Below are 72,089 nucleotides of genomic sequence, written 5' to 3'. Positions count from 1 at the left end.
GCTGAGAAGGAAAACCATTTAAAGGGAGAAACAAATCCTGCAATGGCTGTGGATTGGCCTCAGAGAGAGAAATTGTGCATCAGTAGAGATAACACTGTTTATGATAATTATTTTGTAGGTGCAAGTGAATGCCATGATGTATATAAGATCATGGGAGGATGGGGATTTAAAGGAGGAAATGATCCGGTATTCCCTGGAATATATTACATCTGTGGGAACAGGGCTTATTATAGGTTACCGGACCCTTGGTATGGTATATGCTACCTAGGCCTGGTCTTCCCAAAAATATTTAATGTGGGAAGGGGAGAGGACGGTTTGCACGAAATAGGTTGACAACTAACACGTAGAAGGAGGGAAAGTTGGGCAGAAATTGTAGGGGATATCTTTGGAGCACTGATACCAGACGTTGGAATATCTCTGAATGCACATAAAATTAGAAAATTGTCTACAGTTGTGGATCGCTTATCGACAAGCACAGCTGGAGGGTTCTTAATGGTAAATACCGAAATGGTTGACATGAGAGCCATGATTATGCAAAATCAACTTGCCCTTGATATTATTTTAGCAAAAGAGGGGGGGAGGTTGTGGAATGCTGAAGGTACAACATTGCTGTACTTATGTTCCTGATGAGAGCCAAAATTTAAAGAAATAATAAGAATATAACTGATTTGCATGAGGGAATTGTTCCATTGGAGGCTGAAAGTGTTTGGGAGAAGCTTGGTAAAGGCTTTTTTACTATAAAGGGTTTATTAACAACATTAGGTAGTTCATTTGTAGGTAAAATACTAATGCCAGTGACTTGTGTGGTAATACTAATATTGATTTTGAGATTAGGATGTGTATGTATAAAAAGAAGAAAATTACTAAATAGAATAAAAAAAGAAGTTGCTAAAAGAAAGGAGAAGGAAATAAGAGAAAGAGAATTAGGAGATATAGAGCTAGAAGAATGGAAAGAAAACATGTACAAGAAAACAAGAGAGGATGAGATGGGAGATACTATGATGTAACGTAACCAAGTGTAAGGGAACTGAGTAATCATTTCCGCAAAATTTATGACATTTAGTGGGATTTGTGGTGATGTTAAAAATCACCAAAGGGGGGATTGATGGAGCAGGTAAAGCAACATTTTGCATACCTTCTCTATTTTGCATGAAATTTAAATACGTAATCATTCTAAATATTAATTTGTACTAATTAGTTTGGAGTGGAAATACTAATCAACCATTTACACCTTAATAAACACGAAATACACATGGGACTAAAATGCTAATTGCATGGCTAACAATTAAATGATTAACTATGGTACGCAAACTAACCATAGGATGTGTTGAAATAGAGAATTGCATGATTTATTTTGCTTTTGTAATGGTTTGTGCTTCCAGTGTTGCAGAATGGTGAGTATTATTGCTTTAAATGTTGCTACGAGATAGGAAAATACTAATATATATTGGGATTAGTGTGTGTTTAACATTAGAATCTTCATTTCCATATATTAATTACTGTTATGTTTGTTTTTGCTTAAGTTGGCATTCGGGCCTACTAGGCCACAGTAGTTAAAATGGAGTTCGGAAGTGGCCACCGTCATGTGAACGCGATGCCTACTGCGCAGACTCGGATGGCTCTGAAGATCTCCAGGCGACCTCCGAAAAGAGACGAAATGTTCCTTGTCAAGGAAAGGAACGTGGAAGACTGCCAAGACCCAAACTAGTGTGAATGACTGAGAGGACAATAGCGACCTGTACAAGAAGGTTTACATGTTGTTACTTCGGAACTTTTGCCTGTGAAACTACGAAAAAGAATACAATTGGGGATATGTCCTGCCCTGTCTCATGGGAAACAGGCAAACCTGGGAATAGTGAAAAGTATTACAAAATTCAGAGGATTTACACTTCTACTCCTAAATTGTTGCACATTGTCCTAGAAGTAAGGGGAAAAAAAGGTATATAAGAGGGAATTTAAAGAGAAAAAAGTCTGTATCATTATCCCTTTGGTGGCTGTTGGTGTGGAGGATCAATTTGCTGGTTCGTTGGCGTGATCACCTGGTCCCTTGGCTAAATTGTGGGGACTGTGTCATGCTGAGGGAGATTTCCTGGACTTACCTGGGTTTCTCTTTGAATATAAAAGGAAGATTCCATCTGAAGGGATTTTGATTTATGCTGTGGGTTGACGGGTTCTTCTGGAAATGGTCGTCAATATTCCAATTTCGGTAAATATAAATGTTCTGTAAATTTGTGTTCAAGATCAAAGGTTGGAAATCACGTAATAGAAATCTGATTTGAACTGTAATCCTGAATATGCTAACAGAGTGAATTAATTAGATAAACTAAACATTGATTAATAAGAAATGAGTTTGTGATTCTTTAATAAGGTATTGAAAATTAACTGAAAGGTTCCGACGCTTTAAATATGTTTTAGCTGATTCTAAATCACCATCAACCAGTCCAACTAATTGATCCATCGACCAAGTGGTGGAGTGCCTTGATGTTAAAGTTAGGATTCTATAGGTACTGATGTATATAATGTATGTAATGTAAAGGAATTGCTCCCGATAGGTAACAAGGTACCCCCCCACATGTCCAGAGCTTCTTTTCCTCCTGTGCGCAGATTCGAGTGAGACGTATGAGGGTTGGTGTTATGGGCCCCACCAATGAATGAATGTATGAATAAGTAATGTGGAGACGAGTCTGTGACATAGAGAGGATATGTAAATATGCCCTTTTCCGCTGGAGCATCCTCATGACGAATTGCATCAAGTTTCTATAGATTTTAATTATATCTTTGGGTGGTATGAGTAAGTCTCCTGGTGGCATTGTGTCAATGTCAGGATGTGGTGTGTAGGCCGCTAATATCGGCCATGTTGCCCCTTCTTCTCCGAGCGGGACGAGTCTTACTCTTCTTCTTGTATGGGGTAGGATGCCTTTAAACCAGTATAAGTGTTCCTGGTACGTGAGCAGAACCTCAGAGTTCTCAAACGGGCAATATTCCACTGGTGCATCTCCTTCTGTATAGTAGTGAAATGTCTGTGTTCTTTCATTCGCTGCTGGGAATGGAACCCAAAAATAAAATACCTCTGTTTTGTTTGATTCGTGTGCCCCAATCATGACAGCTCCTATGCCTCCCCTATCTGATAATCCATTCTCTAGTAATTTCAGGATGACTGTATTTCTTATTTTTTCTGCAATTTGTATTGTGTCTGCATCTTCTTTTCCGGCTGAGATGTGTAGATCTACTCTTTTGTTATCTCTGGCCTCAGTCGTTTTGTAAAGAAGAAGTGTTTCTAAGGGAACTAAGATAAGGTGTTTGTGCCCAATTTAAGAACACCATGTCCTTCAAGCTTGATTAACCAACAGCCAATAAATAGGATTTTTAGCCTACTCAGCTGTGGCGGAGTTAGTGCCCACCCACACCAGATGTCTCTGGTGTTTTGTGAGGGAGTCTCTGAGAATAGCAGAACTGAACTACTCAGATTCTACTGTTAAATAGGTACCCAACCAACGTTGGCGGCACCATGTTGGATAACATAGACTCTGGGAGTGGTGGCATACTTATTCTGTGCACCCCCACCGGATACGTTTACCTGTCTGTATCAGCTAGTTCACAGGGCCACTAGAATCTCCTCTTATCGGGGCAACCTCAGAACATGACAACCCTGATACCCCCGGATCGTGGAAAAAATATACTAATTTTCGCTCAGTCACTTATGCTCACTTTGTTTGTGTCAGATACACAGAATAAACATACTGGGTGTTTGCCAATAAGGATTTATTGAGCAGTTGTTATTCTAGTGTAGAATAGATGAGCTGCAAAAACCATTAGACAATAGCAGAGATATATGATTAGCAATACTAAAAAAGTAAAGGGATGGTATAGTTCTACCATCTTGCAGTAATCATGAATATATACAAGTACATAGAATACATGATTAAAAGTTCTTACTCCTACATTGTCTCCCTAACTAGATGTACCTAAATGTACCTAGCATCTATGTAGGTGTTATGCCAAGAATCCCTCTAGGATCTAGTCAACCCCATTCCCTAAGAATTAGAGAATGTGGGACACTGTCCTGGTCTCGAGTTGGACACCCCGCGAGAAATGTTAGACCACTGCTAGCTGAAGCGTCTGCATGCAGGAACCTCAGCGTCTCTGATGAGTGTGTCAGCCGGGAAGTCACAGTCTCCTCTGTCTTTCTAAGCAAGACATGATGTATATCTACCCATAGGTCTCCCCAGCGGTGCTACCTTGCTGTGTTACTGTGTCGGCCGAAAGGATGACGTCAGGCCTGAACTTTATACAGAGATATTATATAGGAGATGTCAGTCTTGCTGTTAATCCTACTGTGCTTCCAAGGAGCCTCATGCATAATCTATGAGAATCGAACTAAGGAATACCCGCGTTCTGAATGCAGTGTCATATCTGGGTAAAAGGTCAGTTCCCAAGAACCTTTATGTATGTAATGTAGGGAAGGCTGTAGTGAAAGATTGTAATGTTGCCTATGCCTATATAGAGTAGCTATGTGGAATATAACAAGTGGGAAAGATACCTAAAACGTTTACTAATGTGAATACTGTCCATAATTAATTGAAGGCTGCTTCTAAATTGTTGGCTCAATTAGCATGATCAAATGGCTACTGTATGTCTTCTTAATACATTTCTATAGGCATCTTAGCTTGCCAATGCTGCTTCTATTTAGGCTCCACTTAATGTTTCGTTTATTCCCTTCAGAGATTTGAACCAGGTAATGGAACGGTCAGACAAATTAGCATACCTAAAAGTGTTGACGGGACATTGGACGAATCTGAGGGCATCTTGTACAATAGAAATAGTACTTGAGTGTGCAAGGAAATTAAAGTGGATTTGAATGTGGCGCTGACAAACACAACTTAATAAGTAAGACCAAATGGTGGCCTTCTATATGAGATCTAATCTCAGATGTATTGAGAAAATAAGATCAGGAAAGTGACCCTTGGTGGGTGGGTGTAGATGGGAGGAATGTGGATTTGACATTTATGATTATATGTGAGTGTGAGGCAGGCCAGGCTGACCATCATATACCACTATGCAGAATGATTATGAGGCTAGCCTTTGGGGTGTAAGACCAAATCTCTTGCTGGCTGCTCTGCCTTTGTAGCAGAGTGATAGGTGATCTAGCTCCACTAATGCCATTGCACCATGTGTCTGAAATACTTCTCTATCTGCTATACACAGTCCCTTCTTGCTCTGTCGGAGAGCCCAGAGCTGTACAACCCCATCTTTTGAAGAATGCAAGAATTAGCACAGCACCGTTCCAGCCTGTTAGAGTGACAGGCTCCACCCCAACAAGCTTTGCACCGAGGCAGTGTGCCCCAAGTTGTTGAACACATAGACAATGTTAGACTTGGCACCATTGGGGTCAGTCTCCCTTCCACTTTTTGCTGTTGCCTCATCTGTTTTTGTTGGTATAGATGCTTTGGGCACTTTGCCACTGCTGATCAGTGCCAAAGTGCAAGTGCTCCCTATTGTAAAGTGATGTAACTGATTAGTGATTCCATGATTGGTTATTTGATTTACTTGTCAGACCCTAGTACAGTGCACCATGTGTGCCCAGGGCCTGTAAATTAAATGCCTCTGGTGAGCATGCAGCACTGATTGTGCCACCCACAGAAGCAGCTTGTAAAATATGGCTCAGGCCTGCCATTGCAGAGCCTGTGTGTAGTCTGGGACTGCCATGTCGACTTGGCAAGTGCACCCACTTGCCAGTCCCTACACCTTCCCTTTTCTACATATTAGTCACCCCTAAGGTAGGCCCAAGGGCAGGGTGCATTGTATGTAAAAGGTAGGACATGCCCTGATGTGTGTGGCATGTCCTGATAGTGAATTACAGCCAATTTTGTTTTTCACTATTGCAAGGATACCTGTTCCCATAGGCCAGAATGGGCAGTTTGATTATAACGTCTTATAATCCTAACTGACCCAAGGAACCAGGTAGAAATTCGAGTTTAGTATGCCTGAACTCAGAATGTTAAAATACATCTTTTAGTGGGGGTGATTTATACTTTCTGTGTATGAAAATTTCACTTTTAGAAAGTAGGTATTTTCTTGCCTAACAATCCAGCATGCCTCTGCTAGGTTTGTGTATTCCATGTCTGGGTTGTGAGTGACAGGAGGCTGTAGCGGGCCTTGGCTCCAGCAGTCTGATGGTCAGGGCTGGGCTGAATAGGACCTACATTGAATAGAGAGTGGGGGCGGAGATTTCCTTTCACTGACCTGAGCCCTCATGTAATAGAGAGTAGGGGGAGGAGATTCCCTTTCAGTTACCTGGGCCAGGTCTGCTCACAAACAATGCTGTCTCCACCTCCTGCCAGGAAGCTGCACCCAGGAGGACAGAACTGGTTTGGACTAGGTACAGACACTCTCTGCCTTCAGAGACAAAGGATTTGTGTGTATAAATAGGGGGACCCAGACCCCAAAACTTTAGATCACTTCTGGGAAATCAAGAGGAACCTTTGCCAAGGAGAAGAAACCTGAGAAGCTGAAGGGCGGATTACTGCCCCTGTACTGTTTGCTGTCTGGGGTTGGCCTGCAGTGGTTACTTGTTGCCAAGGAAAGGAGAAAATGACTTTGCTGTTTGCTTTGCCTTCTTGAGGAAGATCTCCAAGGGCTTGAACTCCTGTCTGAAGTCTCAGGGACACAAAGACTTCACCACCAGCTCCCCCTGAATTTCCTTGCTGGGAATTCTAACCTACAGAGAGGTGCCTGCAGCTATTTAGGACCTCTAGAGACTGTTTGTTGCTGGGAGCTGGTAGCGCGTCGCAACGCGGTAGAAGTGTGTCGCCGCCACAGCAGTTGCCGTCGCATTGCCGAAGAAGCGTGTCGCCGCCGCAGCTGTTCACCATCGCATCACCGGAAAAGCGTGTTGCAAAGCATGTTGCAGCTCAAGAGTCTACCGAGTCGCCGCACGTCCGTCGGTCGTGCTCGCATCGCATCCACGTTGTTGCATCGCATCAAAGACGCCATTTTGTCACATCGCACTGGATTGTCGCATCGCATCGAGGCGCCATCTTGTCGCATCCTAACCGGAACGCAGTAAGAAACCAACGCATCACCTCCTCTCTGGTAAGGAACCGATGCATCACCTCCCCTGCGCTGCAGTAAAGAACCGATGCATCACCTCTCCCGAAGCAAGGAACCGACGCATCACCTTCCCTGCGACCCTTTTGCTTGTATCGTGTGACGCATCAAAGGTACTTTGAGAGTAAAGTGTCGCATTTACCATCTACAATGAACTAAGCTATTTCTACCATTTTAAAGTCTTATTTTTGATTACAGTATTGTGGATTTTTGTGGTTTGATCTTGTGGTAAGTCTAGTAAAGATTACTTATTTTTCTAAACTGGTGTGGTGTTCATTTGTAGTGTTTTCACTGTATTACTATATGTGTTCACAAATGCTTTACACACTGCCTCTGAGATAAGCCTGTCTGCTCGTGCCAAGCTACCAAGGGGGTGAGCAGGGGTTATTCAGGAGTGTATCCCCCTTTCCCTGACTAGAAGCAAGGGACCCTATTTGGACAAAGGTGCAAACCATTGCCAACTAGAGACCCCCATTTCTAACAGAAAATTCTTAGTATATGGACTAGGGAATCTAGCTCTACATAGCAGATCAAAATGATGTTTGATATTAAAAGTACCAATCATTAAAAAAAACACTTTTCATTTCTTTTTACAGCAATGTATCTGCCAGGAAGCTAGCTAGGAAAAAACAGCTATTCAACCACCCACACCGGAAACATGTCTCTCATACTTGTCATAAAATGAATGACATTTACTTCTAAAATACACTGTCTAAGATGATTCACTGAGCTTCAGAAAAGAATAGGTATTGCTTGGTGCATTCTGTGTTAGTGTGCAAGCTGGCCTCAGGCCCCACAGCAACAGATGCTGTCTGGCTGTGGTTTCATTGGCAGTGCACCCACCACTGAAGCTGCCAAACCCGAAGCAGTGACTGTAGGCGAGCACCAGGAGCAGCGGTGTCTGCTGACAATGACAACAGCGTGAGCGTATTCTGAAAGCTTGCTTATTGCTCAGTGTATTGTTGGGTTCATTCATTTGGCATAGTTCTCTGATGCTCCTTACACCACCACCCCTCTCTGCCCCCCAGCTATCTGGCCTTCAGGCATATCTTTGTTTTATTGGTACTTTTACTTCTTTAGGGCCGCTCTAAGACCTTTTCTCTAACTTATTTTGCTTTTCAAAACTGTGAACAACTTCTACTGGAACTACATTAGCAATACACAGAAGAATAAAAATATTATTTCCTATAAACAAACACTGAAGTCAAATTATTTTCAGTGAGTACACCCATAGTGTGAAATTTCATTCCACCACCTCTTAGGATAATCCTATCCGAGGAAACACTTAGGGCCTGATTACGATGTCGGGCGGATGTGACATCACTGGAGTCCCGACATCGACCAACCTCCGGTTGGCGGTCCCGACACTGCAATTACAATGCAACCGCCCATGGTGCGGTCACATACTCTCATTTCCCTATGAGTGCTTGTGCTGCAGCCGTAAACCGGCCGTAGCACAAGCTCCCATGGAAAAATATGAGCCTGTGTAAATCTCTGCACCACGTTGCAGCACCTCACAATGCTTGCGACATGGTGCAGGGATATACAGGGGGGCACCTATGCTGCCCCCCAGGCCGTCAACTGGAGCCTATGGAGACATGGGGGCCCCCAAAGTTGCTATCCGGCAGGCTTTTCATGTGAGAAAGCTCGACAAAAAAAGCCTTTCGGAAAGCGACATCTTAATAACCCACGCCGTAAACACCGAACATAGGGGATTATGAGTGGCCTCTGACTGGCCGAAGGGCTCCTTTAGCCCGTCGGTAGCCAGTCGGTCCGACCAGCCGGTTTCAAATCCAATAGCTTTTATCATAATAAGGCTGTCGATTTGAAACCTGGCTTTCTGACTCACATCATAATAGGCCCCTTAGAAGGGAACTGAAACACTGTTATTCCAGTGCCACTTTCACCTATATATGATAAGCACCTTGGGGTTGGATTATGTCTAGTTATCCTATTATTCTGGATTGATAACCTCTACAATTACCTTTGTAAATATTGCTCACATTTAGATTTGGGCATTCGCTCGTTTCTTATGTACTTGATTTTAATTGTTGATGAGTGTAACAGTACTTTATGATGTTTGCCCTTATTCATTGAATTATCTTAACCTCTAATCATGTGAGACTGCTGCTGTGGAAAGCGCTCTATCATCTTTGGGTTTGTCCATGCTATGTTAAAGATCAATTAACTAATGAATTAATACAATAATTACTAAATAGAAATATTGTTTCACGCTCCATACTGAGGTACCCGGAGAGCATGACCATGCTTTCGACATTTTAACTAGTTTCTCCCATCTACAGACTTTACATGTTACATAAGACAAGCCTTGTAACATTCACAATCTGTCCTCCCTCTTAATTTTATCTTCACACTCAGTCAAATCACAACACCCACTCGTGTATCATCATGTTTGTTGTATCTTCATCCGCTCTACCCCGAGCACCCAGAAATCATTTCTCTAACGGAATTGAAAATTACATTTTCAATGGCAGTCGAGTGGCATATCTTATATCCTGTAGTCATATGGCACAGGTTCGCCCAATGTGTTCTCATCACCAGGCTTTTATATACCAGGAGTACCAGAGCATCGTGCATTTCCCTGCCGTTATCTTTTGTCTTCTGGGGGATCACGCATAATAAGCACAGCTTGGCGGTGTAGAGCGTTCGGCTGCCTGTGTCCTCCACAAGATGTTGGGTAATCACCCATATGGTTTATAACTGGATTGAGCCAGACCTGAATATTTGCCTCTTTTACGATGGATGTTTCAGCGCACAGATGTCTCCTGCATTTAGCTGGAGGTATGTCTGTGTAAAAACAGCGAGGCAGATACCAGGCAGGGGTGTACCTTGCATTGGTGCAGCAGGTGCAGTGGCACCGGGTCCCAGAGGACTGAGGGCCCCATTGAGCTCTTATTTTTGCTGTATTTTGTCATTAAAACAGCAGGCTCCGGGGCAATTTCTTTCCTTGTACAGGCCCCGTGACACACTTGCTACGCCACTGATGCCAGTGAGGGTTTGCATCCATGCAGAGCAGAATTGGGCAGGGTGGTATTCCTCAGCTTCCACTTGCGGGCCACAGTGTTGAGAACCCACAAAACCAGTAACTGTGCATGCCATGCAACTGCTCTCAGCTTTGTCGGCTGATACAAAAGGGTCAGCATATGGTCTGGGAGGTTTACTGCCAGGCACGGTTACAGCAGAAACATGCAGAAATGATTATTATCTAATGGAGCATATCTAGACATTCACTTAAGAATAATGAGTTTAAGTTATAGGGTCTGATTTAGAGTTTGGCAGAGAGTGTACTCCATCTCAACAGTGAAGGAGTACCCTCTCGGCCAAACTGAAGGTCCACTCCATTCATTTACAGTTGGAAGGACCTTCAGTATGTTAAGAGTGGAGACTAATCCATCTCTGTCGCCGACATACACCTCCGACAGCCCAAAAGAGCAATGGCCATCTGATGTTTTGCTATATGTCCACCCGCCCAATTTAGGTAGGTTTTCACTGTCCATGACAGTGAGGTAAAAATAAGGTGGTAAGGGCCAGTAAAAACTGGAAAATGACCTCAGACCACGGGAGCAATCTCCCATGGCAAAGGGGTCATTGGTTTTCTATTTTCAAAAACAAAATTCCACTTTAGGAATTGTGTTTTTAAATGAAAAAGAATTGTTGACATAGCCGTCCGTAAAACTTTAAATGCATTTACAGGGAGCACTGTGACGGCTGCTCATGGATATGGAAGAGATGGAAGAGATGTCTGCTGGGCCTGCAGGCATCTCTACATTTTGTGGAAGTAAAGTACTCTGCCATGGCGATGGTACATAGTCTGGCAAACTCTAAATCAGGCCCATAGTTCTCAGCATGCACAGCAGAATATATTTGTGGAGAAGATTGACGTATTTTGGACATTCTTTCCATGATTTTGCTTTATACTCTTTAGTGCATACACTCCCATTATAGTCTCAATATTGACATTGTGTTAGCAACCTTGGCACAATGATGCCCATCACTCATGTATTGATTTAAATAACACAAAAGTTACATTCTATATATTTTGCAGGCATTCTGGTCATAATGGGGTCAAATCACGAAGTATTTCTTTTACTTGCAAAAATTTGGGTAATTTTTGGCATTTTATAACATTGCCACTGCAACTGTCCGAGAAGGATTAGAGTATATAACACACAAAATGGTGTGCTGAGCAAAAGAACAATGGGTTGGGATGCTACCCCGAACGATTGCCAGTGGTTAGACAAATTGCAAGCATTTCTCCTGTCACCTTGTGTGTGTTGATGTACTTACTGCCCTAACTGGCAAGGGTATGCCCAGATGTGGGTCCTGTGCTCACTGTGCCACTGGAGCCAAGCTATACGTAGCTGATAAGCTCTTATCAGTGCAAAACCAGTTCTAGGTTGCTTGTCTTATGGTTCAGTGAGGACCTAGCCTGGCAATTCGGGCTGGACTGTCCCCATGAGGAGCAGGGTCAAGGCGGATTTGCATACCGCTGAGTCCAAACTGATGTGGCATGGTGAGCAAAAGAATGATGGGTTGGCTAGACAAATAGTAAGCATTCCTCCCGTCACCTTCTGTGTATTTGATGGATTTGAGCAGCCTGACTCAATTAAACCATACACTCATTCACCCATTGCTCCATTAATACACTCGAAATGATCAATTATTCATCCTCCCACTCACCCTTCAACACATACATCTATTTGCACGATCCATCCATCCATCCAATGCCTACTTATTTTCATATGCACTGTTAGACCTGTCAGCCTTTGGGTGGTCCCTCCTCATCATTATTTATTTTGTCCCACTTTTGCCTCAAACCCTGTTAGTATTTTTTCCTTTTTGGGAACCACCAGACTTTTTAGTATTGATGCAGATTCAGGGAGCCATTTTATCTACCCCTGGAACTTCTGTCTGAGGGCCTGGAGCACAAAATGGAGGCCACCCATTGTCACCTGTGACATCACTGGAACCTACCAGCACCTTCCAGAACATTCCAGAACCCTGTGACAGTGAGAGGCAGGTTTAGAATGTTGGGAAGGCATCTCCAGGTTGGCAGTTGGAGTAGGCAGTTGGCACCTGACTGGTGAAGAGAGAGGAGCACAGAACTGAAGGAGGAAGGAGTGAGGCAGCAGGGGTGGAAACTTGTGCCTGGAGTGGGGTCCAGAAACCCACCCTTGATACTAGTCCCTGCTGACTGAGCCCAGCCTGGAGCCCTGTGTGGGAGAAAGCAAGAAAAACCATCTTCAGGACCTGGACAGCCGGAACAGGCCTTAAAAGTAAAGAACAGCAAGTTCCTGACCTGGTTACTGGTAACTTCCTGAAGTCCGACGTCGAGAAGCCTGGAGACCTGGAGCCCGAGATGGAGAAGCGGCGCTGACTGGAAAGCAGACGTCGTACCCGGAGCCGCCAGAGGTCGAGAGAGGGCGCCGACGGAGGTCGTGGAGACACCAGAGGTCGAGGAGGAAGTCACCTGAGGTCGAGTGTGCGGCGTCGACGGGGGAGGGAAGTCCGCCCTCCGGAGTCGCCGGAGACCGAGGTGAAGCGTGCCGGAGGTCGGGAGTGGAGATCTCACTCCGGAGTCGCCGGAACCTGAAGAGAATCGTGCCGGAGGTCGGGAGTGGAGGTCGCACTCCGGAGTCGCCGGAACCTGAGGAAAGGAGCACCGGAGGTCGGGAGTGGAGATCGCACTCCGGAGCCGCCGGAAGTCGACATCGAGCCAAGGCCGCCCGACGTCATCGAACCGGAGCCGCCCGAAGTCGACATCGAGCCAAGGCCGCCCGACGTCATCGAACCGGAGCCGCCCGAAGTCGACATCGAGCCAAGACCGCCCGACGTCATCGAACCGAGGCCGCTGACATCGAACCGGAACCGCCTCACGGCGTCGACAAGAACTGACATCGAGCCGAGGCCGGCCGCCGACATCGAACCGGAACCGCCTCTCGGCGTCGACACGACTCCGGCGGCGTCGGAACTTCATAAAAAGGGCAGTAAGTGGAATAGAGGGCGCCTAAGGCCCTGTGAAGCCCTAAGAGACCATCCTAGAGGCTAGAGAGGTGCTGGAACCAGCTTGATAGTGCCAGGGGTGAGCTGAGACTAATACAGAGGGGTTGTGTAGTGTGGGAGAGCCAGATCTCTAGATTCCCCCTTGATCTACCTCAGTTTAGGCCTCAGCCTTGTCCAAGCCAGGTAGTACACCCCTTAGGTCATCCAGAACTCTACAAGCTGGGATTGGGCCAAATCATCCCATAGTACCTCAGGAATGTGAACTGATTTTCAAGTGTCACTGTTGGCTTTTATTATTTATTGAGAGCACTGTATTTATTGTATTCATCCTATTTATGGCCTCACAGTATTTATTGCCTCACAGTATTTATTGTTTCACAGTATTTATTGTCGCACAGTATTTATTGTCTCGCAGTATTTATTGCCTCATAATATTTAATTGCCTTTTATGTAATGCACTTATATTTATGCCTTGATTATTTATGATCTACCTTATTTATTGAATCAGTGAAGTATTATTTATTTGACTTACCCTTCCACAGGAAGAGCCTTGTGTACTGTGATTGTATTATTATTTATTTAATCAGCAACTAAGAGAAAAGGAGATAAAGAGATATATTTTCAGTATAATTTTTAAGGTGTAGTGTCGTTTTTGGAACGGATGCACGCATGGTTATTGTGTGGGTATGACGTATGCTTAGCACGGTGCCTGATCCCTGACCACTCGAGCCAAGCTACCACAGTGTATGTCTGGGAGAACACCACCACCCTTCCGGTGTGGGAGTGTTTTTCTAACATAATTGGTGTTCAGCGGTGGGATAGAGCTGTGCTTGCGTCCACTCGACAATAACTGTGGGTAGTCCATAGGCCTACACCGGGAGTTTTCTCAAAGCGGACTTCCTAATTTTGAGTTTTGTTTTTTCCAAATTTACTCTGGTGGTGGGAGGAGGTATTATATAAGGTACCTCCCTGCATAGCTTCTGTAAACACCTGTCTTCTAACCTGAGTGGGCAAAATGGAGTTTGTACTGGAAGATGTGGAGACTTATACTGTGGCCCAACTCAGGGAGTTTTGTCAGAGAGAGGGGGTGTTTTGTCCCCAGGGTGCAAGGAAGGGTGAGCTCCAGACCAGCCGGAGGGCTTGGTGGGAGGCACGACGGGAAAGTAAGGCTGAGCAGGAGGACAGGGATGGAGAGCCTGTTAGCGAGGGGGCTGGGTTGTACCAACCTGAGGTGGGGAACCTAGTAGCGGGGCCCAGAACCATTTCCAGGAAGGGCAGCACTGTCTCTAGCGGTGGCTTATCTGAAGCAGAGTTAACTGACCGGAGGGAGAAAAGACAGCTCACATGGAAGTTAGCGGAGCTGGAGAAAGAAAAGGAGGAACGGAGGATGGCTCACGAGTTGAGGCTCAAGGAGATGGATCTCCAGATCTTACGAGTCGGGGCACAAACTGTTCCTAATGGTGGCAGCAAATACCAAGAAATCACCAGGGAACCCAAACCCTACCTGCCAAAAGACATAGTAGCTAGCTATAGTGCAGGGGATGATATTGTCAAGTGGCTAGCGGCCTATGAGGTCTCTTTAAGGGCCCATGGGGTTCCAGAGAAGTACTGGGGAGGGGGATTGTACAAATACATGCCTCCAGCTGGTAGGGATACATTACTGGCCCTAGAGCAGGATGAGCAGACCCACTACCCCACCATGAAAGTGGCGCTCATAAGAAAGTTTGGACTAACACCCGAGAAGTACCGACAGAAGTTCCGGGGTAGCCACAAACTGGGCACACAGAATTGAGTGGATTTCCTGGATTATGCGAAGAAGGCATTAGAGGGTTGGATTCAAGGCAGTGAGGTGAGGGACTACGAGGGGTTGTTTGATTTAATGTTGAAGGAACACCTGCTCGAAAAATGTTTCCCTGAACTGCGTCAACACCTGGTGGATAGCAAGCTGACCAGTCCCCGGAAGCTTGCTGAGGAGGCGGACATTTGGGCTAGTACCCGGGTGTCCACAAGGGAGACTGGAGGGGATACGCAAAAGGCCGGACAGGGCGCCCCCCAGAAGAAAGAGGGAGGGGAAAAGAAAAAGGAGTTCTCCAAAGGCCCCCAAAATAGTTTCCCAGGGAAGGGAACAGGATTCACCCCTAGGGCTAACCCACCCAGAAACCCTAATCCTGGCCAGAGTCAGCAGCCAAGGGTTGTCCATTGCTTCGAGTGCGGTGGCGTCGGACACTATAAGGGAGATGCGAAGTGCCCGAAAAGACCACCCCCTCCCATTGGAGGAAAGGCCCCAGGAGTAGCTAGTGCAGTGCTCGGGGAGGAGATGCCCTTAACTAAGGGAAGGGAGTGGGCGGGTGTCACTTTAGTGTCCCTGGGAGAACGGGAAATGGTTCCTAAGATCCAGGTGCCCGCAAATACCGTAAAGTATGGGCAGTGGGTCACCATCAACGGCCAAAGAGGGGAGGCTCTGAGAGACACAGGAGCCAGTATGACTATGGTACGTAGCCAACTGGTGTCTCCAGAGCAGGTAATTCCCAATGTACTCCACCCAGCCGCGATGGCTGACGGCAGAACAGGCCACTATCCGGTGGCCGAGGTTCCCTTTGAATGGGAGGGGGTTGCAGGTTCACTTCGAGTTGCCGTAAGCCCTGCCGTGCCAGTCGATTGTCTGCTGGGGAATGACATGGAGCACAATGTTTGGAAGGAGGTGGAATACCGGACTCATGCTGAGATGCTGGGTACACCTGACTGGGCCTGTGTCAGCACGAGGTCCGCGACTACCCGGAGGGGGAGTTCGTTTCGGCTGGAGCCTGGAACAAGGGCCCAGCCAGCTGCCGACCAAGGGAAGAACCGAGGACAGGAGGAGCCTGCCTCGGCATCCACGCCCCGTGTGACGGATAGGCCACCGGAGGTGGTGGACCAGGAGTCCGTGGTGGGGGATGTTACCAAACTGGAGGACCTACCCATCCCGGCCGAGTGGCACGTGGAGGGAGGGCCGACCAGGGAGGAATTCTGCAAGGGCCAGAGGGAGTGCCCTACCCTTGAGGGACTGAGGCGACAGGCCGAAGCCCAGGCAGCAGGGAACGTTGAGGGGAACTACAACGTTTACTGGGAGGATGGCCTCCTCTACAGTGAACCCAAGGCACCCCTACATGGATCGTCACGAGCCTTGGTAGTCCCTCAACGTTATCGAGCCTTCCTACTGGAGTTGGCTCACGAGATGCCCTTGGCAGGACACCTGGGGCAAGACAAGACCTTCGCCCGTCTTGTCCCACACTTTTATTGGCCTCAAATGAAAGTGTCGTCCGACACCTACTGCCGGACATGTGTGTCTTGCCAAGCCAGTGGGAAAACAGGGGTGAAGCTGAAAGCTCCCCTGGAACCACTTCCTGTCGTTAGCACCCCCTTTGAAAGGGTGGGCATCGACATTGTGGGTCCATTAGATCCGCCTACTACAGCTGGTCACAGGTTTATCCTGGTTTTGGTGGATCATGCCACACGGTACCCAGAGGCTATACCTTTAAGGACCATTACAGCACCTGTTGTGGCTAGGGCCCTGATGGGAATCTTTACCCGAGTGGGTTTTCCCAAGGAAGTTGTGTCCGACAGGGGGACCAACTTCATGTCAACATACATGCAGGCTATGTGGAAGGAGTGTGGAGTGACCTACCGGTTCACAACTCCTTACCACCCCCAGACCAATGGTCTGGTGCAGAGGTTCAACAAAACCTTGAAAGGCATGATCAGAAGTCTGCCTGAAAGCCTGCGGAGGAAATGGGACGTCCTCCTACCCTGTCTATTGTTTTCCTACAGGGAAGTGCCACAGAAGGGAGTGGGCTTCAGCCCCTTCGAGCTTTTGTATGGGCACCCTGTGCGTGGACCTCTCAGCCTGGTGAGAGACGGATGGGAAAGAACTCCCAGAAAGCTTCCCCAGGATGTGGTGAGCTACATGTAAATGTAAATGTAAATGTGGGTGTACTTGTAAAGCGCACTGTGACTCCATGGAGTATCCTGGCGCTGAAGACCGCTGGGGAACCCATCCTGGATTTCCCTGTAAGATGGTCCCTTTCTGGGTATCTCCAAGGTGAAACCAGGCATCCCTGGCGTCTGTGGGGGGCCGTTGTAGAGATGAGGCAAGCTTAATGCCCAGAGTTGCCGAGTGTGTTCCTGATTAGAGTAGGTACCGAGGCGAGAATTATCGAGTCCGTTTTGACCCTGGTCCACAACCCTGCCGCGTCGGGAATTGAACCCTGGTCCCTGGCCGATTCTCTGCTTACGGGTCTGCCGCCTCTAACCAGTGAGCCACACCTCTCTACATGCTGGCCTTCCGGAGCCAAATGGCTAAGTTGTGGAAGCAAGCTTCTGACAACTTGGAGGCCAGCCAAGCAGTAATGAAGGCGTGGTATGACCACAACGCTCACCCGGTGGAGTTGGAGCCTGGCCAGAAGGTGTGGGTGATCGAACCAGGAGAGCTTAGCGCCCTCCAGGATCGCTGGTCAGGACCCTTTGAGGTATTGGAGAAGAAGGGTAAGGCTACCTACTTGGTGGATCTTAAGACCCCTCGCCAGCCCCTACGGGTGCTGCATGCCAACCGCCTCAAACCCCACCACGAGAGGCCCGAAGTCATATTGATGATGGTGACTGACGGAGCAGAGGACGTGGAAAGCGAGCCTCTCCCCGATTTGTTTGCGTCTCAAGAGAAGGATGGGTCGGTGGAGGGAGTGATTCTCTCCCCATCTCTAAGTCCTGAACAGCAGGAGGACTGCCGCCAGGTCCTGGGACAGTACTCTTCGTTGTTCTCCCTTGTTCCGGGTAGGACTCACCTGTGCGTCCATGATGTGGACACAGGAGACAGCCCACCTGTGAAGTCCAAGATCTACCGGATGTCAGACAAGGTGAAGGCCAGCATTCACAGTGAAGTCACTAAGATGCTGGAGCTAGGAGTGATCGAACCTTCCAGCAGCCCCTGGTCCAGTCCGGTGGTGCTAGTACCAAAAGCTGCACCACCGGGTGCCCAACCGGAACTGAGGTTCTGTGTGGACTACCGGGGATTGAACTCAGTAACCAAGACTGATGCTCATCCGATCCCAAGGGCGGATGAATTGATTGACCGGCTGGGAGCTGCCCAATATCTAAGTACCTTTGACCTTACTTCTGGGTACTGGCAGATCTCTCTGACTGATGGAGCTAGGGAAAGGTCAGCCTTCTCCACGCCCAAAGGCCACTACCAGTTCTGTGTGATGCCCTTTGGGCTCAAGAACGCACCTGCCACGTTTCAGCGTCTGGTGAACCAGATCCTCACTGGAATGGAGAGTTTCTCTGCTGCTTATCTGGATGACATAGCCGTCTTCAGTAACAGCTGGGAGGATCACTTGCATCACCTGCAAGCTGTTCTTCAGGCTCTGAGACAAGCTGGATTAACGATCAAGGCCAGCAAGTGCCAGATCGGGCAGGGGTCGGTAGTGTACCTTGGACACTTGGTGGGTAGGGGAGCGGTGCAACCCCTCCAGGCGAAGATCGAGGCCATCATGGCCTGGGAACCCCCCAAGACTCAGACTGAGGTCCGAGCATTTTTGGGCCTCACCGGATATTACCGCCGCTTCGTGAAGGGATACGGTACCATTGTGGCCCCCCTCACGGAGCTTACGTCCAAGAAACAACCTCGACGGGTAGTCTGGACGGAGGCTTGTCAGCAGGCCTTTGTGAAGCTGAAGCAAGCCATGTGCGAGGCCCCAGTCCTACGGGCCCCAGACTTTTCCAAGAAGTTCATTGTCCAGACAGATGCATAGGAACATGGCATTGGGGCAGTGTTATCGCAACTCAATGAAGAGGGTCTGGATCAACCCGTGGTCTTCCTATCCCGGAGACTACTTCCCAGGGAACAGAAGTGGAGTGCAATAGAGCGAGAAGCCTTTGCAGTGGTATGGGCTCTGAAGAAGGAAGTTGCGGCCATACCTGTTTGGCCCGCACTTCCTAGTTCAGACCGACCACAGACCCCTTCGTTGGCTGATGCAGATGAAGGGGGAGAATCCCAAGTTGTTGAGGTGGTCTATCTCCCTACAGGGAATGGACTTTCAGGTGGAACATCGGCCTGGAGTGGACCACGCCAATGCAGACGGTCTCTCAAGGTATTTCCGCCTTAGTGATGAGAACTCCCAAGGGGTTGGGTAGCTCTCCCCACTTTCAGCTGGGGGGGACGCGTGTTAGACCTGTCAGCCTTTGGGTGGTCCCTACTCATCATTATTTATTTTGTCCCACTTTTGCCTCAAACCCTGTTAGTATTTTTTCCTTTTTGGGAACCACCAGACTTTTTAGTATTGATGCAGATTCAGGGAGCCATTTTATCTACCCCTGGAACTTCTGTCTGAGGGCCTGGAGCACAAAATGGAGGCCACCCATGGTCACCTGTGACATCACTGGAACCTACAGCACCTTCCAGAACATTCCAGAACCCTGTGACAGTGAGAGGCAGGTTTAGAATGTTGGGAAGGCATCTCCAGGTTGGCAGTTGGAGTAGGCAGTTGGCACCTGACTGGTGAAGAGAGAGGAGCACAGAACTGAAGGAGGAAGGAGTGAGGCAGCAGGGGTGGAAACTTGTGCCTGGAGTGGGGTCCAGAAACCCACCCTTGATACTAGTCCCTGCTGACTGAGCCCAGCCTGGAGCCCTGTGTGGGAGAAAGCAAGAAAAACCATCTTAAGGACCTGGACAGCCGGAACAGGCCTTAAAAGTAAAGAACAGCAAGTTCCTGACCTGGTTACTGGTAACTTCCTGAAGTCCGACGTCGAGAAGCCTGGAGACCTGGAGCCCGAGGTGGAGAAGCGGCGCTGACTGGAAAGCAGACGTCGTACCCGGAGCCGCCAGAGGTCGAGAGAGGGCGCCGACGGAGGTCGTGGAGACACCAGAGGTCGAGGAGGAAGTCACCTAAGGTCGAGTGTGCGGCGTCGAGGGGGAGGGAAGACCGCCCTCCGGAGTCGCCAGAGACCGAGGTGAAGCGTGCCGGAGGTCGGGAGTGGAGATCGCACTCCGGTGTCGCCGGAACCTGAAGAGAATCGTGCCGGAGGTCGGGAGTGGAGGTCGCACTCCGGAGTCGCCGGAACCTGAGGAAAGGAGCACCGGAGGTCGGGAGTGGAGATCGCACTCCGGAGCCGCCGGAAGTCGACATCGAGCCAAGGCCGCTCGACGTCATCGAACCGGAGCCGCCCGAATTCGACATCGAGCCAAGGCCGCCCGACGTCATCGAACCGGAGCCGCCCGAAGTCGACATCGAGCCAAGACCGCCCGACGTCATCGAACCGAGGCCGCCGACATCGAACCGGAACCGCCTCACGGCGTCGACAAGAACTGACATCGAGCCGAGGCCGACATCGAACCGAAACCGCCTCTCGGCGTCGACACGACTCCGGCGGCGTCGGAACTTCATAAAAAGGGCAGTAAGTGGAATAGAGGGCGCCTAAGGCCCTGTGAAGCCCTAAGAGACCATCCTAGAGGCTAGAGAGGTGCTGGAACCAGCTTGATAGTGCCAGGGGTGAGCTGAGACTAATACAGAGGGGTTGTGTAGTGTGGGAGAGCCAGATCTCTAGATTCCCCCTTGATCTACCTCAGTTTAGGCCTCAGCCTTGTCCAAGCCAGGTAGTACACCCCTTAGGTCATCCAGAACTCTACAAGCTGGGATTGGGCCAAATCATCCCATAGTACCTCAGGAATGTGAACTGATTTTCAAGTGTCACTGTTGGCTTTTATTATTTATTGAGAGCACTGTATTTATTGTATTCATCCTATTTATGGCCTCACAGTATTTATTGCCTCACAGTATTTATTGTTTCACAGTATTTATTGTCGCACAGTATTTATTGTCTCGCAGTATTTATTGCCTCATAATATTTAATTGCCTTTTATGTAATGCACTTATATTTATGCCTTGATTATTTATGATCTACCTTATTTATTGAATCGTTGAAGTATTATTTATTTGACTTACCCTTCCACAGGAAGAGCCTTGTGTACTGTGATTGTATTATTATTTATTTAATCAGCAACTAAGAGAAAAGGAGATAAAGAGATATATTTTCATTATAATTTTTAAGGTGTAGTGTCGTTTTTGGAACGGATGCACGCATGGTTATTGTGTGGGTATGACGTATGCTTAGCACCGTGCCTGATCCCTGACCACTCGAGCCAAGCTACCACAGTGTATGTCTGGGAGAACACCACCACCCTTCCGGTGTGGGAGTGTTTTTCTAACACACACAAACTTAACAATCAATGCAACTTCATTTTATCTTTTAATGTACTCATAACTCACTCACCAAGTGCAATGATTATGACCTCACAATACGTCTTCCAATAAATAACCCCCTGAAAAGGAAAATTTTATTAAATCACAATATATAATAATGCTATTTAGTGATACTACATTCATAGTCGTCACAGACAAACTGGTAAGGGTAGTGTGATACATCATTTTATCTGTAAAAAGACTTAAAACATTTGTAATTACATCTGCTTCATAAAGGATGAGGGCATGAGCTTTTCGTCTACGAAGTATGGTTTATGGATTGTGCTTCTAACCACAACTTGCGAATGTCAGTGTATTTTCATTTTGTAACTATAACTGCACTTCAACTGTGCTTTTAAAATATTTTTATGGGTGTGTGTGTGTGGGTGTGATGGCAGTGAAAATAAATGTCCCAATAGCACATTGTTTAGAACAACTGTCCTAATAAATGCACATTTTGACATTTTTTACTGCAGTGTAAAGTTCAGATTCAAGTTTGTTACCACATCACAGCAAAATCATACTTTCACTTACCACCACGTTTTGAATGGCCATGTGTGTGAAAGTTAAATTGGCTATGTGTATGCCCTCTCTAAATAGGGTAGGTGGACGAATGGCCAAACCTCCAAAGGTCCTTACTCCATCGGAGTATGTCAGCAGCGCAGACGGCGTAGTCTGTTTCGCTGACATGCCTAAGTTCCACCTGACTTTAAATAAGGCGGGCAGAAGTTAAGGTGGGTGGAGAGTGTCCTCTGTTGCCGTTGGTACAAAGGTGGTATGGAATGGGAGATTCAGTTCTCTGAGAACTATTGTACACATTGTTTGACATGATTCCTTTTAAATATGGCGACCGGCCATCTCCCTTGTGCTGCAGTTGGTGCAGACAGTGATGAGTGATAGAGTATAAACCTCAAAGTGGAATGGGCGAGTCAATGGACAAAGAATCCATGTAGGGGTTTGCTTTTAAGCTGTTGGTCAAACATGTAAATTCCAGGGGGGCTACTCCCCGTTGCACCATTGCATGAAGCCCATTGAGTAGGGTAAGAGTAAACAATGGTTTATCAGCACCAGGAAATTGTATTGCCATTGAACGTGTGTTTTTCAAATACACCATTCTGTGGTTAACGCTGTCAGATTTACCCTCATTGATGTTCTGTAGGTTTCTGACCCAACCCTTTGCAGTGCCCTGGTTCAATGAGAACACTACATGGTGATGGTTAGACTAGTAAGTAAGAATCGGGTCTTGGCCCTGCAGGCCCGTGGGCTGGAAGAGGACGAAGCCTGTGATTGGCACAGTATCTTTGTGATGCTTGCACAAACCCTAAAAGTGCTGCATTAACAGCTCGTTAAAAGGACATTGCGTTTCCAGTGTAATTTGGGTGGCATTAAAAGGAGACTATCAGTTTGTTTATGCTAATCCCAAGAATATTACAAAGAGGTTTCCCGGACAAAACACTGCAATATTTAAAGCATATTTTCTGAAATCTCTCATTCTCTGTGTATAACAGGAGCCTTTCCGACTGGCTGGATTGCCCATCCATTTGTAAACTCACATACATATTAATGAGAACATAAAACACTCAGGACTGTCCCTTACCGTGATTGTTTGATCAAAACACCAAACCCCAGATTTACATTTTATCCATCACTTCTGAAATCCAGTTATGTTATGATGGCTTTATAGATGATCAAACATTGCTCATCCATCCAAGAATTTAATCATCCTCTCGCTTTCTCACTAGGTAAACATACTAACTGCATAAGTAGTTCTTTCCCCCTGCAATCTAAAAGAAAGTGTAAGCTGTCTTTAAATGCTCTGAAACCATCATCCTTAAATGTTGGTATTCATCATTCTGTCTTGAGCTTGAAAAGAATAGAGCAGAAAGGCAGAAAATGAGCATGTTTCCATGGTGTGAGCATTACAGTGACAAACCCATTCTGTTCCTGATCTATTCACCCGCCGCCCACAAGCGGTTGCCTTTGTGTTTTGCATCTTCATCGTTCCTCCAGACGCCATTCTTGTATCAATTATTGATTTTTTTTTTGTGTGACTACGCTGCATCCACTGTACCGCGCCTGCCTAGGTTTGCAGAGAAGTGATGGGGTACAGTGGATTATCTCCTCACAAGTCTTCCTCGCCACCTGACTAACGTAGTAAGCTTCAGCTCCTCAACAGAACCCTCCAAGCAATTTAGCGCGCTAGTCTTCCCATTTCTACCTAACATGGCCGACCTCCTTCACCCTTGACCTAGTACAAGAAGAGGCATGACCCTCCCCACTTCCTGTTTAAGTATCAAGCCTCAGCACCCAACAACATGAAGCCAATCGCTAAACAGGGAAGGGAGGGAGGGGAACTCATGTGGCTAGGAAGACTACACTCGGAGTAATGAAGACTACTGGTAAGTAACCGGGGCAGTATCACGCCTTCATCACTCCACTGCATGTAGACTGGACAAATCCAAGTGGTGGGTGAAATGTTTGGTTTAATCTCCGCTGCTAATATGTACTCAGGGCTTACACTCAATGTAACCCTTGCTCTCACTTTGTCATGTCCTTCAGTAGCCATAATTCAAGTTGCCCTCAGACAAGCCCTCTCGTGTCTCAAGTACTGATAGGAAACTGTAATTTCCCAGTTTTTAAATTGACTAACATTCTAGGGACACTATTACTGTGGCGCCACGCGAAAGGCGTAGGAGGCTTTACCTTCTTTTAGTATCACAGGAGCCTCAGACCCTTCTGCAATACATATTCTGCAGATGAATGTTTCAAATTTTGTGCAATGAAAAGGGGGTGTCACTTAATATGTGTGAGGTCCTGGCCCCATGCAAATGAGTGAACGATTTTGTCTATAGCCAAAAACAGATGCTCACCTCCCCCCACCCAGGAGGGAGCGCGTATGTAGTGCCCTTCGGAGGGAGTGCAAACATTGGCATGGACCCTCCTCCACCGCAGTCAGGGCGCGCAGTCGCAGAACACCTAGCCCGGTTCTCAATGAACCCTTCAAATATTTATAGCGTTACATCCTCAGTGAGACGTGAACACATGTCTCAGGGGTGAGGCATCAATTCATGGGACCTCAATGAATATACTGCTCCGGTGCAGAGCTTATGTATCGCTCCAGTACCGTGTAAGAGGTGTTTGTACTTCCCACCTCTAGAAAAAACAAATGCAAATATACTTTTCATTGCATGTGCTCTGTTCTTGCTTTGACAATAAAAGTGTTTATCCTTATATAATGCTATGCCATAATCCACTGCCCCTCGTCTGCATGTGGCTATTAATTTAGAATTTGCAGTATGTTTGGTTGACAGACACTTCTTGGGTAAATGTGTTTTGTTTGATTCACAAAAACTTCGGAGTATTTTTGAACCGAACATCACAGGAAGCCTTTATGTAGATGTGGAACCCAGGGCCGGGCCCTCCATCAGGACCATTACTACGATTCTTCTCAACGCTGACCTTATGACCCCTTGTGGACCTTGTTGTCTGGTCCTTTGCAGAAATGGGACACTGTTGCTACCTGGTGTATCTATGGTCTCTAAGTACGTCTCACATGTTTTTCTTTCCCATCAAATAGATTGATTACAGACTGAGTGCAAATTCAGAGGCAGTAATTGGGACAGGGAAACAACGGTTTGTTGGGCAGTGTGCTCCTTTTCTCAGACTAAACCATGGCAAAATAACAAGACTGCAGATAGCCATATCATGTACAAAAAAAAAAAAACTTCAAATATGTGCTCTCTCATTAATATCTTAAAAGAGCAGTTTAAGGCTTAATCATTTCTCACTTTTAAGGCTGTGCTATCCTTAGTAACTTCCCAAAAACCCGCACTGCTTCATTCAAAGCTGTTGTGCACCAGCAGCACACACCCTAACACCAAAAAATGGGCCATTTCAAGTCTAGTTACCTCTCACAACCAGATGTTTGTTCAAAACAGCGTCTCCTACCTAGCAAGTCTTCTTAAGTAACATCCCAAATTACCTAAAACAGAAACTCAGAGATTTAGAAGGATACTTAGAAGTTGAATCAAACTCCTCCTCACCACCCTACTCCACTCATCAGAAAAAGAACCACCCACTCCAGATCCTAAAGTCATGCTCCCAAAATCCTGACACATTCCAGTCCACATCATAATTAGGGTCACAAGTTGTATAATATTTTTTTTTTAACATTTCCGTCTGTATTTATCCATATTTATTTTTGGACCATTTTATCTGTATTTGTCTCTTTTTATTTTGTGTTTTGTGAATAAATGAAGCTGTAACTCGTATACATTTCCGTCTTTATTTAACCAGTAAATGCGCACTCATACTTTGATGCCCATCCAATTTTGCCACATTTATCATCCAAATATATATAAAACTATAAAATCACGTAAAAATATTTGCATAAAAGCAGAAACATTTGTTAAGATATGCAGTTATTTAAGGAGAATATATATCTATATATTTGTTAAGTACATATGCTCTCAATCTGTAAGACCATTGACTGGGAATTCATGAACAATAATAAAGAAGCACTGAGAAGGTGCTCAATTTTCGGTATTTTTCATTTAAAAAAATAAATACAGACTTGAAACACATTGTTTATGGTCTGTATTTATCTATAAAAATCAGTAAAAACTGAAAACTGGGAGCCTAAATCATAATTGCATCCACATTCTACACCTTCAAAAAGGCGCTTAGTAATCCTTTGGAAAAACAAACATCAGAAAGCGAGACCCATGTTGAAAATAATTTGGAAAACGCTTCCTTTCAGAAACGTAACACGTTGACTGGGATGATTCTGTTAGTGTCATAAAGAGACACATATTGAACTATAAATGCACCATACAAGGATCCGGATAAATACAGTACAATAGGCTGCTGCTACTGAGAGAGGAAGACAGTAGGAAAGAGAAACTGTACTGCAAAATGATGTAAACTAACTTTACCGCACTGTGAACTGAATCTGAAAATGCCTAAAAAGATGTGGAGAATGTGCAGAAATGCTGGTCTAACAGCCAAGGTTTGTGGTGAACTGCACCATAACACTCAAACTCGAAGCGCGCAGAACCTGTGATATGTACTAAAAGATAAATTAATCATATGTACTAAAAGATACATTAATTTAATTGTGTGATATATCAATTCTAACCCTATGTGTTTTCCCGTTAAACAAAAAGTAAAATGAAACTGGCCCACGGGTTTTAAGTCACTGTATGTCCAGCTCTCTGAAACCCGCACAGGTTAAGTCTGTGATATATGGGAAAAAATACAAAAACATCTGGCCCAACAGCAGACCTGATGAACCAACACATATTGTTCACACAAGTGCATATATAATTCGCTGCTGCAGAGAAATAATGTTCGTGGGTGGTGCTTAATTTGAGCCATGACTGCAGGTGGGGTCCACCTGCACTCAGTTTTGGGGACCAGCACTAATATTTCCTCATCAGATTTTGACCAAGAGTTAGAGAAACGCCAAAAGGTAAGGAGGAGGAAGAGAAAAGACGAAAAAACAGTGACCAAGGAAAACAAAGGGGTGCAAGAAAAAAACCTGAAAGAGTGAGATGAAGGGGCAGTGAGTGTCTGCTGAAGGGTAACAGGGTATGAGGTGGACTTAAGACTACACAGCCTTAGTGCTCAGTGGTCCTAACACTTGGTAGAGCCAGCTGCGGGCTTCTGAGCAAAACTTTGGACCTCAGCACTTATTATTTTACAAATTCAGCACTGAACACAGGACTGATTTTAAAACGCTTTCCACGGCTGCATTAAATCCAGCTCTGTAAGTGGTTAGGCAGAAAACCATCAAGATTACTCCTGATCACTAAATTGCATAAACGCTTATCAATATAACAGTTCAAACGTCCTAATTTTTTTCTTTTTGTTTTTTACACAATTTAAAAATATTTTCTATAATTATTTGAATTTTTGTAGGAAATGCATTCACTCATGAATTTGACGAATTTAGCATTTTAGGTTTCAAACACTTTTGCACAGCATAAAATAGATTTATTGTATTAATTGTCTGTTTATAATGATGGACGTAATGAGCAAATTAGAAGCACTATATTAGAGTAGCACTTTAAAACATTGTGCATTTCTTGTTTGTTGTATTTAGTATTGTGTTATAATGTAAATGATTTGCCTGCGTGTGTGCACCTTTTCTGTGTATTGGGGCCTTAGAGTTTAGTTGTAAGTGGATTGTTTTTTATCTTGTACTTAGAACTCAGTGTACTGTATATTGTATGCATCGCTTTTTAAAAATGTTTTTATTGTATTTTTTGTGGACCTCTTCGGGCACAAAATCGTAATTAATAAATCTTGTAATCTTGGACGTCCTAATCTGACTCCAATGCATGCAAGCGTACCCCAGTAACATTACCCGAAGACAAATGAGAGGCCTATACAGCAATGTATGATATGGAGTAAGGTGCCCAGGCCACGCACTTTCAGCAGATTAGGGGTTAAATCAGACTTAGTGAGAAAGGAATACAATTAAGAAGTATTTTGTGTGAAAGGATACTATTGATATTAATATATGTATTCGGATTTTCCAAAACATGAACTTCTGATTTTTAAATGGTTTTATTTGCCTATTCGAGTTTTGTTTTCCCATGGTATGACGTCAGCATTATCATTTATTGTAGGAAGGATAAGTCAAGTAAGTGGTGTTTATATTGATATTTGTGTTTCTTATATATATTTTGAGAGCATTCTTGTAAAGGAGATAGGGAGGCTCTGTTCATTTAAATAAAAAACCTTGACTAGGTAGTGTCGAAATGGTTGAGTTAGGAGTGAAAGGGCCAGGATAGGATTAGAAGGCACTTCTTTCTTGAAATGTTTTTTTGCAGAAATGTACTTTTGAAGATCTGGGTGAAGGGAGGGTTTTGGGGAAGGATCCCCTGTATTTTTTCAGATTTTCAAGTTGTTTGAAACCAGCGGGTTAGTTTGCAGTACCAATTGTAAAAATGTGGCTGGGGCAGTCACGGCCGCCACAAATAAAGGGTGGAGGGGTGGGCACGTGGGAGGTGGCGCGCAGGAGTGGGGTTGCGAAATAATAGATTGTAAATAAAATAAAAATACTTTGCTTCAGCGACCGGCCGCCTCCAGCTCAGCGGCGCCTGTCCTCTTCTTCCTGGGTCCCAGCAGCCCCTGGGACAGACTCCCATCCAATCCCCATGCTGCAGAGCAGCACAGGGATTGCCCTGAGCAGCCACAAAAGACACACTACTCGGACCAGGAAGTCTGTGGGGGTTCGTCCTCCCCAGCTGCTCAATGCAGCTGGGCTGGAGAAAACCTAATTGGGCATGTGTGTTCTGGTCGGTCTGAGACGGCCAGCCAAACACACATGAGCACTTTGGAGTGGAGTGCACGTAGTGCTCCTCCTCCCCCCTCCCACGCATAGGCCCCGCCCCCCCTACAGTGCTGGCTAAGAGCCACCAAATGTAGAATAAAACTATGCAAGAACCTAGTTTTATTTTACATTTGCTGGTTCTGAGCCAGGCAGTGGGGCAGGGGCGTAACACAGGCCCCGGCAACCCCTGCGGTGCGGGGGGCCCCGTCAGCACTGTACTCTGGACGGAGAGCTCCTGATTTAGCCCGGAGGGGGCCCATCCACGTACCATGCAGGGGGGCCCCCTCAAGTTTAGTTACGCCACTGCAGTGGGGCAACGCTCCTCCACCATAGTGGAGGAGACGCCGCTGGACTGGAGTGGGCCCTGTAAAGGTTGGGGTCCCAATACAAGTAGCACCTAACAATCTCTGTTATTTCCCTCCTCCAGAATAACTGATATCAGGAGTTCCTGCAATTGGGGAGGGAGTAAATAATGAGGAATACAAACGTTTGGGAAATAACACGCAGTAATCACATTTACAGTGCTGATTCCTGCATGTTTTCCCCCTGTAGGTGACATGTCCCGGTGAAACACCACGAGCTGCCTTATTCGCACAAAGCATATAATTCCATTGGGGCAGCAACTCCTGTTACTGGCCCCTTCGGATTCATGGGCTACTTGTACTGGGGGCCTAAGTGTCAATATTTCGCAAGACCTGTTTATGATAAGAGATTTTTTAAAATAAGATTTCCTCACTGTAAACCCTTTTATTTGTTATCATGCCAGTTCTTACTAATTTGTGATTATTAATTTTATCTCCTTCGAACTTTTCAGTCATTTGATTTTATTAATGGCAAACATGTTTTTGCAAATGTACTGCCTTAACATTATTCATTCAAATGTGTTGAATTTTTAATGTATTCTTTCAATTTGTTCTCCTTGACCTGCTCTCACCAAGAAAAAGACATCACATGAAGAAATATATGTATTTTGCAAAAACAGATGGGTGGTATAATTATACAGCTTTAATTTTACTGTTCTTTTTATCTTTTTCAAATTCACATAGCAGCAGCTGTACTAAACAGAAGCAAGAAAAACAATCAAGACAGAAGGTATAGTTTGGACTTAAATGCTACTTTTAGTATGGGCAAGTTTTGCACAAGAATATTGAAAGGTCAGGCTGGAACTACTGAATTAAAAGTGCATCAAAATGAAATAGTTTGGGTTGTTTGGCTGTGTAAAGCCCTTCATTATTTTTCTGCAGCTCCTTTTCCATTTTCCCTTCTCCATTGACTGGTTTCATGTTTTTTTTCACATGTATTTAAACAAGAGCCTTTGAAAGCTGGTTATGTTAAACTTTCTTCATCTATTTGGAACAATGGCAAAGCGAACAGGTTTCATTGTTCCGCTTCGTTTTGAAATTGCAGCGTGCTCCATATTTCATACAAACAGACAAAAAGTCTGGTTCCCGAAAGCTTTTTATTTTTTTGTTAATTTCGCTGTTCGACAGAGTTTCAATGCAGCAACATGATATTTACTCAAACTGCATCTCAGCTTGAGCTTATTTGACTTGCAATTTCATATTAAAGACAATTTGTCAGTTTTCTCCTCCTCCTCATGACATGAAAGTGAATTTAAATGGAATAAAAAATTGGTTTATTATACATAAGTACATGCACATAGATGTTGCTTTCTTTCCCACTGTTTTTTCCACTTTTCACCACAATCTGAAGGAGCAATTTTGTACCATTTGCATTACCTGCAAACCCGCTCTGTTGAGTGAGCAGCTAAGCACCGAGGCACTATTCAAAATACTAAGGGTATTTATTGGGTTAGCCCTCAGTGACCAAAGCAAGAGAAGTAATGTGGGGGATGGGGGCTAAAATCTTAGCAACATGAAGCAGAAATGAATTACTATCAATTGCACTGACCACAGCACAAACGCCCGAAAGGAACTATGGGCATTTGCAATCGATTTTGTTTTTTATAATTAATTATAGCATTTACTCATTTCAAAGAAGTAGACAACATGCTTCTGAAAGAAGAGCTGTGTTTTCTGCAGTGCCCAGTAAGATAATCTTTCACACTAAAGAAGAAATGTAAAAACTCAGTAACCTGATTTTGAGGAGGACAGTGGTGGAGAATTGTCAGAAAATGGCAGATCACCCGCCTGCACAAAGGTCAGTAGAGCCACTATAGTTAGGTCATCGCGACAAGTAACATGGTAACTGGGTGGAAGACCATCAACCTAGGAATTGTTGATACAAAGAGGATCCGTTATTCCTGGGTGTCCGATTCTTTCCCAGTTCAAAGTTTGGGAGCTGGGATGAAGGAATGGAATGAGAAATACGTGTTTTTCTCATTGATTTTTGCAGTTTTTGCTCAAATAATGGTCATTTCCACATCGATATTTCTTTGGGTGTCTCTTCCTGGCCAGCTATGAATGAGGAAATGAAGAAATCCCCAAGGTGCGTTATTCCCGACAGGGTTGAACTGGAAGTGCCTGATGGGCTGGTCTCACAGATCAGTGTGTGGGACGTGTTTTTTAGCGGTGGGTTTCACTGTTTGTAGCCAGGGGGCAGTGTTTACTGTTGATTTCTTTGACATTAAAGCAAACATTGCCTACAGCAAACACAAATGCAAGCAGTCTCCTATACCTTGCAAAATACTCATACAACGTGTCTTTACAAGTTCGAAACTGGCCTATTTGCTATCTTGGGCCACTTTTATTTCAGTGCTTGGGCCTATTTTTTGTCCCAGTTCGACCCCAATTCCCATTGAACTTGAGTTCCCAATTCAGGTGGAAGCACTTGGTTCCACCTCAATCTGGATTTCACCCATTCCTAAAATGAGGCTTTTGTGTACCATAGCAGCTTGATAACATGCAGTTGACAGAGTCATTTCTGGCCCCACCGTACAAAATACGTAGTAAAGGCATGTGTGCTAAAGTAAAAAAAAAAAAGGGGGGGCTTAGGGGGTCTCCCCCCACACAAAAAAGGCGTGGGATAAACAAAAACGGGGCTTGGGGGGGCACCCCCCCAAAAAAAACGCACCTGTTTCCGAAGTATAAAGAAAAAGACGTGGAGGCAATCAGCGTTGTAAGAGGAAACGGAAAAACACTTTGCTTCCTCTTAACAACATACAACGTCACCACAGAAGATCAAGGAGAGGAAAGGTAAGGAGGAATGAGGGGGTGGTGTCGCGAAGGGGTAAAATTAAGAGGTACATTTTTAGGGAGAAAATCCTTTAACATGAAAATGCCATTTACATGCATAGTTTACCAACGAAAATCGTTGTAAACGTATGCGTGTAAAAGGAATTTTCGTGGTAAAGGATATGCGTGGTGATTGCATTCGCGTTGTAATGCACGAGTGGTAAAGGCATGCGTTACAATGGAATGCGTTGTAAAGTCAAACAACCAGCCCAGAGCTGACTCCACCATTCAGCTGAACAGTATAGGGTGACTTGTCCACCAGTGTGTCTGGCAGACAGACATGGTCCAACTTGTGCGTCCTGGAGACTGCTCACAGGTCAGGCATGTCCTTAGTTAAAAATGTGCTCAATGACATGCAGGTACCTAACCTGGCTGTGCCCAAATCTTGTGTCAGATAATAAGGCTGTGGGAAGTTCACACACACCTCAGAGTATTGTCAGTACAAAGCAACAAACATACCTAGGCACCTCAAATGATAGCCATCGCCACAAACGATGATGAGACAAATTCTGACAGCAAAGTGTATGTTCCGGCTTCAGGACAAGAACTGTCACAAGCAAGCTTGAGGATCCTGTAAGGCTTCCAGAGCCAGTCACCAGCCAAAAGAAAGCAACATACAAGGTCGGAGATGAAAAGTGATTTCTTCAGTGAAAAAAATATTCAAGTCTGACAGAAGCATCAACTGCCGCTGTGAAACCCATGGACGAAAATAAGCCTCAGACTGTTAACGGTATTCAAGAGCTGTTCAATTAAATAAGCGTGAATGCGTCTAAGGACTCTACTACCACTTGAAAACCATAGCAGTAACCTGCACTTCAGTGCAAGTGAAAGTAGTACCTGTGGGCAAGGAAGGTGCATAGACAAGACCTACGCCCCTGCCTTGAAAGGTGAGCTGAGTGCAGTGGGTGTCTTACTTACAAGGCATAGTGACACACTCATGTCAAGTAGCCAACCTGCACACCATGCTCCCATCAAACTAGTCTAGGCAACTGTAGTAATGAGGACAACATATTGAAAACAATACGTTAACAGGTAAAAAAATATATTTTACAAACTCCACCACTCAGAAAACATCTTCCTCACAACACAACCCAGGTGCAGAAAGTTCACAAATCTTATGATGAAGAGGAGTTAACATAAACATTGACTTAAATTCACCTTGCCATTTCTGGCCAAGACAAAAGTCTTAGATAGTGAGGAAGCATAGTCCTGGTTACACCTCAAGGAGTTTGAAACTTCAGAAAAAATATCCATGCACCAGCGTGGCCTGACTGGAAATGGAGGCAAGCATGTGGGGCTGAGCTCCTGCAGGCGGTGGGACCTCAGAGCTGAATATCCTGAGCTTCCACACTCCGGCCAGCGAGGGGACGAGGAGCATGAACCCCTAAACGGAGGGGTGGCAGATATAAGGCCTCTTGACTCGCGGAGTTGTCTGGAAGGGGGAAATATCAGCTGCTGTTGAGCGGTGCGACCATGATGGCAGCTGTCGAGTCACGCTCGTGGAGGTACGTCAGACCTTCACAAAGTGACTTCTGCCAAGGAGTCTCCTGGGGACACCCCAATGGCTTGGTGAGTCCTGCAGATGCAATGTAAATCGCAGGAAGCGCAGCCTGCCACGCTGAGGAAGTGGAGACCTGAGTGACTTGGACCCAGCGTTGCAGAGGTGAGGGAAGGATTCCTGTAGGCCCTAAGGGAAGAGGGCCCCGTGTAAGAGGGCCTAGCAAGAAACAATCGGGACCCTATAATCTGCCCAGGTGCCTTCTTGAGGTAGAGACCATCACTGGTCTGTAGGCAGTGGATCCGGCCTGAGAGATTGTGCATTGCTCATATTAAGGGGAACACCAGTATTCGAATAAACAACACCCGACCTGAGTGAGACCAAGACACCAGTGCTGTAATGCCAACCGAAGGGGACCATCAGACACTCTGACTCCCGGGGTAAGCCATCCATTAGTTCTGAGGACCCCTGAGGCTGTGAGACAAAAGGAGTGTAAACAAAGAAGGGAGAAACCAGCAATGCACATTAGACTGCTCACACAGGTTCAGTTTGCTACTTACAAACCTCCCCCCCTCCCACGACAACCACTGCGATACCTGCACCAGGTAAATAATGGGGAAACCAGGCAGTAAAAGGCAAGACAACAACCAAGTTGACAGAAGAGGGTGCGAAGGGACTGGGCGAAACTGAGGAGTGGAAGACAACCTGGCCCGCAGTGATCCTGGAGGCCATAAAGGACACCAAAGTGACCCTGGAGGCCCAGATTACCAAAGTAGTGAACGAAGTGGGAATACTGCACAACGATCTCAAGAAATTAGTGCCACAAGTCACTGAGACAGAATTTAAGTTAGACGCAACCCATTCGGCAGTGGAAGACCTCACATGGAAGTGCGCACACATGGAGAAGGACCTACAAATGCTACCTGGATGACTGGAGGATGCAGAAGGTAGATCCAGGTTACACAATATGAGGTTGATGGGGATCCCAGGGAGGGTAGAGGGCCTGAACATTGAATTATTTGTTGAGGAATGGCTGGAGAAAATGGTACCACAGGGTCGGCCATCAAGTTTCTTCTTAGTGGAGATAGCCCACAGGATACCAGGACAGGCCTAGGCCTGCCTCCCGGCTGATCATAGTTCTATTGATGAACTACAGAGACTGTGACAATATCATACAGGTATCGCGCAAACACAGCCCATGGAACATAGAAGAGCACTAAGTCAGTATATATCAGGACTACACTACCCTGGTCCAAAGACAGAAAGGGGCATTTGTGCCAGTGAAAAAGGTGCTGCACCAACTTGGCCTAAAATATGCACTCATATTCCTGGTGAAGCTGCAAATTGTCCACAAAGAGAAAGTTCACTTTATGCTCACTGGACAGGAAGCATGCAACTGGCTTGAGCACCAGGGTGTGTGGTCGAGTCAGACGGCCTGCTTGGAGAGACTGATTAGCAGAAATAAACAGGCAATAACCGGCATGGCACTGGCCACAGGACCTCACCGACTAAAGCAAAATTGAGAGAGGAACAGGCAAAACAGTCGTGGAGATCAAACAGTGCAGCGAAATCCTTGACAATAATAAATAGAGAGCACTGGCATTGGGATGGGTAGGAAGCTGACCTGAATCCACAGGGTAAGAACCAGACACAGAAGATCAACATCTGCCAACAATCACCCTGATGACCTCAAAGCACATAATTTAGGACCCCTTGTGCCCCCCCGGCGCTGGTAAGGTACAGTTGTCTCTGGGTAGCCGATGGGGTGGGGTGCCCAAAGACTCCTCCAGATTGACAACATGCCTACATGGTATGGAAGGTGAGCTCTGGGGCCACACAAGAGTGGTCTGGGGCTTAGCTGGCACAGAGCTAAGAGTTGGGGTGAGAAAGACTCAGAGACATTAGCCACTGCAGCCTTAATGCCTGGAGGTCGCACCCTTGCATGAGTAGTGCAAAACTTTTAAATTCAGTTATGGGTGCACACATACCATGAATTGGGGGGGTGGTCGGTTTCAAGATCACTGCTGGGTAAAGTAGGGTGGATGGGTAGCTCAGGGGAAAGTTCAAGACACAAACAGACACCAAATCTGGCATGCAGCGAAAGGATATACCCACATGTCTACGTTCTATGAAACAAAGGTGACGGCCTCAGAGGGAGAGGTGAGAGATTTCGTAATGCCTGTGAGCCCCTCAGCTCGGACTAAGGACTGGCAAATGGAGGCTGAATTGGCAGTGTCTGAAGTTGCTCTGGCACTTATGCAGATGCAGACCAGAAAGGCCCAAGGCCTGAATGGGCTACCAGTTGAGTGTTTTCGCAAAATGTTCAGGAGAGTGGCTGAACCATTGCTTTGACTGCCTCTATAGGCTTTTCGAACTGGGGAACTACTGGCAGACATGCGCACGGTGACTGTTGTCCTTCCCCCAATGCAGGGAAATCCAGGGGACAATTGTGACTCGTACAGACCAATTTCTCTATGCAATGCGGATACAAACATTTTAGCAAAAGTGTTGGCAAACAGGCTATGCACAGTGGTGACAGACTTAATAAACTCGGATCAAACCGGGTTTATGCCATACTGCTTGACAAAGCTGAACCTGAGGCGCCTACACCAAAAATATTACTCAGACGAGTGGGAATGAGGATCCGTGGGCTGTCATCTTATTGGATGCCAATAAGGCCTTCGGCTCGGTGGAGTAGCCCTTCCTGTTCACAATGCTAGCGGGGATGAGGTTTGAAACACACTATATCAGATGAGTTAGACTGCTGTATACACACCCGCCAACTCAATTGAAACTCAACGGCTGCCTCTCAGTAAATTTTACTATTGAGAGAGGGACCACCCATGACTGCCCTCTCTCACCAATGTTATTTGCACTGGCGGTGGAACCCCTGGCAGACCAGATGAGAGTAGACGCCCAGAACTGGGGGTACTGGGAACTCAGTCTGAGAGGAAAGAATATTACTATACGCGGATGACACCCTGCTACATTTGGAAATAACAGAACAAACACTCATCCGTATCCGTGATGTTTTCTGGGTCTTTGGTGAATTTTCGGGCTTCACGATTAACTGGGAGAAATCCCTGCTGTTTGTCATTGGGAGCTGGGTGGAGAAGGAAGACTTGCAGTTGCGGGTTGAACCCCATAAGTTCAAATGTTTAGGCATTTGGATCATTAGAGATGCCACATCTCACTACGAGGAAAGCCTCAGGCCATTGCTCCAGGGGCTTGAATGAGATGTGAAACACTGGATCGCATTACCACTGTCCCTACTGGGCAAAGCAGAAATGTTTAAGATGAAAGCACTTTCCCAGTAGACCTTCTATGCCTGGGCAGACACCCAGGGTTAGAAAAACCCTCCGGGCAGGGGGTCAACCTTGAATAGCAATGAGGGCCCTACAGTGCTCCAAGTTTGAGGGGGGCATAGCGCGCCTGAACATTAAAAGATACAACGAGACGGCACAGGTCAGCGTGGTAAATTTCTGGGCATATGCAGACTGAGAGGACTCAGCCTTCCGGATGTATAGATGGGGTATGGGTACCCAGAGCAATGTCCATGCATTGTGTGGTGGAAGGTTGAGCCACCTTGTGAGACCGGCGATAGCTGTGGTCCTGGAAGTGTGGCGAAGCCTGCAAAAAGATATGCAGTGGGACAAGAGACTCATGCTTCGAACAGCGCTATGAGAAGGGGCTAGATTGAGACAAGTGGTGGTACTGAGGGGCTTTTGTAGTTCAAATATTTAAGGCGTGAATACCCGGTCGTGCGAAACAGCGGCGGCAGTATGAACTGAGGCATGCACTACATGAGACTATAGACAGAAAAGCGGAGACCCAGCAGGATTCCCCGTTAGAGAGGAGACTGTTGGAAAGGCATTTCCGAAAGGAGCTAGTTTCACGGACATACGGGACATTAATGAGGAACACTCAAGGGCCACTGGAGCAACTACAAGGCGATTGGAAACAGAACCTGGGAGATCTGGCAGACAGTGCTTAGCTTCCCCTCAGAGGTGGCAATTAAGGCAAGCTACCAATGGATCCAATTAAAAATCCTCCATAGAACATATTGCATAAGGATGCTGCTGTTCAAAATAGAGAAGGTAGACGATGCTCCGTGCCTGTCCAAGTGCGGAATGGATGGCACACTGTTCCACACGTGGTGGCTTTCCCCGAGGCTGTGCCGCTTTTAGGAACGGATTATGGATTTAATTAAGGGAGCCGTTGAGGAAAGCACAGATCTGGAGGCTCAGCTTGCTTTGCTTGGGATATGGGGGTGCTTAGATCTCTCGCTCTATCACTCTTTCGAGACTGGGAAATAGGTATGGAATAATGCAAACTTGTAGAAAGGGAGGTGTACACAGGCAGAGGCTGTTAGAGTAAGTTTTAGATCTGGGGAACCTGTGGTTCAGATGGTAAACACTAGGGTAAGCAGATGCTTAGAGGGGAGTCATGCGCAGTAGGGAGAGGCATGAGATGCATAAATGGTGATGGTTGGGCCACAGCGGGTAGGAACATGCATTTCTCCTTTAGTGGAGGTGTGGAAAACATCAGACATGCCGAATTACAAAGTATTTTAACAGAAATGACTGGTTCTGCCTGCTGCGGGGGTAAAGGGGTATCACGGTTATTCATAATGGTCCAGTGTAGTTGTTGTGTCAGTGCATTACTGTATTATCTCTTGTTTCAGCACAAAATGTAAAAACCAAAAACAACAAAAAAAACAATTTCCATGCAGGTAATTGACAACTATCAATCCTGGGGAAAAGAAGAAACAATAGAAGTGTATGTAAAAGATGGAACACGAACAGTGAATTGCAGGCACCAAAGAAGAGAAGACCCATCTGCTACCAAATTAGCGGAAATGTTAGAGAAAATGGGGAAGGAAAAAATATATCAATGGGAATGTCATGAAGCCCAGTATGCAAAAGTGATTGTCAGCTTATCGACTGGACTAATTTTTGGCAAAGCTTCTATGACGACATCGAGTAATTTGAATAAAAGCAACACAGTTGAATGCTAGAGATACTGCTGCAACTGTGTTCTCAAAAGGAATGACCCTAGCATTAGAATTTCCAGACAACAGCCCAGCACAAAACTCCCTCTGAGGCACAACCATCTAAAAGGCCAGGTGACTCAATCAAAACAGGATGTTGGCGAGCGATGTCATTCATATGTTTAAAAGGGTAGGGTTGAGGGACGATCCCTGTGGTACTCCACATACCAGTTTCTTGGTCTCTGATGTGAAGGGTGGCTGCCTAACCCTTTGGGTTCTTCTCGTAAGTCAACTATAAAGTGAACATATATAGTGCAACTGAGTAAATGTGAGCTTACTTGTGAAGAGTTTGCTACTCATATATGGAGCAAAGCCTATCACATGAGCTGAGGAACAGCAAAGCAAAACTGCAGGCCAGGCCTGAAAGAGTGAAAAGAAAGCTAAGACCTTTTTCTGTAATTGGAAAAATGGATTTAATATTAAGTAAGTCAGCTGTCATGGTTTTGTAAAAAGGCTATTAATAAATAAGTAAGACAAGTGCAAAGATACAGTAAAGTTCAAAGAAGGATTTTTTTAATGAAACACATCTGTGTGAGTACAGTCTCCATTGGTGGTTGACCTAAAGTATAATGGTTCCCATGGGATTTTATACCTTTGTTATGTTATGTAGATATGTAGAGCACACTATCACCCGGCAGGGTATCCTGGCACTGAACTGGCTGGACTTACCTGGGATTCTGCGGCCCACGCCTCGGACACTCTTCCCTTGCTTTGCTTGTTGTGTTTCCGTCCCCCGCCGCCGCTAATACCATCTGCGGCCGCGGAGCGGGGACGGGACTACATTCCTCATCATCCCAAGCGGCAGGGGAGCCGCGTTGCTGGTTTCGCGCCAGGAGGCGCACAAAAGACCGCCGTGACTCCCGCGTCGGGCTAAGCCCGGGCAAAGGGCGGGCCGTCTGTGGCCATCCGGGGCAGGAGGAGGCAGGGCAGGGCCCACTCCCTGAGATCTGCGCAGATTCACGAAAGGTACAGTCCAAACCTATGTGTATATCGATTGTCACTATTTCATCTATCTTTGTCTTCGATTCTATATCGTTTATTAATCGGACATTGACATCTATTAACTCCCAAAAGTGTGTCCAGCTACCTTAACAATCTTCAATCATGACATCACGCACTTCTAAAGGCAGACCATCATTGTTAGGAGGCACAGTGCGAGGTACACTGGACAACTTTATTACAAGGGCTGCTTCTGTCCTCGAGAACGAGATCACCTTGGTGGAGCGACGTCTTTCATCCGAACTTTTGCACGATAAACGCTCTTCGCTTGGCACTATCCAGATGGCTGTTTCTCCGGTCCACGCATCGCCCCTACCCTGTTTGACAAATGATCCGCGAACTGTTCTTGGATCTTCCTCGCCTATACGAGACACTGACGTTGTGATACAATCTTGTACACATTTAACATCACCTGCTTCGACCTCTCACGTTAACCTTCCCTCTAATAACACCCTATCGGCTCCACAGCCGTTAAGGACCACTGTCACTACCATCACTGGGACCCCACAAAAGAAGGGAAAGAGAACAATTACCGGAAGTCCCCCTCCTTTAAAAAAAAGAAAGAAGGGAGTTAAGAAGCATGGTAATATAAATCCACCTGGTAATACTAAGTCCAACCAGGCGGATAATAATACCATGATTCCTCTTCCCGCCGATGTTACTCAGCCACATGACGTCGAGACCCAGTCAGAATGCCACGACTGCGATCTATTGATTAATGAAGTTATGGGTCGAATAGAGCTACTTGTAAAATCACTCCTCTTACCACTTTTAGTAAGATCCAAGGGTATGATGAAACAACTCGGGTCTATCGAGAAGCTGGTCGCACAAAACACAGACCAGATAAAAGACGTCCTCTCGAATACAGTGGCATCCCAAAATATCATTACTCATTCTAATCCAATTGTAGTGATAGACGACAAACAATCAGGCCCAGACTTAACGAAAGCAAAAGTTTTACCACCTTTAATAAACCAAATTAATCCATCACTAAAATGAAAGAATAATACTGAGCCTGACTATGGTCACAAAAATTCAATTCCTAAAACTAATAGCCCCGACCTTAATTCACAGAATGTTCCTGCCGTTACCGCCCCGAGTGAATCTTATGGCGCTAATTGCCAGCACATAGATCTCCCTCCGGAGGCGGTCCCCTATGTTGTAGTCCTGACAGGAGTTCCAGTATTGGAACAAGGGAAAAAGGAGGGTTATTACGATTTAAAAAATAAAGCCATGTACTGGTTGAGACAGAATTGGCCTTTACCCCCTCATATCAATGGCGAAATTCTGAATGTCCGTAGACTCGGATGGGTCGGCCCCCGGTCAAAGGATATTGAAGGCGATGTAATTATTGTTAATTTTAGAGACTACAGGGCTACCACGCATATAATTAATTGCTTTCAATCCCAATGCCAGACCATCATAAGAACCCAAGATTTGACCTATTTTTATCCACAGTCGCAAATTAGGAACCCAACATTGCCTAGAATGCTTATACGGCCCCAAATAGGGCCTCTCAATTTTAATCTCCCTATTTCTAACCGCTTTTACCCCCTTAGAGGACTAGAGGATGTCGATTGACTTTCTTTGGGAGGCCACACACGGAGTCCATATAATGGTACAATGAAGGCATTATCAAATAGCGACACATGTCTTCCCTCAATAAACCATACTGCATTAAATATTAAGATTCCACTACTGCAGCCATCAAGCACTGACCCCCAATCAACAGACGTACTGACGATATCCACGACTCCTCTATTATACCCTAAAGCCACGCAAGATCCTAATCTAACCAAACCAAAATTAGCGGTTGTATTTTGGAACGTAGCGGGTCTACGCTCGAAACTAGAAAATGATGTTTGGATTAATTTTATTGTAAATTTTAACATCTTGTGCTTACAGGAGACTTGGCAGACTTCAGCGACACACTTGAATGGTTATAGAACATACTTTTCACCCGCCCAACCCTCTAATTCTGGTAGGGCTAAGGGTGGACTAACCACTTACATCTCAAATTTGATCAAGCTGGTTGAAATAACGATTATAAAACTTGACCCTAATTTCCAGATTTTTAGCCTTACATTAAACACAAGATATCTTTTCCTTCTGGTCAATTATTATAATAATCTTTCTGATCGACTAGCATTGGAAATAATTAATTCCATCTTCTCTTTAATAACATCCGTTAGTAAGAAAACTGCCAGAGAAGTGACCATTATTTGGGGCGGTGATTTTAACCAGATCATGTGTCTCGCCCCCAATCAATTCTTATGTGATTTAAATGATGAGGCTGATAATCCTATCTCTCATTTTACACACTCAATTCTAGGCAGTTCCTTAAATGAAACAATGTTTAAGCTGGATTTGGGAATTGCAAACAATTTACATGATCTAAACGCACTTCCGGCCCCTACTTATCATGGGCGAGGATGTAATTCTACCATTGACTACATCCTGCTTTCTAACAGCGCTGTACAGAGGGACACTACTTTCCGCACTCACCAAACTGTATTGAGTGATCACTACCCTATCAGTATTACCCTATATCTTTCCAATACCCCCAACTCCAAAATCCCTAGTCTTCTTGATCAACAAGATCTAGAATTATCTAGATTAAACGGTTATTCTCTGAAATGGGCCCTAGTTGACCCAATTAATATTGTAAAAAGGGTGGTCACCAACGCATATTCGTCTATTTCAAATTGCCTTGATCTGACCACTTCTGACGCAGACGTTATTGCTAATTTTGGCACCGTCACCCAGGAGGTCAAACGGGCTCTTATGGCCAAAAAGGCCAATTCTACAAAAAATAGTAAGGGCTGGTTTAACCACTCATGCACAGTGGCCTACTCTAAGTTAAAATCTGCTCTGCGTAAAACAGTCAGGGATTCCGTAGAAATATCTACATTGAGGAAGGCCTATAACGTAGCACTAAAGGAAAGGAAAATGGAGTTAAAAGAACAGCTCTGGGATGAACTGCACGAGAGTTGTTCTAGAAACAACAATACCACTTTCTGGAAAGTGGTAAAAGCTCCTTTTCTTACTGATAAGGGTAATTTTCCTAGAGTAGAGGTTGTTATAGAAGAAAAGGACTGGGTAGATCATTTTTCAAAAATTTTTATGGTTGTTCCATCACCAACTGTTGTCGGTAATAATGTTCTTCACTGTCAAGGGCCCTCGCCTTTTCCTATTGATATATCTATTACACTTGACCAGGTCACTCGGGCTTTAAATGCAAGTAAAGCAGGGAAGGCCCCGGGGCCCGATGGGGTCCCAATAGATTTTTATAAAACCTACACCGAACTCTGGATTCCTTTCTTAACTAGAGTCTTCAACGCACTATGCTCCACTGGCATTCCGGAATCCTGGAAAAAATCTATCCTAGTCCCGATTTTCAAGAAAGGGGACAGGGACTCAGTCTCCTGCTACCGCCCCATCTCCCTGTTAGATTCAACAGGGAAAATGATGGGTCGGATAATGCTCGATCGTTTGCAGGAGTGGGCAGCGGATAATAACATCTTATCTGACCTACAATATGGGTATATGTAGACCTGTCATCTGCATTTGACTGCGTTAGTCACTCTAAACTCTGGTCCATCCTTTTAGATCTAGGGATGGATCAGACTGCAGTCACTTTCATGAGAGAATTTTATGCGGATGCAAATGCCAGAGTAAGATTCGGTATTAGTGGCGAACTCACTGCATCCTTTGGGGTAGAAAAGGTGGTGAAACAAGGTTGTGTCCTGGCGCCATTCCTATTCACCCTCTACACCAACGGTCTGGAGGGTGAGATGTTGAGTGGAGCCCAGGACCTTCCTATGGTAGCCAATCGCCTCATACCAGCACTCTTGTATGCGGACGACGCGGTCATATTGGCTCGCACCCCAAATGAACTTCTGAGGGCATTAAATAGATATGCTCTTTTTATGGCCAGTCTGGACCTTAAGGTCAACATAGGGAAAACCTTTGTTATGAAGGCCGGTGTTAGCAAGAACATCAAATCCAGATCAACCTACTTGAATAAGGTAAGTTTAGCAACTACCGACAGGTATCCGTATTTAGGTGTCATGATTGACAATAAACTAACCTGGAAACCGGCAGTTGAAGTAAGAAAACTTCAGTTTGCGAGAACCACCTCCGCACTCGTGAGTTTCTCCAGGAAACTGGGGAGAAAAGCACCTGCGGAGATGGTAAAAATTTATAAAGCCAAATGTATATCAGTGGCTTTATATGGTGCGGGTGTATGGGGCCACGTTACCGTGGCCCCCATTCAGACAATAGAAAACAGTTTTCTGAGATGTCTTCTTGCCCTACCAACTTCAGCCGCAAACTACTCCTGCCATTTGGAACTAGGCCTACCATATGTGACAGACTCTTCTATTATGGTACCGAATATGGGCATCAGAAAAAACCTTCCTTACACAAAAAATCATCCAAGATTGCAAGGACCTTGACAATGTTCATAGATCTAGGTGGTTATCCTATGTTAAAAACTTCCTAATTTATCTAGGACTAGGTAAATACTATCCTGACCCTCCCACAATTCAAGAGTTAACAAGAAAGGCCTTTTATGACCTTTGTTATAAACATCTTGAAGATCTAAGACTCAACTCAGAGGTCATGAAGCAAACAGTTAGGCACAGTCTAACAGTCCAGACGGTTTTTGGGATTCAGCCTTACCTGACCTATAATATTACCTCCTATGAGTTGTTTCTTCTGGTAAGGTTTAGACTGAATCACTTTCACCGCCTAGTGGTATTCCCGCTGAGAAATAACTGGGCTAAAACACTACCATCATGCCCCTGCGACGGGAGCTCCTCCCAGTCCACAATTCATACCATTCTATTCTGTAAATATTACACAGATCAGCGGAAGAAATTATTAATCCCCCTATTAAAACGCATGGGCTTCCGTACCTGTCGCCCGGCTTTACTGTTTTTACAGTCAATTGAGGGGGAGGGGCTGGTTTATACTGTTTCTAACCTCTTACAGAACATTATGCGTCACAGACAGAACTTAGGTTGACTTAAATTCATTTTCCGATTTTATTGTTAAACTAATTATACCAATTGAATAGATGTTTTTCTACCCAGATACTTTTCTCGTAATGCAAAATCAGAGAATCGATATTACTGTGATTATTTGTGTCAGCAATGATCTCTAACACAATGAATTTTAAATTAATGTGTTTTTAATTATGTATTTTTATTGTGTATTTCATCATGTTTCTTTTATGACTCTCTTTGGAGAGCCGAATAAAGAAATTTGATTGATTGATTGATTGGCACTGAACACATGTGAGTCTAGGCATGCCTAGGGCCTAGTAGGACTACTTGGAAATCCAGGTCTGCATGTTTCTTACAGAATTAAAGAAGTAAGGAGAAGGCTCTTATGTGTGGCAGTAGGACGTTACGTGCCGTAGAAGCGATGTAGGAGAAGGCTTGATCGCCAGATCTAGTTTTTTCGTAAGCGTGGGATTTATGTAATTAGAAGTCCATACAACTGGAAGGTTTTTGAAAGCAGATGTGATTGTTGTGGGATACTAGGCCAGTGTTATTTAGTGCCTTGAAAGTGTGGATGAGGAGTCAGAATTGTGCTTGTTTGTGAATGGGGAGCCAGTGGAGCTCCTTCAGATGTGGTGTGATGTGAGTGCAGCGTGGGAGGTTGGGAGTGATTCTGGCTGCCCAACTATGAATGGTCTGCAGCCTTCTGGTGAGTTTTTTGTTGAACCCGGCATAGAGGGTGTTCCTATGGTCCAGTTTGATTATGACCAGGGCAAATGTGATGGTTTTCCTAGTGCTGATTGGGAACCATGTGAAAATCCCCTCAGAATCTTCAGGGTGTGGAAGTATAAAGAGGTGACGGCATTGACTTGAGTGGTCATGTCAAATTTGCAGTCTGTGATGACCCTGAAGTTCTTGGCGTGGGTTGTGGGGAGGCAGTCCTAGCTCTGTTGGCCACCTAGAGCCTAATTATAAATAGGGCACACTTTTCCTGTTTGCGCCACTGAGAACCTTTAAGCAGGTGCATCGAGTGCAAACAGGAAAAGTGTGCCCTATCATACCATCTCACCCATCTGGGCAGATTGAAGTAAGTTGACTGTCCACATATGAAGATAATGGTGTCACTGTTCTAATTTCAGAATGGGATCACTTGTTCATCTCTTGACAACAGTAATCTATAATTATTCAGTCCTTTCCTTGGAAACCCAATTATATGAGGTTATTTGGCTCAATTATACCTGCCTTAGCCCTCTGATGATACTGGAAGTGAAATTTGTCATGTAGGTATTCACTGTCCAATCACAGAATTATAGTTTTTCCATTATGTTAGAATACTCTTCCTCACAAAAAGTAATTTGAAGAGTACAGCTATTGAAAATGGCATTACAAGATAAACCACATTGTCTTTGGTGCAGGTTGACAGATGTGTGCAAACATAGTCCCTTGGTATATTTAAAACGGAGGCATACCTCTTTACCAATGCAACATAATCATTTCCTTCACATACATGTTCTAATTTGCTTCATCCCCCTGCCGCAGCCATGGTCCCTCTGCTGCAGCCATGGTAGCAGAGATATCATTCATTGCTATTGAATCATTAACAGTTCCTTCCTTTCCATTGATCTCCAAAATTGTCATGAGGTCCTTGAAAACATTCAGCAACTCATCACTATTGCTCAGGGCTACTTCCTGGTGTTTCTTGAAAAGGTGTCCGCTGTTCGATATGGTCTCTAGTACTTACATGTGCACTCTGCGTTCTTATCTGATCATTTGCTTCCAAGGAATAGACTGTTCCAACCTTAAGTTGCAGCATCTTGCTGTGGTTAAAGATGCAGGCAGGTTCTTTTTCTGAGACGATAATACTCTGCTGCTGTTCCAGCAGAATTTCTCTCTATGAGTGAGAGCAATGCACTCATGAATTCAGTCCGACAGATTACAATGCAGTGTCAATTGTTGACAGTTCCTGGGCTGGGCCCTTCCTCAGCAATTGGCGGCAAAGGGCCTTCGCATACACCTGATCATCGAAGTGCAAGGAGGGTCCTGTAGTTGCCGGTGAGTCAGGAATGGCCTGCTGTATCTGGCGATGAAGACAGAGCAATATCTCTGGTAATTTCTGGCAAAATTGCGAAACCAAATCTTCCTTCTTTCCTTCTTGGAACCACAATTCATTGCACCAGTTCTTTCAAAAGATTTAGCAACAGCTAAGGCATCACAGTTGTGGTATGCCTCTGTTCTTCTGGAAACAATCACCAGTACATATTTAAGTTTGTTGGTGAGATTTCAATAGCCTTCATTTGCAAAAGAACAGTCTCCCAGCTTATGTTGTGTCCTACATCCGGGTTGTTTAATTCCGGTTGACTTATACTATTAAATCTTTTGCAGCTTTGAGAAAGCCCTGGTCCTACTGACCGCTTATGGCGAAACCCATGTCGGCTGTCATATCATCTACAGTACATTTATATATTTATAACAAGGTTGAAACAAATAAAGAACTTTTTCATGGCAACCGAAGACTATTGTTTTCTTCAAAAATACACCCGGAACCTGCGACTACCGAAACTGACTGAGGAAGATAGAGATGGATTAGATAGAGAAATAACTACCGAAGAAAAAGCAGGAGCCATTCAGGATTTACAAACTGGCAAGGCACCGGGTCCAAATGGTCTGTCCATCAAGCTCTTTAAATGTAAGGCAAGTGTGTTGGCCCCATATCTATTAGAAATGTTCAATGAGGTGTGGAAACGGGGACGATTACCAGTTGACCAGTGAACGGCTACCATCGTGGTAATTCCCAAATCCGGTGGACCAGTGCATTTCTTACAGACCAATATCCCTGTTGAATGTGGAAATTAAAATTTTGGCTAAGGTCCTAGTTAATCGTTTACTGGTCCCCATTATGACCCTGCTACACCCTGACCAATCAGGCTTTATGCCCCGCAGAAGCACCAGACTTAATCTTCGACGCCTTTACGGTGTGATGCACCTAGTGAAGACAAACCCGGGGATAGAGGCAGCGCTCCTTTCACTTGACGCAAGTATGGCATTCAATAGTATAGAATGTCATTACTTGTTTGAGGTCCTAGGGCGGTTTGGGTTTGGTCCACACTTCCAGTCATGGGTAAATTTATTATACTCACATCCTCTAGCCAGAGTTCGGGTAAATGGTACGGTCTCACGCGCCTTTGCGCTCCACAAGGGCACACGGCAGGGATGCCCTCCATCACCGATTTTATTCATGTTGGCACTCAAGCCGCTTGCGGCCTGGGTGAGAGGTGACCTGGTGATTGCTGGTATTCTGGGGGGGCTGTGGGAGGACCGAATATCACTCTACGTTGACGATGTCCTTCAGTATGCGACGCGACTGCGGTTTACTATAAGCCGACTGCTGCAGATCTTTAAACTCTTTGAAGGGTATTCTGGGTACCAAATTAACTGGGATAAGTCCCTCTTGTACCTGCTATCAGATGGACCACCTCCACGGCTTGGTGTCGACACACAATTGATGGTTAAAGATTGTTGAACTTGGCCCTTTTTCCCGAAACCTTTTGCCTTTCCCCCTAGTTTTGACTAACTTGGAATTGGTGGTTTGAAAGGAAACACGATAAATGTGTACGGTTGATGTGTAAGATGGAAAATAATAAATGCTGCGCAATGGTGTGCGCAAGTTACCATTGTGTGAATGTCCCTTTTAAAATGGACGCCATTCCTGTCTGCACATGTGCCGCCTGACTGAGGTGGGTTACCAGTCTAGTCGTTTGTTTCCCAGCACCCCCAGCTTTTGGAGGGAAGCCTGGCACCCCGGGTGCTCTACACCTCCCCACAGTGACAGTTGGGACTGAAACTGCCAGGAGCCTTCTGGAAGGTTCTAGTCCTTTCTGGTAGGTGGGAGGAGGGGTGTATATATAGGAGGGCTGTGCAACCATGTGCTGAGACTGAGCGTGGACTTGAATGTGAGGGGACATACTGCCAGGAGGTACCGCCGTAAGGGCCTGTGTGCTGAACCCGTGCCCATCTGTTCCCCCTCTGCTGTCCACAGTGCCAGAGAGTGCCTGTACTGGAGTGCAGACTGTATGCCAGGAGGAGTGCCACGCTATGAGGGTTGCCTGTTTCCAGGAACAGCTGTCCTATACAGATGAGTGCCCCCTGACCGCTGATCTGACCCAGCATTAGCTGCCTGCTCACCCGCCCTAGCGCTGCGTGAATGCTCTACTTTGTCCGCCTGACTGGCCAGGAGGTGAGGAGCGTGGGCGCTACACTCAAATGACTGTACTCCCGGCACCCTAGTGCCTCGTGGGACACTGAATGCATTCCCTGTGTAAGGAAAGCGCTATAGTCAAGTTGCCAGGGGTAGGGAATTGCTATATTTGGTGGGTGCTATACTTTAATTGACTATTTCCTGCCTGCGCCCCTAGCACCTCGTGGGCGCTGCCTCCAGCCCCGGCCCAGGAAAAGAGAAGCTGATTCCTGTAGCGCTGTGCTGTCCAGGTGCTATATTTGAGTTCCCCCACAACTGCCTGCATTTGTTTGCCTACTTTTTGCTGGCAGGTGCCTGCCCCGCGTTATTGCGGCCTTGTGCTTATTGGAAATGGCGGGAGCCCACCCCGCGTGTGTGCCACCTCAGAACGTTTAAAAAAAACAGCGGGAGCCCACCCCGCGTATTGCCGCACTTTTATGGTTTCAAAGTACAGCGGGTGCCTACCCTGCTGTATGCCTATTAAAGTAGCGGGAGCCCACCCCGCATGTGTGCACACTGGTGCCTATTAAAATAAAGCGTGTGCCCACCTCTCAACGTGGTGCTTATTGAAGTCAGCGGGAGCCCACCCTGCACTTCAAAACTGACCAAAATCACCGCCGCTAGCCCGAGTCCCGGCGCACCTGAAGTGGGTGCTGAGGATCACCGGCCCGGAAGGCTCAGAAGTGCCGCTCGGGCTTCCCTGTGACGTCAGGGGAGCCGCGCAGTGATTGGCATCGGCTGGAGCGCCGCCAGGAAGTCCCGCCTGCCACAGGAAGCCAGAAGTGAGGCGGTGGTGTGGCAGGTCTCCCGGGAACTGATGGGAGCCCCGTGTCTATAAAGGAGCCAGGCGGGAGCCTACCCCGTGCTGGCAAACAGTCCCAAAAGTCGACAGAGACGTCACTCCGTAGGTGGGGGATTCCCAGGAAGAGAGGAGAGCCCCACGTGTCCCGAGAAGTGACGGGGACAGAGAGAGAGAGCCGGTGAGTGCGGGCTGGGTTCTGAGACCGGCGGGGGCCGACCGAGGTACGGGGTCGGTACCTGAGGCGCCCAGAGCCGAGCGAGTGCCTGCCACCAGCCCCTGCCCTCACAGCTGCACCGCAGGAGCTGGCGGCTGCAACGAAGGGGCACTTTTGTTTCTAGAGTCCCAGAAGAGGGGCTCCAACGTGCCAGTACTCTTTTGGGGACCCCCAGCTGCACCGCGTTGCGGGCCACTGCAACATTGGGCATTTTTCTTCATTCCCTTGCCCCGGAGGGGGGCTCGCACCTACGCCCCTTGGGGCCAGTGTCCTTTGGCTCATCGCAGTTGCACCGCGAGAGCGGGGCAGCTGCACTGAGGGGGGGCAATACTGTTGTTGTGTCCTGGAGAGGGACTTATACCCCGCCAGTAGCTTGTGGGCCTCATTTTTGCACTTCCACAACGTTGGGGACATTTATAAGGTGCATGCCTGATCTGAGGTACTGTTTTCATGCCTAATGGTGCCTAATGTGATGTTGCCTAACGGTATTACCATGATGTTTTCATTATTTGCCCACTGCCAAGGAGGTTGATGCCAGTAAGAGACTGAAGGTCTGCCCGTTGTGTTTTCGAGTCCTAGGAGGTGCTGTGATCCTGCCTAATATCTTTTTCCCAAAGGTTGGCACTGCTGATCCCGGGCCTAAGTGGGGTTTGTGTCAGGTGCACCCATGCTAATGTTTTCCTGCTTACTGATGCCCTGCCTAAGGTTCTAGGCCCAAGGCCTACTTAGTATATGCCTAAAGTGATGTATGCAAATATGTTATGCCTAATACTTTTATGCTGATTGCAATGTATGCGTAACGTATTAATACCATGATGTTTCCATTTCAGGCTTGAGGCAAATGTGTTGATGCCTAGTACCAGGCAGTGATGTTCCGTTCTATGCCGAATGTCAAGATATGATGGTCTAAGTTTATGCCTCATACCAAAATGATGTGTGCCTTCATGTGCATAGGTTGTAGGCCCCAGTCTAATGTGGGTTTACGAATAATGTGTCTATATGCTGACCTGACGTTTTCATTCTAGGCTCATGGTTAATGCCTCAGGTATGTTTTATGCCTACTGAGAGGCAGAGATGTTTTGGTTCCCTGCCTAATGCTAATTTGACATAGGCCTAAAGCGATTTATGCTATGTGCATGGGTTTGCCAGCAGCGACTGGCAGTTACATTATTATTGATGGACTCCACATTGACTACTGATTATCCCCTGTGAATGGTTACCCGGTGCTGGCTGGCCCGGAAGATATGCACCTGTGTTCTGCATTTTAATTTGTTTTATAATATACAAGTTATTTTTCATGCAACCTGGTGTGTGGCCTCTTTTTGTAGTGTGCCTGGTGTGTCGCCTGTGTGTGCTGCGCGGATGCTTTACACATTTCCTCCGGAGTTTGGCCCACCCGCTCTGCACCACGCTACCCCGTGTCTAACAAAGATAGTTTTAAGTATTTGGGTATACGAATAACAAAAACTGACGCAGCCTTCCTGACCAAGAACCTACAACCACAGCTGGAGCGCCTACGGAGGGACATTACTCATTGGAGAAAGCTGCCGCTGTCCCCGATGGGGAGGGCGGTGCTATATAAGATGATGGTATTACCCCGTATGCTCTCTGTAGTACAAAACACCCCATGCCCAATCCCAGCCAAATTTTTTAGGGGAGTGGACAGCAAACTGAGGGCGCTGCTGTCGGATGGTGGGGGTACGAGAATCGCGCTAGCCAAACTGCAGAAGGGTGTCTACGAGGGTGGGCTGGCTATTCCGGACGTGCAAAAATATTGTTGGTCCTCACATCTAATAGTAATTAACGACTGGGTGTTCGCAGATAGGAATGACCCAGCGTATAGGGTGGACCACTGGGCAAATGGGACAGGGGGTAATTTGGGAGCCCTATATCGTTGGAAATAAATGAGAGGCAGGCCACCACATACTCAGATAGTCGTTGACATATGGACAAAGGCCAACCAGTATCTCGGCTGGGCTGATAAACTAACAGAACAGACCCCTCTCTGGGACAGTGATACGCTCCAGGAAGTAGGTAGCTTGCAGGACTTGGGAAAATGGAAACTGATCGACATAATACGACTGGGAGATGTGTGGCGGGGGCAACATAGGCTTACATTCTCAGAATTACAGACTGATTACCAGTTAGCGGAAACAGAACATTACACGTATCTACAGTTGAGACATGCTTTGAACAAATATATAAAGGAGGGGGAACAGATACCCGAATATAGCCCACTTGAAGACAGATTGCTACTGGACCCAATACCGGAAAAAGCACTGTCATGCACCTATAGAAAGATAATCAATAATGCCCCGGATCTCCTGGTACAGTTAAGAGAGTCCTGGGAAACTGATGTAGGCCTACTAGAAGATGATGACTGAGAGGAGGTGATACAAAGCCCCACGGAGGCGGCGATTCGAGCAAGGTTCAGGCTGGTTCAACTAAGAATAATTCACAGATCCTTTTCCACTAGTATACTCATGTTCAAGCTGGGGCGCATTTCTACGGAACAATGTCAGAGGGGATGTAATCAAAGAGGTACCTTCTTTCATATGGCGTGGGAATGCCCAGTCATCCAGCGTTATTGGCGGAAGGTGATACGCATAATGTCAGAGGTGGTGGGACAGGAGGTTACTCTTGAAGCCCGGTGGCATGCACTATGTGTATTAGGGGAACAGGCATTGCCTAAATACCAAAAATATATGCCTATTAGTGGCCGCAATGGTTGCCAAACGGAACATTGCCAGAGCTTGGGGGCCACACAAATGCCAACAGTGACACAATGGAAGCGAGACATGGACTGGTGCTGTACCGCAGAAAAGACTATATACGAAAGCAGGGGTTGTCCAAAAAGTGTGGCAACAGTGGGAATATTATAGGGGCAACTGGGAGATTCCAGGAAGCTAGATGATGGAGAGGGTAGGAGAAGAGATCTGTGTTAGATTGAGATTCTGATTGTGACGTGTTATTTGTCATATACAAATATTGATTGCTGATTGTGCACTAGTGTGCTGTGGATGCATAGAATATGAGACTCATGATAATGCTATATTTTGATGCTGACGTATGTTTAATAAAAAGATTTTTTTTAAAAACAAACTCCAGAACCACAAAAGGAGTCTACAGAAATATTTTGCACAATCTCAGGAGGAGTGCATGCTCAATCCTTCGTCGTACTCTTACTGAACAAAGCTGGAAAGGTCCAGTGCCTTGAGCCAATCTCCTCCATCCATTAAAAACATATGTAGGCAAAACCATTCAGGACCAGGACCCCTGGACCTTTAGTGACACCAGGGACATTGTAAATAAAGGATCCTGCTTCCTGGAGTGCCGCAGACACATTATTGAAATATGAAAATACTGACATTGAAACTCTCCCACAATTGTAACTGAAAGAAGTGTGGAGAATTTGGATTATCTTCAACAAAAGGACCATCTTAAAATTCGTCTGAATCTCATTGGACATGGCGAACTATGAAACCGAAGAGAACGAAGAAAACTAGACTAGAAGAAATATTTGATCCTACAGGTGTTGGCACCTCGAGACAACCTAACATTATCAATCCACACTCTGCAAAAAGCACGTTTCAAGCGCTGGAAAAAGCTGTTAAAAAAGAGACATCTAAATGATGGGAAGGGCCTCCTAAGAAATATTTAGAACATAACCTTATCCCTAGGGACCTTAGGATTCAAATCTTTCCCCCAATTGAAACAATCGCCCCTGAAAGACTACAACAGGGGGAGGATAATCTGCGAACAGCTTCCAACAACATGCTACGCCAATAATTGAAATAGCTCAAGAAGAATTTGAAAAATAATATACATTGGGCATAGACTCCCTATCAAAAATAATTGAGAAGAGAGTGCCCACTGGACCGGGCCAGCGGTATTGACACTGGGGCTAATTCCTGATGATGCCACTCTTCGGCTGTGCTCAGGGTTTCTTGACTGTCGTGCTTTGCTCCCCCTCCCGTGGAGGTTGTGGTGTGTCTCGAGGGGGTTCTCTTTCCTCCTCTAGGGGGTCTTTGTAGTTTAGTTCATGCAGGGGCGACAAACACACTGCAAGTTGGGGGGGCTGTTTGGGCTCATGCAGGGGTGCAGGGAGGGGGGAGTTTTGTTTGGAATGTTGGGTTGGGGTTGGGTATTGTTTGTTTGTACCACAAGGCAGACATATTGTTGTGTTCTATTCAAGGTGCTCTCTGGGAGGGGACTGATTGGTTTTGGCTGTGATGGGGGGTAGGGGGCTGAGACTTCTTTCCTGGAATGTTAACGGACTGGGGGACAGGATAAAACGGGGGGTGGTCCTGCAGTTTTTAAAACGGATTTCACCTGATATTGTGTTCTTGCAAGAAACACACCTTATTGGTAATTCCTTCTGTGCTATGAATAGGCGGGGCTATCGCCTTGTGGCCCATTCGGGCTTCACCTCTGGTTCGAGGGGTGTGGGCATTATGGTTAAAACCTCGCTCCCGTTGGAGATTGACGAGGTGCTCCATGATGACAGGGGGCGATATACGGCTCTGGTGGGTAGATGGGAGGGTAAAGTAGTTGTTTTGGTTTCTGTTTATGTCCCGCCGGGGTTGCAGATGACTACTTTTGCTGATTTGGGGCGCCTTCTTCTTGGGCTGCCGGAGGGGATCCTAGTGGTTGGTGGGGATTTTAATGCTGTGGTCTCCGGAACTGAGGATCGTCACCCACCCAGGGGTCTCCCCCGGGCCCAAACTTGGTTGTCTGGCCTCTTAGATACCCTGGGTCTGGTGGATTGTTGGCGGCTAAAACATCCTGCGCAGGTACAATACACCTTTCATTCCGGGGCTCATGGTAGTCTTTCGAGACTTGATTATGTTCTGATGCCAGCGGCACAGGCGGGGAGGGTCGGGGAGGTGCGGCATCTTGCTCGGGGTATTTTAGACCACACCCCGCTCTTGTTGCACTTTGATATTGTCCCGGGGATGGAGGGGAGGGTGGTCCCGATCAACCCCTGGTACCTGCGTAATCCCGCAATTCGCGCAGATTTGATTAAATCCCTTGAGCAATATTTTGGAGATAATGTGGGATCAGTGTCGTCTGCTGTTTCTCTGTGGGAGGCGTTCAAAACGGTACTCCGGGGGGAAGCCCTGTCCCTCATTTCCCATTCCAAGAGGTGTGAGCGGGAGGAGGTGACCCGTATCGAGTCTGAGATAACTGAGTTGGAGGGTGACCTGGATTGTGGTGTCACGGACGACAAACTGCATGCTCTCAGGATCAAACAAGCGGACTACAAGGCCCTAGTCACCGAAGCGGCCAGGGGCCTGAGTAGGGAGCAGCAGGGGCGACTGTATGATATGGGTGATAAAGCTGGAAAACTGATCGCGTGGCTGGCTAAAAAGGAGAGAGCGAGTCGAGTTGTTCCGCTGGTTGAGAGAGTGGAGGGTGTGTATGTTGCTGATCCGGGTGAAATTGTTGATTGCTTCGCAGAGTATTTTCGCGGGGTGTATTCCCCGGTATCTTCTCGCTCGGAAGAGGATTCCCACGACCTACTTAAAGATATTGCGTTGCCTTCCCTTTCGGAGGAGGATAAATCGTTGATGGACGCGACTCCGACGTCTGAGGAGATTGCCCTGGCCATACGTTCAGTCGCCTCTGGCAAGGCCATGGGTCCTAATGGCCTTCCCATTGAATTGTACAAATTGCGACCGGATACATTGGCGCCGCATCTTCGTGATATGTTCCTCGCGGCCCGGGCGGCGGGTTCCCTCCCGCTGGACCAGCGTCTAGCCACTATTGTGGTTATTCACAAGGAGGGGAGGCCGCGTGATCGGGTCACTTCTTACAGGCCCATTTCGCTTTTGAATGCGGAACCGAAAATTCTGGCCAAGGTGCTGGCTAATCGGCTGGTCAGCGTGGTGTGCGATCTGATCCATCAGGACCAGTCCGGTTTTATCCCTCATCGCAACACCGCGCTTAACCTGCGGCGTCTGCATGGGGTGCTCTCGAGGGTTCCGTTCATACGTGAGCCAGCCATTTTGGCGTCCCTGGACGCCACTATGGCATTCGACACGCTTGAGTGGCCATATATCTGGGCGACGCTGGAGAAATTTGGGTTTGGCCCGGGATTCATTGGCTGGGTGAAATTGTTGTATTCCGGACCGCTAGCCCAGGTGGTGGTGAATGGTAGAGTGTCGGCTCCTTTTGAATTGGGTAGGGGCACGCGACAGGGTTGCCCGCTGTCGCCTCTCCTCTTTGCGCTCGCCTTGGAGCCCCTGGAGGAGTGGCTGCGGTGGCACCCTTCGATTCGTGGTCTCCGATGGACTCCTGAGTATGAGGATCGCGTCTCTCTCTACGCGGACGATATTCTTTTGTATCTTGCTTCCCCGCGTGAATCGTTGATTGTGTTAGTGGATGTGCTGTATTCCTTTGGCCGGAACTCAGGCCTAGTCATCAACTGGGCTAAGTCCTGTGTATATGTCCTCTCAGGGGAGGCTCCTATCCTCCCGCGGGGTTGTCCTATCCAGGTTGCTCAACAGGGATTTAAGTATCTGGGTATTTTTATTACCCTGGACTCTGCGGCCCGATACACACAGAACCTACTCCCCCCCCTCCAACGTTTGAAGGCGGATGTGGCGCGTTGGAGGCGCTTGCCGCTCTCGCCGCTCGGCCGGGCGGCGCTGTTTAAGATGATGTCGTTGCCACGGTTTTTATATGCCTTACAAAACACGATGGATGTCGTTCCGGCTAGTTACTTTCGGGAGGTGGAGGGGCTGCAACGCCAACTGTTTTGGGATGGGAGGCCGCGGATCGCCCTCGCGAAGCTGACGCTCCCGTGGTACGATGGGGGGGTCGCCCTCCCCGACATCAAACGTTATTACTGGGCCTCCCAGCTGGCTGCGATAAACCACGGGCTTTATGGGCCCGCCCTTAATCCGGCTTTTGAAATGGACAAATTGTTGTTGCCGGGTGGCGACTACAATCGTGCGCTCTACTCTAGATCGCTCGACGCACGTTTGACGGGTCCGACACGGGTCGCGGTACGGGTGTGGCATGCGGCAAACTCGGCGATGGGGTGGAAAGATCGGTTGACCCGGGCGACGCCACTGTATGCTTCTGAGCGACTGGGTTGTTTGTGGACGACGAAAGGCTTCGAGAAGTGGGACACGATTGGCATTAGCAGGGTGGGCGATCTTTGGACGAAGGGGGGATTTAAAACGTTTGATGTGCTGAAAGCGGAATACCAGTTGCATGACAGGGAGTACTTCCGGTATGTACAGGTTCGCCACGCGTTGTCTTCCGTGTTCCCGGAGGTCGCGTCCATCCCGGAGTGCTCCCCTTTGGAAGATAGAGTGCTAGACGGGCATGTACCGGATGGCACCATCTCATTGATCTATAAAAAGCTCATCAACGATCGCTCGGGACTGCTGGCCGCCCTCCGTGAGGCATGGGTCTCTGATGGATTGGAGCTGGACGACGAGGATTGGGTATCTGCGGTGGCCTCCCCGAAAGAGGTGGCCATACCGGCCCGCCTTCGTTTCGTCCAGCTCAAAATACTCCACAGGGTCTACGTTACGGGAACGGGCCTGATGCGTATGGGATATGCAGTGGATGGGATGTGTAAGCGTGGGTGTGGCATGTTAGGGACCTTCCTCCACATTTTGTGGGAATGTCTGGAGGTGACTCGATTCTGGCGTGGTGTGCATGCGGTGTTGCAAGCGGTCACGCATGTTGCGCTGTTCCCCGAGGCTAGGAGGTGTCTGTTGAATGTGTGGGAGCCGACTGATTACACGGTGACGCAAACGTGGTGGGTGACATTGGGATATATGGTGGCCAGGCGTGACATAGCACAATTGTGGGGCTCCCAGAGGTCACCCACGATTTCGGTATGGAAGGAAAATATGGATTGGTGTATGTTCCGAGAAAAGGTGTATGTGGCGAGAGGTAAGCCTGGGAAATGGGTAAAGGTGTGGGGCCCCTGGAACTCCTATCGCGGCGGGATCTGTACCCCACCACTGACGCCCGACTTGGCGGCGGCCCTGTCTCCCTAGTCTGCACATTCTCTTGATTCTGTGTTATCGTGACCACTTTGTTTCTGCCCCTGCCCTTCCCCCCCTCCTATTCTTGTAGGTTGGTAGAGCCCTCCCGAGGGGAGCACATACTGTTGCCTAGACTTTTGCCGCCTTGTGGGTTTGTTTTTCGTTTATCATTTAAAATGAAACCGCCATTTGGGATGTTTGGGCAATGTGGCCGCAAATGATATTTTTGATCTGTGGGACTTTTTACTGCTTGCTGCTCGTGTTTATGAATGTGTTTCATGGTCTCACTGTCTACTAGCGGCCGGCCTGAAGGTTGTAGGCCCATACTTGTATATCTCTTTAACTCTGTAATAAAGGTTTCCCAAAAAAAAAAAAAATAATAATAATAATTGAGAAGGCAAATTTGTGAGACATTACTATGAAAAATTATGAAATTCTGAAAAAAGTTCTGGACGACTATGAGGAAGATATTATTCAAAGGAAGAATCAGAAATTCAGACTCAACAGACTACCAGCTTTGCAGACTCTACACATTTGCCAAAAAGTACAACAACATTACCACCACAACCCCGTCTACACAACTTAACATCTCAACTGAAACTATCCGATCCTCAGAAGCAGAATCTGTAGGGGACCCAGAAGCTACTAATAGCTCAAGACCAACAGTGAATTTTCATGAGGAAGTACGAAGACACCGTCTGGGCAATGCCTAAGGCAACCGGACCAGACCACCAAATACACCAAAATCAAATACCACGGGAGTACAAACAAGAGCCAGAAGCAAGGAACTGACCAAGACATTACTCTGCATACAGAAATAGCTACCAATTACCTTGTGATCAACCTTTCAAATACAACATTAAGGGCCCCATTAGTATGGCGGGCGGACTTTGTCCGCCCGCTATACCCTCGGGAAACGGGACTGCCCGCTGAGGGTGCGGCCGTTCCACACTCCCGATTAGTATGCGCCCGCCACACAGGCGGGCGCATGGTGCATCTGCACCATCTGCTCTCTGCACCGCCCACCGCAATGCCACAAAGGCAGGTTGTGCCTTTCAATGCACAACGTGACAGGCACCGCGCGGTGCCTGCCATGTTGTACATTGAAAGGCAGGGGGGTACCATAGGTACCCCCCATGTGCACCCCCCAACCCCCAGAATCCCTGGGGGCCCACTACGGGCCCCCAATTGTGAAAACCCTGCCTTTCCGTGGCGGCAATGGCATGTCCCCGCTTACATGCTAATATGGATGTCGGTGTCTCCCAGACACCGCCACCATGTTAGCAGCTTTTCCGTCCGGTCGACCCTTCGACCGGGCGGAAAACCGGTGGATGGTCTTTCCGTCAGCCAAGGTCCCCCCGCCACATTACCATGGCAAATTCAAAGGGGGCGGAGGTTTTGAGCAGGCGGATTGCCACCGCCATACGGGCGGTGGCAATCCACCCGCTATACTAATGACCCCCTAAGTGACACTCACCATCAAATCTTGAACAAAGGGTTCTCTTTCTGCCCAACACCACACTGGGATTTAGTACAGACCAAGATCAATTTATTTATAATACACGGGTGGGGGTACGACTCGTACGTACACGGGTGTAAATACACGGGTGGGGGTACGACTCGTACGTACACGGGTGTACATACACGGGTGGGGGTACGACTCGTACGTACACGGGTGTACATACACAGGTGGGGGTACGACTCGTACGTACACGGGTGTACATACACGGGGGGTTCGGCGCGTACATACGGGGGCTGGGGGGGTGTTCGGCGCGTATGTGGGCACATGTCTCTATGGTTGCTATGGGAGTTCGGTGCGGACGGTGTTTTTTCCATACGGTTGTAATATCGGACGCACGGGATGGATCGTACTTGCGCGGTCGGACTTCACTTTTCACATTTGTACGGTAAATCGTCCGGGGACGTGTCAGACACATTTTCCGACCCGAGGACGTGTGGGGAATTATTCCCAGTGCGATTCGTATGGAGTTTTTCCCATGCGAATCGTACTTGGCAGTTTGTACGGCAATAAGACCGGATACGAGTCGTACGGGGAAAAATTTTCCAGGATCCGAATCGGCACCATAGTCTTTTGGGGCTGATATATTGATGATATATTACTTATTTGACAAGGACCAGAAGACCTCCTGAAAGTCTTCATCCATACCCTAACACCAAACAAGTGAGGGATCAATATTACCTACACTGTCTCAAAAAACAGAATTTGAATTTATGGACCTTACATTGAACATAACACGCTGCATACTAAGCTCCACAGAAATACCACAGCTGCAAATTCCATTCTTCATGCTTCCAGCAGCCATCCCCATCACACAATTGCTAATATTCCATCAAGAGAATACCGCCAAGCACGCACCAACTGCAGTTCACAAGAAGAATATGTCAAAAAATCCATGGAGATTACAGAAAGACTGAAACGAAGAGGATACATACCTAAAGAGAACACAGCAAGTATATGCCCAAACAGATCGCAACTCCTAGTTACATAACAATCAATCTAAGGATCATCAACCAGTCATCCGTTTCCTAACCGAATACAACAATGGACAACAGTATATATGTAAAATTCTCAAAAAAACACTGGAATCTCTTAACACAAAACCCCACTGTATCGGATGTCTTCAAAGACACACCGCAACTCAGCTTCTCACTGAGCAAAAACCTCAGAGACACCCTTTGTCCATCGTTCCTACAAAACAAACAAGACCCTCCAACTTTCCTGCATCGGCCCAACGGCATCTACACATGCTCCAACTGCTCAATCTGCAAACGAGGAAGATCCAGAACATAGGGCCAGATGTACGACCAAGGAAATAGCGCCTCGCAAATTGCGAGTTTTTTGCAATTCACAATTTGCGAGGAGCTATTTCCTATGTCAACAGTGTATTTCAGACTGTTTGCGTTTCCCAATGGGGTCACAAATTGAGAGGCTCATGAATATTAATGAGCCTCTCGCAATTTGCGACCCCATTGGGAATGGCAGGCCCTCCCAGGTATGGTGGCCAGCTGGGCTCAATAGACCACCATGTTTGGGACTGCTTTGAAATAAAGCAGTTTTTTTTAATGCAGTCCATTTTCTTCAAAGGAAAACAGAAACGTTTTTGTATCATTTTTTAAGGGCAGGCAGTGGTCCCTGGGACCACTGCCTGCCCTTAAAAATATTTTCCCCTGCTTTTGAAAAGGGGAAGGGGTCCCTTGGGGACCTCTTCCCTTTTGCAAGTGCATTACCGCCCTCTTGAAGAGAGTGGTAATTTGCGAGTGTTTTTTGCGCTCGCAATTGCGGACGCAAAACGTTCTTACATAGGGTTACGCTCGCTATTAGGAAGGGAACGCCTCTTCCTAATAGCGAGTCGCAAAAAATTGCGAGTCGCAAAATAGGCTTTGTACATTCCCCATGCTGTTTTTGCATGTGCAAACGGGTTCGCAAACCCGTTTGTGTATGCAAAAACGGTTGTACATCTGGCCCTAAGGATGTTATGGTGAATGGTCACTCTTTTCAAATAAGAGACTTCATAAACTGTGAAAGCTGAAATGTAATTTACCTAATCTCCTGCTCCTGTAAAAAATACTACATAGGCAGTCAACTCGGCCACTTAAAATTCGGATCCAAGAACATTACTGTGATATCCATAAAACAGACAATCGGCAGGCATGAGTTGAACATTTTGAAACCTATCATCCACATTACCGAACTTTCTCCTTTTGTGCCCTCAAAAAGCTGAAGCAACATGCAAGAGGAGAAAATTTGGAGCATCGACTACAACAACAGGAAAGTGCTCCATTAATTTGTCTTGAAACTGTGGCAATAGGACTGAATAAAGAGAATGAGTGGCACCATTGGCTTTAAGATAATATTACCTCAACCCTATGAGTTACTGTCTTCACAAAAACCATCTATATCGGCTGTGATCACATATGTAATAGAATATAATGCACATATGTAATAGAATATAATGCTAGTCCTTTACATGCAATAAGGCCCTGACTTGTTATACCCTCTTTCGGTCTGGTTTCTTTTTCTTTCTGAGTTAGATAAATACCCTGTTCCCTTGTGATGAGCTATGATGACTAAACATAACAGGATGTCACTTCAGTCCTACATGTTTTAGGTCCCGATATTGGAGTCCCCTTTATAGTTTTAGTTCCCCGCAACCTACAAATATGGAAACATCATGCAGTATCAGGATGTCAATCATAGATACATTTCCTGTACCTGACCCTCCAGGTCTCTTACTCCCAGGAACACGGTCCTTCTGTCTCGTTACGGACATGAGAATTCACCATCTTCCCTTTCTCCCTAAATAGAATATATGAATATTTCTGAGGAGTTTTTCTTCCAATTTTTCTCTGTCTACATACCCTCCATATGGAAATTATAGGACTAACCTTAAGCCAATTACCACTATACTTTTGTTTATGAACCTGATAACCATTTGGACACTCGTTGTCCTTTCACGTTCTTACTTTGTCATGAGTACCCAGATTCTGACTTAGGACACTTACATTACTCATGCCCAGGGATAATTATAAGGGCGAACTTTCTGCTTTATTCCCCTTTTTTTCCTCCCCCATACCCTTTGGGAGATCAATTAATTTTTTTATATTGACATGGCCCATGTACGGGGAGTTTTCTCTTACTTCATATCCTTTCTGAAAACTCCAGTTGAAAAATATACACCCAAGATGGCACCCAAACTGTGTTGATAGACATGAGCTAGTTAGAGCCATTTGGCAGTTCTTTCACTATCGAACCTTCTCAGGGAAAGTCCATGCTTTTTGTTGAAGAGCCCTTTGAGGCTTCTAAAAAGGCGCGAGGCATCTCCTTTCCTCAAGCCGTAGTCGCGTGGATTTCCTTTCGCTGTGCCTTCCTGTAACCAAGGATCTCCCCTGTGTGACGTGCCTTCTCGGCGTCACCACAACTGTTTGGAAATTGTTGGAACATGCTCCTGCCGAGAGCCACCCTGCTCTACGTCGTTCAAGGTGCCGCCATTTCGCGTTTGGAGGCACCATCTAAAATTCTGGATCCATACTATTTATTGAGATTCATTGTTTTCTGCCAACCACGTTTTCAGCCTGGTTTTTCAATAAAGTTATTGGGAGGTTGAAGAAGTCTATTATACCGCCTCTTTCCTGTTGTTTTTATGCTCGACGTGTGATCGCAGGTACTTTGTTTCTTCTAGAAGGGCTTCACGTCATGGCCTCTGTGTTGCTGTGCTTCTACGCTGTATTCTACGGTTGGACTTCCTGGACTGCCTTTTATTTTATTTTTCGGAGTCCACTCTTCATTGAATCCATTTTCTCACCAGCTTCTTGAGGAACTTTGTGCTATGGTCATTAGGATTCAGTTTGCTGGCCTTGTTTTTGGGTGAGGAGTCGCTCACCGGGGAGAAGTACCAGCTCTTTAAAATCTGTCTTGTATTTTTCCAATATTTACTTTGCCATGATTTTCCAAACATGTTTCTTAGATCTTTTCTCTTTCTTCTTGATTATGCACTTCAAGTTTCTTCTGATGTCTGACTGGGCAATCTCCTTTCTTCATTTTTAGATTGCTTAGCTATTATGTGACTTTTCACCTATTGTGCAAATCTTTGCGTGTGGATTCATCACCTGCTGTATGATAATTTACTTTTCAGTAATTTATTTACAAAGTTCTGTATGGGATTTTTTCTCTGTTTGAGGTATGATTTATGATAGTCTTTTGGTTATGTGACCTTCCACGTCACCTACATTTTTCATGCATGATATTTTACATTACAGTACTTTGTTTACATGTTTAGTTGAGGGAATGTTTCCTGATTGAGGTATGCTTTATAATAGCCTTTGGCTATGTGACTTTCCACCTGTGCAATTCTTTGTGCGTGGACACGTCACTCTGTTTTCCCTGCATTATTCTTTATTTTACAGCACTTTACTTACAAGTTTCTTTAGGAAATTTCCTCTAGTTGAGTTATGCGTTGGTATAGCTTTCTAGCTTTGTGACCTTCCACCCCTCTGCAATTTAATGTGTGTGGAGTCGTCACCTACATTTGCATTATATTTTACTTTATAGTATTTGGTTTACAAAGTTTCTGTGCTTAGGATCTTTAGCTGTGATTTTTTATTTATTTCTGTCAGGTTCTATTCTACCTTTGCCCAATAGTATTGTGCGTGGATAGTCTGGCATTTGAGGTCTTCTCCTCAAATGTCATTATTGTAGGTATTTCTAGCGGGTGCATTTTTCACCCTTTTTTATGTGTGCGTGTAAGAGTTTCCTGTTTGGTTTCTTTTGTTGGGAGTGCCTTGTGCTTTACAGTTGTTGTTAGTACTCTTAGCAGGTGCATTTTTCACTCTTCCTTTTGCTGTGTGTGTAGGAGATTCCTGCCTGGTTTCTTTTTTGGGAGTACCTTTTGTCTTTCCTGTTGTTCTTTACTTTTCATTTTGGCATTTGCTGTTTATCATTTACATGCTTGTCTGGCCAACTGGTGTGTACTGGTGTACTCTGGACGTTTTGTCCTGTGTTCGTATTTCTGCTTGTGTTTGTATTGCTGCGCGTATGGTGAAAATTATGCTATATTAGCATTTTTTCTTCCTCATTTAAGTGGTTTTCCTTGCAATATTTTGTTATCCTTCAGCCTTTAATATGTAAAAATGTTATCTTTTATTGAAACCAGTGTTTGTATCTTGCATTTTCTTGTTCTGTTTTTTGCTCCGTAAAACGGGAAGATGTGTGTCATGTCACTATTCACTTATCTTTGAATTGTCTTCTCCTTCCTTAGAAGTGTCATGTCACTATTCACTTATCTTTGAATCATCTTCTCCTTCCTTATAATAGTGTTTCATTTGAATTTCATCTTATGTATTTATTGATTGCCTTCCCATGAAATGCTTTGTGCTGTCTAGTTTACATTAGTTTGCTGGCAGCATGTTCACATCAATGATACTTATGCTATTTCTATGCTTACTTCTGGTTTTATCACTTTGTTGTTGATTTGTAAAGGGTGAAGATGTGTGGTATTTGGGTTCGTGCTTCCTTTCCCTTGCTGCTCAGCCAGTGAGGATGTGCCTTGGAATGTTGGTGTGCATTATGAGGTAATGGAATGTTGGGATGCCTGGTTGTGGAGTGTCAGTTGAGAGTATGGGCTGAGCAGCAAGGAAGCTGCTCCTGGTGCGGCTCGCTTAATGATTTATATCTATATTCGATACCACCTAAGAACTGCATCAATCTTGGCGATAGACGCCATTAATGGAATGTGGCATCACGATAACCTCATCAACATCACATCACCACACCTTCTTCTTTGATCTACATCTCGTCTACTTGGATTACTACACTTCATTTCATTAATCTTTATTTATAATTTACCTGAGCGATATATTCTTTATTCTTAATGGAGTTCCGTCCACCCCAATATAAGATTCTGTAAATAGACCCTACCGTGGAGGTTAATGAATTTGAAGTGCGGATTTTATAAATAATAGAATCCATTACACCACATAGGGCCCTAATCAAATAACCGCTTTACATCCATTTATCCCTTCAATATGGAACCTTCTTAGAAATGGCGTCTATCGCCAAGGAGAAGCCTCCTTAATACAAGCCCAAAGAACTACCTATTTAAAGATGACGCCTATAACGAACGCCGTCAGACCACTTGGACGTTCGCTACGAGGATGAGGGATCTCCCCGGGACACTTGCTTCGAATCTTTGAAAAGTATGTTACTGTCCGTGTTTTGAGCTGTGATATAGGATAAGATATCTCCCAGTGAATGGCCTTAGCCTTTGCTTATAATACGCGCCAATTCCGTGACTTAAGCACCACTTCAACTCCCGTTTTCCGAAGTCGTGTAAAGATGCATGAGAGTCCGGTAGTTTGAATATAATTTGATCACATGTATCTGGAATCTCGGGAACCTCGTTTTCAGATTGGGGGACAGCCCTGGCAATAATGATGCCAGTCACCAAAGGGAATTCTTTAATACCGGTAAATATCTGACAAGTTTGTTTTCCCTGAGGGCATTTTGAATGGAGTTTTTGCTTTGAGAACTGCCCGACAAAATGGCTATCTATAAAATGTTTGTCTTAGTTACTTATATACCATCTAGTGAACTTATTCAGAAATAACACATATTTAGTGATATGCTATGTTGAATATTATGGTTTTTGAATAAGAGAAGTGCTTTCTCTTCTGCCTATTGCCCTTATCCTCTCGTTCTAGTCACTTTGCTGCACATTAAACAGTAAGATCTGCTCCCCCTTACTGTTCTTAATTTCTTTTCTTTGCTTTTCCCCCCTTCCCAGATTTCAGCATTTTGCTATTTGATATCGGTCTGAAGATTAATCAACCGTATAAAGTCTAAAGTAAATTGTTTCTTTTCATTCTTGACTAATTAAGAAGGTACAACTAAATTGTATACTATGTTTTGTTCTCCCCTTTACTCATCTACTAAGCTCGCTGTCAGACACTAATAACTAAGCGCACTCAGAACTTGGCTATGGCTTTCATTCTACTGTTATTAACTGTACTATTATTTAATAATGCATGACAATCAGATTAACCGCATTTATGCACAAAATGTAGGCATGTCTGCATCCAGTAACAGTTCATGTTATACTCAAACTAATTTTTACTCTTCTCCTGCCAGCACCAAAAACGAACCTTACACCGTCCTTCCCCTTCTCTTTTCTGTATCACCTCTCCTCACACAATGGTTTTGTGCACTTTTCCATCACAATAGCCTTCAGATGTTTTTAGATTCCTTAGATGGTGCACTCTCAAACACCTGCAATGAAAGCTGTATCGTCGTCACTTTTCGAACATTTCACACTGTGCACTAAGTGGTGTCCTACATCCGTTTTTCTTTTAATTCCGTTTGAACTATACTGCTGTATTACATCTTTTGCAGCCTTGAGAAAGCCCTGGTCCTACTGACCGTTTAGGGCGAAACACGTGTCGGCTTTTGTATCATCTACAGTATATTTTTACTCTGAAATAACAAGGATGCAACAAATAAAGAACTTTATGACAACCGAAGACTATTGTTTTCTTAAAAAATACTCCAGAACCACAAAGGGAGTCTCCACAAATATCTCGCACAATCTAAGGGGGAGTACATGCTCAACCCTTCGTCATACAGTCTCTCAGCTTATGCAGGCCTATGAAATAAAAGTAAAAAGAACAATTGATGGACAGAATGCAGAACAATGTCATACATTCACCCCAGTACAGAGATCTGGGCCTAAATCCATCGTTTTTTTGCTCACCATTCCAGTTTGGACCCAGCCATATGTAAATCTGTCTTGACCCTGCTCCCAATGGGAACAGTCCAGCCCGAACTGCCAAGCCAGGTCCTCCCTGGAGAGGAAACAAGCATCCCAGGACTGATTTCGGGGTTTCACCCCTCATCAGCCAGGATAGCTTGACTCCAGTGGCATAGAGAGCACGGGACCCACATCTGGGCATACCCGTCCCACTCGGGATGACAAATGCAAAAAGAACAATTGATGGACAGAATGCAGAACAATGTCATACATTCACCCCAGTGAAACCCCGAAACCGATCCTAGGGTGCTAGTTTACGGTCCAGGGCGGAACTGGCTTGGCACTTTGGGCTGGACTTTTCCCATGAGGCACAGGGTCAAGACTGATTTGCAAATTGCCAGGTCTAAACTGGGGTGGCATGGTGAGCAAAATAATGAAGGATTTAACCCAGATCTCTTGACTTGGGGTGAATGTTTTGATTTGTTCTGCATTCCGTCCATCAATCGAGTGTCTTATGAAATAAAAGAAGCATTGATGGAAGCAGAGCCATAGGTAAACATCGTTTCCTCGACTTGCTGCTGTGCGTATTGTGGCTCAATAAAATGCCCCAAGCATTTCACATTCAATTTACTGTGGTAATGTCAAAAACACATTAGAAACTCATCCTTTAATTGCAAGTTCTTGTTTATTGCAGTTTGCTAATACATCACATAGTGGCATATAATTATTTGATGACGTATGAGCAGCACATTTTATTATGGTAATATTACAAGGTAGCAACAGAGCTTGCAGAATGTCTCATATAAATTATGCATGCTAGACTTTGTGTCCTCTATAGATGAGAACATCATTCATAGACCCAAAATCATGTACTAGCAGTGTAAATATTACCTTTCCTTCTTTTTGTATTGCAGCACTTGTCAAACGTGTACCCTCCAATTGAGAGCAGTGCAAACAGCATAGGAAACCTACAAGGTGGTAAAGTGGTCTCACAAGCAGGCATCATCCACAAAGTTGCCATCACAATGGTTGTGTGTCTTGAAAATCAGATTGTGCATCAGCGGGATGTTTGATAGTACACAATAATAAAACGCAACATATATCAACAAGGGATCTTTAGTGGGAAGCCATTCACCAGTTCATGGTGGTAGTTTTCTTTAGAACAATGGGTGGGGCCAACAAGATTTTTTCATATTTTATGACCCAGGCACTTATCAGGTGCTGAATCTACATCATTATTAACACTATGTTTAATGCAAGGGGAACATTTGAAATCTATTGGTATGCTAAAACAATAATCACTGAAGATGAGGTGACGCTGAAGCACATGCATGACACATTGGGATAATGGAGGGCACTCCCTCCCGCCCCCAGGGAAGCTGGGCCCCATTCTCTGGTCGGTGTCTGGCTGCAGCACAGGACATACATTTGCAATACAGGGTATTTTCAAAATTTGTCTCCATCACTGAAACACTAAAACTTGTATTGTTTTAAAATAAATTGCACCACTTTCTTCACCCTAATGAAATAACCAACCGCTTGTTGAACTTCGTATACATTTGACATTATAAATTTGGTATGGAATCATATTTTATGCTTGTCATATGACACCCTGTGAGTAACTATTTCTTTACAATCTGTTCATGAGGAGCATGCTTGACCACAGTCAACACGGATGGCAAATTGATGGTGGTGAGCAAACGGCCTACATTCACCACATTTTGTTTCTGATATTAATGCCAGCTGGTGCAAAATAACTTTTGTAAGCCCACAGTTATCTTCAGGCAAACACTTCACAGACCTACTTGTAATGTGTGTAAATAGTTGTTACTGCATCTGTACCCAAAACACATTATATTATTATGGGGATCAATTCAGCAACTTGTGCATAGTTATTATTTTCAAAACTGCGGTTCCCACATAGAACCTAAGGTGCAATCAGATAGCTGTGTGCATGTAGCAGACAAGAACGTAAGGCAATAAGAGTGGAAGATACAAAAATATTGTTAACTTGCAAACATAAGATCTTCACTCATATTTTAACATGTATTAATGTTTGTGTCACCTTCAAAATAATAGTGAAACTCGAAATGCCTGCATGGATGAGTACCACGTTTAAGGGTGACTTAACCAAGCACATTACAAAGCACAATATGGGTATCATATACCCCCAGTGAACCTTTAGCATTCAGTAAAAGAGAAGAACATATTTTCATAATTCTCCTGCCATTCCAGTGGCCTGCCTTGCGTCACCTTTCGTTTCACTAGAGACGCAGTTTGTGATGACAAGATGAAATATTGCACAAACTTCCACATTTTATTTTGATATTATTGAAAGTAACATTAACTCCGAAATTTCTGGAGGTAGAGAAGTGCCGACATATTTTCTTCCTTTGGTTTTTTTTTTTTTTAAAGACAAGCGCTTGTCAGAAATACTGTATTTTATTTTCCGCTGTAATTCCAAAGAGCTCTGTGGTGGAAACCACTGGTTTCCTCGGCATCCATGTAAGTGTTTAGCTATTTTTGTTGCTTTTATTTAATTGTTTTACCTTTCTAACTATATTTTAGCCTGCGCTTATCTTAACTCCAATGGCCATCTCATAGCTGGCAACCCTTTAGAAGGCAAAGCTCTGCGCTTTTCCATGTGTTTACTGTTTTGGGAGCCCATATTTATGTGACCTGTTGTGACCCTATGCCTAAATCAGGCAATGGCATGCAAAGAGCAATGACTGCTGGCAACGTCCTGTCCTTGAAACTGGTTTCCAAGGCTCATTCCCCTGTCCTGAAGAGGGGAAAAAAGGAAGGGAAAAGAGAGAAGATATTAGTATGAAAGAAGGGAAAATGAAAGCCTGAAAACGGTCATCCACTACTGCCTGGCCACTTGGATTTATTGAATTTCTCCTTCTCAGTCCGAGGGACTCGCAGACATCAATGGGACATCTTGCCAAGCCGGAAACACACAATCCCATTCACACAAATGTTATTAAGACAACCTGAAATTACCTGCATTTCCAACCTACCATATGCACTGCCGTCAAAATCTGTACAGTAATTTATTAACATGCACGAGATAGGGGGGCGCTAGAGAGCCCAGAGCAAGATGGCCGCACCTTAGTGCTGCTCTGCTGGTTGAGATCATTATCTGCCTAATATCCTGCATTCCTGGCACCATCCATGGCTGTAGTTAGCGTATCCTGACTCTCGTGTTACACACGACCGCATTGAGGCTGCTGCCTTCGCTGTTCTGTGCCCTTAAACGCATTTTTGCAGCGAGACCTTTGTTTGGTGTAAAATGGTGGCCCGGGATGGTACGGGCCACTGAACTCTCCTGCCGCGATTCTTTACTGCCCTGGTGCCGAGATTTAAATCCTAGACGTCTGTTTGGAGCTCCGGATTTATATGCCAGCTGATCAGTTGGGAGCGTGCCTTTGAGCGACTGGATCTGGAGCTCGCTCGTATCCTTGGCAGGACAGATGGCCGCCATTACGGGAGCTGCATACCGAGGTGAGGTGAATGTGCTGCGGCCCCCTGCCTTCCCTGACGATTGCCGGGAGGGGAGACGCGCTGGGAGGCCGTGTAGGGCAGCTCGACAGACAACATACCTGTGTATAGGGATAGTTACTTGCTCCCTATTGCTGTCTGGCAGCTCCCTGCTCGGCCTAGAACTCCCCCCACCTCTGGACTCATTCCATATCATGGCCTTTGATCAGGTGATACACTGCGCTTGCTATTATCGGCGGCACTACCCAGCCTGAAGCAGATCGCGGCGTGACGTGCCACCACTGAGCCTCCGGTTCGGCAGCGGAGGGAAGTATCTGCACCGCTGAAGGAACTGAAGGTAGAATTGTCCGTGAAGGTGCCGCCTCATAAACACTGCACTTGGCTGGCGGGCTGCGCGCACTCGTCCCCTCTGTCTGCACTGTGAGCTCTCTGACTCTGCATGTTTCATTACTGTGGCCTAGCATACGGGCTAGGGTGCGTGCAACTAGTCTGGGCACTTGCTGGAAATACCCCCTCCTGTTTTCATACCCATATCTCTGTTCGCCCTGGGAGTGCCTAATGGTCTGCCTCATTTGCTGGATTATATTGCGTCATCACACCTCTGGGCTCCACCTTATATTGTGTTCGTTGTGGCCTGGGGACCATGCCATCGTGACCACATGGGTGTTGTTGTGTGGAGACTGTTAGCTGTGTTCTCTGGGGTCCGTTATACAACTGCTGGATCCGCTGTACTGTGCGCGGCCCACCTCATTGGAGTGATTATTGCGTAGATGCCTTTCCTGGGTTTATTGCAAGGCTTCTCCTTACATCAACCTGCCAGGCCGAAGAGTGGTCACGTTTCTGTGTCTGCCTGCTGCATCTCTGTTACTGTACTACACACGTCTGACTGTTTGGCTGCCCTGCTCTAAAGGTTCTGCCGGTCCTTGCGTCTTGTGACTGAATCATTGCCCGTGCCGGTGTGGGGAATAGCATTGACGAAGGCCTACACTTGTCTTCATAAACTCTCTATTTGGTGCACTGCAGGCGGTGGTATACTAGCTGGTGCTATATCCTCTTCGGGGCCCTGGTTTCCTGGCCTTTTGTTTCTATACATGAGTTTCTCCATCCGGCTGTGAATATCTGCTTCAGACCACGGCACACATGACAGACAAGCAACAGAGTAAACTGCAATTCGAGGCCAAAAAGCAAACGAAAGCCCAAACCCAAAAAGCTTCAGATACTGACCCTGATCCTGAAGCGGGATCGAATACAAAGCTAAAGAGACTGATGTTGAACATGCAGCACAGCTTGCAGTCCATCGACGCGAAGATTGATAACCTTAATTTGCGCATGTATACTCTGGCAGCGAAGATAGATAAACATGACAGGCAGATTGCGGAGGCGGAGCAGCGCATCTCGACTACGGAGGATCGTGTGGATGTTGTCAGCACATCCTGTACCAGCATAGAGAAGCTACTGGGGGTGATCCGAGTGAAGAATGAGGACATTGAGGCCCGTTCCCGCAGGAACAATCTTCGCATAACCGGCATTCCAGAATCTACCAACACCAGGCCCATGGAATCTTACGTCGAAACGCTGCTTG

This window comes from Triturus cristatus, chromosome 6, assembly GCF_964204655.1.
Source record: "Triturus cristatus chromosome 6, aTriCri1.1, whole genome shotgun sequence".
Taxonomy (NCBI): domain Eukaryota; kingdom Metazoa; phylum Chordata; class Amphibia; order Caudata; family Salamandridae; genus Triturus; species Triturus cristatus.
Note: the sequence above shows the minus strand (reverse complement) of the source record.